The sequence below is a fragment of the Chanos chanos genome, chromosome 13, assembly GCF_902362185.1.
Source record: "Chanos chanos chromosome 13, fChaCha1.1, whole genome shotgun sequence".
Classification (NCBI taxonomy): domain Eukaryota; kingdom Metazoa; phylum Chordata; class Actinopteri; order Gonorynchiformes; family Chanidae; genus Chanos; species Chanos chanos.
The window spans coordinates 22,438,388-22,509,540 of record NC_044507.1 but is presented as its reverse complement, the minus strand read 5'-3'; the positions used below and the strand labels follow the sequence as shown (position 1 = coordinate 22,509,540).

Here is a 71,153-nt window from a genome sequence, read left to right as displayed (position 1 = left end):
TGTAAACTGTTTATTGCAGACAATTGTTAGGACAACTACAGCAGATCTCTTCTGACTCAGTACCAGTGTGACCAGGGTTAACAGTGGTGCGTAAATTTCCGGAGTAACATATATGGGATAAATAATTATCAGAGATTATTTCAGTGAGGGCGTGGTTTCTGTAAACCAAACAAGACTCCACTGAGTAACTTAAGGAAACAACACAAATGTCCCAGTGGGAATCTGTGCCATAATTAGGCCTGCGCTGACCTACCACAAACCTTTGATCCCACACACGGGCACCTCGGCAGAGTGGGAGAAAAGAGAGGCTCTTATGGTTTTGTCATAATATCCACCTGGTTCATGTTCCTGCGTTTCTTCAACTCTGCTCACTTCTGTCAGTGGATAGTTTTCCTATCTCTTTAAGCTGGAAACTTGTCTGATAAGCAAACTGAAAAGCCGGTTCAACACCTGTGGATCCACAGAGTGTAATGTGTGTTTACTAATTCTCCGTAAATCCTCCGGTATTGAGAACAGCTTCTGTGTTCGAATTCATGCAAAACATGAATTCAATGAATGACTCATTGTCAGCTTTAGCCTAAGAATATCAGCCTCACAGCAGAGCAGTGAACCGACTAGACAGAGAGAACCACACCTCTACCAAAGCATTTAAGGTTTAAAAAAAACCCACAACACACCACATATACACATGCACACAGACCCTTATATGAATGACATGCTACAGACTAACGCCACACAGCCAGATAGACCCCTGTGACTCTTAAAGAGGACAAGGTCAGAGTTCACAGGGATTTCCTCACAGTGGACCAGTTGACAGTCCAGACTCACTCAGCTCAACAGTGCCCTTTATGCTGCATAAGGGAACTGACTTCTGTTATCAGCAAAACAGGAACCTTAACAAGAAGTTACAGACAGTTTTGCGTTCCTACAGTGCTCATTTAGTGAGTACTTCTTAAATTAATATTTCAAGATGTTTTTCACTTGCCCTGCCCAGTCCAGAAACACCTTAACTACGGCAAGATGTGACTACACAAAACTCAGTACTCCTTCAGCTCACAATGCCACTGCTGGTTTCAGCTGGATATTACGTGAAATTTTCCCCAGGCGATTGCACACAGAGATGAAGTGGTGTGTCTGATTTGGCTCTGAGTGTGTCTCGAGACCAACGTCTGTCTTGAGGAGACAGAGGAGTGTTTGGAACACTGAGAACGTCCTCTTTTAACAGACACGGTCTCTCATCACATGTCCGGCCAGTGTGAATCACTCTCCTGGTCATGCCCTCAGTAACCAGAAGAAGAGAGTATTAATAATGAAGAAGGCTGTGCAGGCCTTTTTCATAGAGTTCAGAATAATAGTGTCTCATTTCTCATTTCTGTTTTCATATGTAGGCCCACTCCCTATGCTAGACTAATGATTATACTCTAACAAGCCAATGGCAGCCAGAGGAGGGGGGGCTCCCCCTGTCGAGTCTTGGTTCCTCTCAAGAAACCTCCTATTTCAGCCCTACCAAGTTTTTCCTTGCCACTGACACCTCAGGCTTGTTCACTGGTAGTCACTTTAAGGCCTGGTGCCCTGCAAAGCTGCTTCGTGACAAGGTGTATTATAAAATAAATGCATTACAGAATTGAAATGAATATCAGAGATATAACTAAGGTTTCCAGACAAAACTTTGGGAAGAAAGGTTTAAAAAGGACAAAAGAGAGAAAAATAACAACAGCAAAGAGATGTCCACATGCTGTCAAAGGCAGCGGGAACAATTTAACCAAAAAAGACAAACCCTGGGAATAAACTTTCAAGCAACACCCAGGGCATGAACATACAGGCTGAAGTGGATACCCTTTTCTCACAGAACGGTTACAAAGGCATTGAGCAACACGACTGAAAACTCAGCCCACACGTCTTAGGATACGTTTGCACCGCATGACTAATGCAGTGTTCCCTGATGAATCTGTCTCCGCTCATACACAAAGATGAAGAGGACAATAATGCTTACAGACAAATCAGGAAACAAACGGACCCCTTAATGAACAAAAGGACATTGTTCTCTGCCTCCTCACAGTGGCATAACAAGCTTTCTCTTTATGTAGAAAAAGCAACTACCTCGCAAAAGATATCCACGCTTCCAGTACTAAAGGAACTACTTAAACCATTTGTGAAACAAAGGGAGACACATGGAAAGTTATGAAAACTATGGGCTGATGTGTACTGTTGGTTACACAAAGATTGCATCACTCAGACTCTCTCTCTCTTTCTCTCTCTCCTTTCTACAGTGGCTCTGCCCCTAGTTAAGTGAGTGCCAAACCAAATGTTTCCAGAGAATGTGCCTGCTGGGATGTGACTGCAGAGAGCTGAGGACAGAAGCCCGCCACAGGACCTCTGTGTGTAGAGCAGTTCATATAAAAATGTAAGGGTGCATTTTATGGCTTTTTTAAGAGCCCACTTCAAAAGCAGCATTGTTTGAAAATGCCAACATGTCAGTTGTTGTTCGGCTGTGCTTCCTTATGGAGTGATGTCACTTCCTGAGAATTTCTGTAGTGGCCCAGGGGAGGTTTGACTGTATACTGGTCCCCATGAGTCTCGGTGCTGATAGCCTGTAACGAGCTAGCACTGACGTCAGGCCATGGGAACCGCGCAAAGGCAGTGCTCTCCCACACCTCAAAACACACACACACACACACACACACACACACACACACACACACACACACACACACACGGGCCTCCCAGCCAGCTGCTCCCTGTGTTTTCATTCTGTAGACTCCATTACACTGACTATCACAGCCAGCCTCATACTGGGGCCAACACGCTGTGTATGTAAAGCACCACGGTTGAACATGACATTTTGAATATTCAGCATTGACCTGCAGAAATATGTTTCCTAAAACACATCAGCTCACATTACTTTATTATTTTTTCTATGAATGTTACAGTTTATTGGCTTCTTAAAGGTACTTTTTAATTGCTAAAAGAACACTAATATCACTTCACAGCTGCCTAACTGCATAAACAGATGCTTGTGTATGACTGCCCTCTAGTGGCACTACATAGGAAGGCGACTCATCACTGACCTGAGAATAACCTCTATACTCAAACATTAGGCATCAGTATAGTGCTACATCAAATGTCTACATGAACGGTACAACTGTCCTAAATAAATGAACTTTTCTGTAGGGGAAAAATGGAACATACAGGAGGAACTCACATGTCAACTTCGAAGAATGTTTTTAATGCCTCACAGAAAAGCATTAGGAAATTCACCGAAGCAGTTTCGTCACATAAAAGTAATATATACATAAGATGAGACCAATGCGTCTCTACAGTGTATTTTTGGTTCTAGATACGTTCCGAGACATAGATGGCAGCTTTGCATCCAGCTTGGATCACGGCCTTCATCAACCAGTATCCAGGAACCTGAAAAAGAAACACATGAGTCACATGACAGACAGAGACAGTCACATGACAGAGGCTGCACTCTCATGGTCCCCACAAAGATCTGCAACAGTCTGAGAATGATAAAGCTCCCATCACACCAGGAGCACCCTGTGATCCCGGCTGCAAAACAAAGTCTGGGAATACACAAACTTTGTGGTGAGCGGAAAAGACTGACAAGGCTGTGCAGAGGGAAAAGGGGAGACCTCTGTTAACATTTTCAAATGTGTCCCTGCACTCACAATAAAAAACAAAAGGTGACGGACACACAAAGAAATTACTCCCGTATTTTTTTATGCTTTTGTGTGGTGTCTTCAACAGAGAATTATGGGAATCCTTGTAGTGGTAGTATGTTTAGAGTGACAGGTGCACCACTGTCTTCATTCACAATTTGTGGGTAGTTTCCTTACTGAGGAAATGCTGGTGACCCCCATGCCATCTCCTGTGTCACATGCACACATCGACAGTTTGGGAAAAGTCTTAGTCTCTCAACAGCAACTCTGCTGACTGCTTTGTGACAGTAAAGACATCGTGACAGAGAGTATATGCTACAGCAGCACTGACAACATAATTTAGCTGAGAGAGTATACTACACACATGGATGAGAGGGTATACTACACACATGGATGAGAGAGTATACTACACACATGGATGAGAGGGTATACTACACACATGGATGAGAGGGTATACTACACACATGGATGAGAGGGTATACTACACACATGGATGAGAGAGTATACCACACACATGGATGAGAGGGTATACTACACACATGGATGAGAGGGTATACTACACACATGGATGAGAGGGTATACTACACACATGGATGAGAGGGTATACTACACACATGGATGAGAGGGTATACCACACACATGGATGAGAGGGTATACCACACACATGGATGAGAGGTTATACTACACACATGGATGAGAGGGTATACCACACACATGGATGAGAGGTTATACTACACACATGGATGAGAGGTTATACTACACACATGGATGAGAGGTTATACTACACACATGGATGAGAGGGTATACTACACACATGGATGAGAGGGTATACCACACACATGGATGAGAGAGTATACCACACACATGGATGAGAGAGTATACTACACACATGGATGAGAGGGTATACTACACACATGGATGAGAGAGTATACCACACACATGGATGAGAGGGTATACTACACACATGGATGAGAGGGTATACTACACACATGGATGAGAGGGTATACCACACACATGGATGAGAGGGTATACCACACACATGGATGAGAGGTTATACTACACACATGGATGAGAGGGTATACCACACACATGGATGAGAGGTTATACTACACACATGGATGAGAGGTTATACTACACACATGGATGAGAGAGTATACTACACACATGGATGAGAGGGTATACTACACACATGGATGAGAGGGTATACTACACACATGGATGAGAGGGTATACTACACACATGGATGAGAGGGTATACCACACACATGGATGAGAGAGTATACTACACACATGGATGAGAGGGTATACTACACACATGGGTGAGAGGGTATACCACACACATGGATGAGAGAGTATACTACACACATGGATGAGAGGGTATACTACACACATGGGTGAGAGGGTATACACACATATATATATTTCTATGCACACACACACACACACATACATATTTACACATATATAATTTAACTGATGTTATATGTACGTGTCGGGCACTTACAGACTCAGCATCATGCTCCAGTCCAGTGTCATGGTGTTCCATTTCATCATCACGGAATTCTTTAATCATCTGTACGAAAAGAAACGATGGCACAGTTATCCTTCTCTTAACAGCAGGCTAACTCCTGTGAAAACCTTGTGTAAACGGAGGAGTCTAAATGAAGACCTGACTGTGAACTTTTTGTCTAAATCAATAAGGGCTCCCACTTCTGTAACTGTGTTTCTGTGGTTGTAAATGCTTGTACATTACAGGTAGAGAGAAATGACAGATTCTGAGATTAGCAGCCTCTCTACAACCAGACCATCCATTCACACCCTCAAAAACACAGCACCTCAAATACGACATCACAACAGAGACATAATATACAGCACACACAACTGTCATGGCAGTCATGTTTAAATCAATTTAAATCTATTTGTTAAGTTTTAATAAGGCTTCTTTAAAACACCTGGTTGTCTCTGTTATCCCACATTCACTACATTTCTATTGGTTGGAAATACAAGATTCAGCAGCAAAACCCAGAACTGTGGTCACGTTCAAGAAGGCATCCATGAAGTAAGCTATACTCAACACACAGAAACTGATGATATTGTTGGAGCCAAAATTTGATGTTATTTATTTTGATAAATTGGATGTTTCATTTGTTTTGCATGGTTAAAGACATTTATTTTGATTTTGGATGTTTTATCTACTTAACCAATATGGAGGTGCAAAATGACACGCCCATGCATTCAGACAGGTGACTGCCGCACCTGCTCTGTTAAGCTTTTTAATTTAGAATAGAACTCGTGTCTGGAGAGGATGCAGCCATACGGTTTTTGACCGCAGCGAGCGCGACCATATTGGAATTTCACAAACAACCAAAGCCTCAAACAACACATGCACCTCCATCTTGCACGGTAGGAATGTTATCATAATCGGATTAATTATCACTTCATCAAAAACAATAAACCAGACCAAACATCAATAAACTCGGCCGTGCATCATTTCAAGATACACGCTGTCGCGCGTCAACCTAGGCTCAATTTAGAACGCTCTTTCAGATATATTTCTGGACTACTTATTTTTTCCCCAGTCCTTTTTGATTGTCTTTTTGTTGAGAAGACAGGAAATCATTTTGGAGGTAACTGGTTCTCAGTTCCTCATTAGCTATTCTTCAGATGTGACTGTTTGTTCTCCTGTGGAACAGACACTTCAACAGCATGTTCAAGATTCAGAACCAGGCTACAGCTACAATCCGGTGAAAACTGCTCGTTGAGATTATGGTTACTGGATAAGACTGGAGTTGGTCGGCCTTTTGCAGGACACAGCTCACCTGCAGAAGCTCTGTGTATTTGTCTGGGTCAGTCTCCATCAGAGCCCTGATCTGGCTGTTATAGTGCTCAGAGATGCTCTCCTCCACTGCCACTGTGCAGGCCATTGCACCCTCTTTCCCCAACAAGGCTGAACCAGCTCCTGAACACACACACACACACACACACACAGTTAGGTTCACACAACATTGTCTCATGTTTTCTTCCACTGGAACGGAACGTAGAGTTATTATTAACACAAGTGACAGTACAGATACACTTTTTGTGTATTATCTTTCAGAGAGACCAGTGGGAGGCCTGGTGGCATGAGTGGGTCTTGTGTGAAGTCTTGTTCATATCTGACCAAAACCACTAAACATAAAAGGGTATTGTTTATGGTTTTGAACAGTAATTAGTGACTCTTTAGTTATTCTGTCACGGTACAAGTGATAGAACAAAACATGTAGACTCACCGGTGCGGAATCACACAGACATGACGTGGACAGAAGTTTGTGTGGTACTACTGGAGTAGTGTGTGTTGAGGGTGTGTGCTCACCTAAAGCAAATCCTGCAATGTTCCACAGAGGCAGTAATACTGTAGGTCGCACTCTGTTTTCAGCAAGGACTTCATTAAACTTATTTAAATGTTTCTTCTCCTGATCCCACATTTCCTGTAAAGACAGTTGTCAATTTACATCAAAAATATCAATTTTCCATATTTTCCACTAGGATCTTCACTTATCTTGCAACATCACTAACGCGCCTAATCTGAGACTATCTCTGCCAAGCAGCATCTGTGCGAGCCATTGGCTGATATAATTTACTTAATCCCATAGGCCGCCACAGAAAAATGTGTTCTGTGTTTGTAATGTAGGTTAAGCAGTCTGTCTTGGTCTAGCTGAGACTTATACCTGTATGAGTGGGCGTGTCTGCGTCTGCCCCAGCACCGCCATCTGGCCAGCATAAATTCGGTTTGCCCCGTATTCCCCAGCATGGTCCACTCTGAGCATTCTGTGAAGCATAGCCTTCTCCTCATCGTCAGCGGTGGGGGGCAGCACGCTGTATCTTTGCACACAAGACACAACTGGGCCAGCTAAAAAGAGAATGAATTGTTTAACATCGGCGAAAATCTAGCTGTGCTGTGCCCGTTTCACCAACAATGCCCTGTTTTAACAACGACTGTTTAAGTCCCTGATCAATTAAATTAACTTGAACAATATTAAAGCAGGGAGGCTCAACAATGTCACAGAAAGTAAGCGTCTGTCAGACAGTTTTGCCTCCTTGTCTCATAAGTGATCAAGCAGCATTTATCGCACCGGCCGGCTCCGGCTGCCAGCGAGTTACTATAAACATTCTTTAGCCTCCGTGATTATGAAAGTGCAGTCCTCTTTGGAATATTTATGTCATTTCATCTTGCCATACGAAGCTCTGTGCTCTTAGATATGCTAACATGCGTTCCACGCATATATCCCTCAATGTTATGAGTACAGTTACGAAACTGTCCAGCTATACAGTAGCTGACTACTTACCTTTATCATTTGAACAAAACTGCTGTGCGCTTCTGAATGAAAGCAGCGGCTGTACCGAAGTGCGGAATACGACGTGGTGTTTGACAACAGTGTGCATATTCGCAATTAAGTGCACACAAGCTTATGAGAACATCAACTAATCAAACATGTAGTCTGCGTTCAACTCTCGCAGTTCAAAACATGAAGAACGTGCAACGTTCTCGTTGTATCTCGCGAGAATTGAGTCCTTCGGTGACAGGATCTGTACTTGAAGTGATTCTGAGGGGGGCATTAGTGTTGATAAAGATTCACATTTGATGTTCCTACCGCTAATATAAATGATAACGTTTTATCACAGGTTAGAAGATCGCAAGAGCAGAGCATGAACGAAAATATCAGGAAAATTGATATTATTGATACTACCTTTCCTTTTTTAATATTATGTTTTTCATGATACTATTTGGAGGAAAGTGAGTTCAGTGAGTGGTGGTATCAATAGTGTGATAGTTGACAAGTGATCTTGGTTTATTTACATATTTACATTGTTTGTGTGTGTGTGTGTGCATGCGTGTGTGTGTAAGTAATGTCATGCTATGAGTGCACCTGTCTGAAATGGGGTATTTAACTGGAAAGAGATCAGGGGCCAGTGCTAGAGAGAGAGCAGAGTATGGGCAGCTGAGCCACATGTTGGAATGTGTGAATCTAGTGGTTTTAATTTTTAGTGGTTGTGGAAGTTGTAGAAGTATAGTTTTATAGATATAGATATAAATAGCCCCAGCCCCAAGTCACTGGGAGAACAGTTTCTGCCCCTGGGGGAGTGGCACACCTCCTGGTCCCTTGGACAGCATGACACCTCAGGGGTGTGTGTTGGGTCTCAATACAGCTGACATAGATAAGGAGCCACAGGGTCCTAATGCAGTGCCAATCCACAGACAAGTGTACAGTCAAATCCTGCATGTCTCATCACTGATTTTGCCTTGGACCTTGCCTGGGTCCTCCCTGTCAACAGAAAGTTTTGTATAGAGTGTCTTTTCCATTTGGAGTTGTAAACTGAGACTTGCTCTCCTCTTGGCCCTTGCAGTTCACACCTTAGCACCACCTCTCCTTCAGTCAGGTGCTCCCTTACATTGAGATCCTGCTTCAGTCAGGTGCTCCCTTACATTGAGATCCTGCTTCAGTCAGGTGCTCCCTTACATTGAGATCCTGCTTCAGTCAGATGCTCCCTTGTGAGTGTATAGACTATATCCTGGAGCCTGTGCACACAGCTCAAGCCTGCTGGCCACTCACAGTGTGGCCTGAGTGTGGCACCTAAAATCAGGTCTATCAGCATGCAGAGCTCCATCCATGGCAGAAGGGCAGCCAGGTGGGGACAGTAGATATCTTGACTACTGAGCAGTACTACTCAGCTGCACCAGGGGGAAGTGAAGATCCCAGTGTTGCTAATTATGTAAGGTGTGCAGGGTGAGCTGGGTGATGAGTCGATTGAACTGTTCGACCAGACCATCACATATGGATGGCACAGCTAATTTTTACCAGATGAACAGATGCTTACACGGTTCACCAAACACACTGGTAGCTGTGCAGCTCCTCTAGGATGCCGAAGTGGGTGAACCTTGCGAGGGAGCATTTTTACCGTTAGTGTGAAAGCCTTATTTGTGATGATTCTTCATCCTGTTCATCCTGTTTTTGGCTGTGTAATACTTTACCCAACTTGAACCCTGTAGAACAGACAGACAAACAGACAGACAGGTCAGAATAATGTGATTGTAAATAGTTGCTGCTGCTCTCAGAACTGCAAACTGATAGTTAGAAATTTACAGACTGTGTCAGGACTCCAGAGCCTTTGCGTAAGCGTTAGTGCCCGTATGGGAGTTTCAGAGAAACGTGGCGAAGTTAAGAGCCTCTATTTCAGCCCTTTATAAACTGCTGGGCTTTACAGTCTTTTATATATAATCCGTGTCCATGTGTTTAAAGTCAGTCAGATGGCAGCCAAATGACTCTGTTTTACAACACAATAACATTGTCCTGTTTGGGGATGAAGCCCTAGTCTGTCGAAATAAATTGTGCCATAGCGTTCCACACAACACTTATTTGTAAATGCATATCCCATAAATGTGTTCAGAGCATACGCCCATGAGAAAAAATCAGTATATCACACTTCCACAGTACAAGACACTCACAACCTGATAAAATTTTTACCAAAAGGAAGCATCTTTCATTTTGGCCAAATTTTACACGAATGGTTGCAGAAATTCACATTTTTTTTAAAGCGTTTGATACGTAATATAAATTAATATATGTGAGTTCATGTTATTTTGATATTAAATGGCCTATTTAAATAGCCTATGGCCATACAAGGAGTCAGTGTAATCAAATACCACTTTCATAACAGATTTCTTTCCAAGAGTTGTTGTATATATATATTGCCAGTAGGTGGCAGTCCAGTGTAGATCACAAAGCTGTTCTTCCATGTGAGGTGGTGTTATGACTCGTTTGACTGTTTATGTTTTAGGATAGTGTGTATCTCACAAACACAAACACCATGCCATAACGTTAAAAGGTTTTATTCATGTTTTAGGATGGCTTGTATCTAACAAACACAAACACCATACCATAACATTAAAAGGTTTTATTCATGTTTTAGGATGGCTTGTATCTCACAAACACAAACACCATGCCATAAGGTTATAAGGGTTTATTCATGTTTTAGGATAGAGTGTATCTCACAAACACAAACACCATGCCATAACGTTAAAAGGTATTATTCATTTTTTAGGATGGCTTGTATCTCACAAACACAAACACCATACCATAACGTTAAAAGGTTTTATTCACTGAAAGAATTTGCTTCTCAAAAAAGACAAATCCCATCATTATCTCTTTTTATAAGCATGTGAATGAAAGAAACAGGGAGAGTGAGTTACTCCAGAAAGCTGCTGTTTTTTTAAGATCTTTTTATAATGCAATCACAAATTGTCTTCTGACACTTACATGAAATTTCATTTATTGCTCAGTTTTTTCACCTACTGACATGAACAAATTTGGTGAGACAATTTTTATATTCATGAAGAAGAAAAATCGACATTTGTAGCTATGCTATAAGTCCATGATATACACAGAAATACATGCAGTGAAAGGTAAGAGAAAACAATAACCCTTGTGTATTCAACATTCTTGTCTTTCTGATACAGTTAAAACAGTTTGTTTACTCTGACTATATAAGTCTAAGGTGTCTATAAAACCCCGCAATTTTCTTGTAGGGAGGAGATCACCATATAATCCAGAGCTGCATTGTCTCAGAAATCCTGTTGTGGATCCAGGCAGTAATCTTGAGAGGCATAAAGTGTTGTTGGACCGCTTGGTGTGAAATGTGGTCTGGCCTGAGCGGAGTCCGTGTACTTCATTTGGGCAGTGACCATCCTCTGGAGGTTTAAGAGAAGGAGCAGTGGTTAGAGGGGGGAAGGGTAGGATGCCACAGTATGAAAACTAGTCTCACCATTGGTATGTTAGGAACTGGGTGTTATTATTGTCATAATGTTATACAATATTTTCCTTTCATTTGACGACCACTCTGGAGGAGGTCAACAAAGGAAAGGCGAAATAGGAATGTTTGAGTGTCAGTGTCTGTAAAACCGAGCTGGACCCGTTAAACAAACAAACCAGCCAATAAAATAAAACAAATAACCTGACTATTTTTGTCTTTCCAGATAAAAAGAAACTGTGATTTGGTTTAAACAAGACTCACTGGAAAAAAAAAACCCTGGGAATGAAATGACCTAAAGTGCAATGAAACAGTGTGAACTTAAAGTCTGTATCTGTGGTTCCATCCAGCAACTTGTTTTCTGTTACGTCTGCGGTTTAACAAATGTGACTGACAAATACTTGCACTGTCACGGCATTTGAGTGTAAAGTGCTTGCTAAAACATGTTGATAGCTTAAGGGCTATCAGGCATATAGAACTTTAATTATCTATAATCATCCAAGGGTTAGCGTTTCCTGTAGAGAGGCAGTAACACTGAAAAGCAAGTTAATTACGACTGTTAAACCACAGTGACTGGAGAGTGTGTGCTGTCCGAGACAAAGGAGAGGAGAATGCTGGCAGAGAGGATACTGGGGAGTGGCGTCTTATTTTGTGTCATGAGCTGACACATTGTCAAAGAGAGGAAATTTTCTGAGGTTGTAACGTGTGGGTACTGTTGGGCGCTGTCTTTGATGGAGCTGTCATTATAAAAATCTGGGAGCAGAATTCCTAATGTGAGATTACTGTTGCCAGGTAACAAAGAAACACAGGATTCAGGGGAAAAATATGTTTAGTCTCTGTAACCGCTGAGTTATATAGAAACCCCTGAGAAGTGCTTCAGAGATAACTGGTGTTAACTTTTCATGTGATAGGAACATTAGGCAATACTGTAGATTAAAAACAGCCAAACACAGCACCAGTTAAAGACAAATGATGGACAAAAGAACAAATGACTGTAGTGTCATCCCCAGGGCTCATGAACCATGACCCTCCTGACCTCGCAGCGCCCCCCGTGAACTGTGTCCCTCCTCCAGCTGTAAGCAGGAATCTCACAGCTGTGTATGTTTCAACAGGACAAGCTAAAAAAGGGATACTTTTTTTTTTTTCCACTTTGTTTAGTCTTTTTTGCAATGTGACGCAGACTCTGAGTAGGAGGATCATGCATCCCACGTGATGGAATTCAAAATTTAAAAAAAAAAAAAAAGGTCTTGCATAACTGTCACCCTATGAAGGGAAGAAATCACATCTTGAGCATAGGGCTATATAACATGGAAATGGATTTATTGGATTAATCCTGATGCTGCATGTTTAAAAGTTTCTCATACTTTGATGGCAGAATTGTGTGGAACTTTAGGAGGTCTGACTAATCCCTGCTGTGGTTATCTACCAGAACAATACTCTTAGAAAACTGTAATAGTTTTAACATTGGATTTAGAGGAGACTCCAGAGTTTTCAGCCACAAAAAGAGGAGTGAGACACAGCACTGCAATTTCCCAAGAATGACACCACCAAATGGCAAATGAGCAAAGCCTACTGTCATTCCCACAATAAAGAAGCCAACTCATCTCACTGATTCACTTCCCAGAGAAATCCCCCGAAAGGTTCATATCAGGACACGTCAAACACCTGAAAGTCTCTGCAACAGCATTTGTGACGTAGCACACCATACTTAACTTCACCATTGTCACTGGAGTAAAGGGGTCAGTGTATATAAGGTCAAACGAGGTGAAGGAAAGCAACAACATGTAGAAATAAGACGACAAACATGAAGATGGGCTTTATGCACACTGACTGCCCAAGTGGCATTTCTCTCCATCTGCCAGGGTTACTGCCAACAAAGAGAAGACTCAACCTAAAACAGATGCATGTTCAGTGTCATTCTGAACAAGGCAAAGTGCATAAATGTCAGACCTATCGTCTGTGTGGAGTATTCTCCATGTGGAGTACTCTCCGTATGGTGAATTCTCTGTGTGGTGTGTTGTCTGTGTGGTGTATCCTCTGTGTGGCTTGTTGTCTGTCTGGTCTGTTGTCTGTGTGGTGTAGTGTCTGTGTGGTATATTCTCTGTGTGGTGTGTTGTCTGTGTGGTGTAATGTCTGTGTGGTGCATTGACTGTGTGGTGTAATGTCTGTGTGGTGCGTTGACTGTGTAGTGTGATGTCTGTGCAGTGTGTTGTCTGTGTGGTCTGTTGTCTGTGTGGTGTAGTGTCTGTGTGGTATATTCTCTGTGTGGTGCATTGACTGTGTGGTGTGTTGTCTGTGTGGTGCGTTGACTGTGTAGTGTAATGTCTGTGTGGTGTAGTGTGTTGTCTGTGTGGTCTGTTGTCTGTGTGGTGTAGTGTCTGTGTGGTATATTCTCTGTGTGGTGCATTGACTGTGTGGTATATTCTCTGTGTGGTGTGTTGTCTGTGTGGTGCGTTGACTGTGTAGTGTAATGTCTGTGTGGTGTGGTGTGTTGTCTGTGTGGTGCGTTGACTGTGCAGTGCAATGTCTGTGTGGTATATTCTCTGTGTGGTGTGTTGTCTGTGTGGTGCGTTGACTGTGTAGTGCAATGTCTGTGTGGTGTGTTGTCTGTGTGGTCTGTTGTCTGTGCAGTGTGTTGTCTGTGTGGTGTAATGTCTGTGTGGTGTTTTGACTGTACAGTGTAATGTCTGTGTGGTCTGTTGACTGTGTAATGTAGTGTCTGTGTGGTGTAATGTCTGTGTGGTGTATTCTCTGTGTGGTGCGTTGACTGTGCAGTGTACTGTCTGTGTGGTGCGTTGACTGTGCAGTGTAATGTCTGTGTGGTGCGTTGACTGTGCAGTGCAATGTCTGTGTGATTTGTTGTCTGTGTGGTGTAATGTCTGTGTGGTGTGTTGACTGTGTGGTGTATTGCTCAGTTGGGGACATTTGTCATATTTATAAGGTGCCCTACATTCAATTCCTTCCCCTATGCACAATTTGTGATTCTTTTTTACTTTAATCCGACTTTTATAATTTCACTGACTCTGTGCTTCACACTTTGGTAATGCTCTCTGCTTTTACATGAACCGATGCAGTCATTTCCCTCAACAGTCCGGGCAAAAGCAACTACTGAGGCATTGGGGGTCACTGTGAAATGAGGAAACCTGTTGACTAAGAGCTGGTAAATGGCAGGGAGTGTTCATTAGTGTTCATTTTGAGGGGCAGACAATCATTCGTAGATAGAAAAAATATTTCTCTAGTGAGGGCTATTGTATGAGCTGTAGTGGAGATGTAACACATTACCTAATCAACTGTTTTATATTTCATAGTCCTATATCATCATCCACTCCTGTCCACCAACACTATCACCACATTACCCTAAGTCCTCAGTATCCTGTATCTGGATCTGCTCTCTGTTCAGGGGGGCAATGCCATAGCCTCTTCACCATATGATTTATGGAAAACAGCTCTCAACTCAAACAATTCTCACTTGGCCACACTCTGCACATTCACTTTTATTCCTCTTTGTCTATCTTTATCTGCTCACTCCCTGTTCTTTCTACATCATTTCATGTCTATCATTCTATCACTTCCTCTGTCTGACTTGCTTTTTATGCCCTCACATTTTCTGTCTAAAGATTCTGGCTATCCTACCATCTGGTGCTGCTATATTTACATGCTGTCTGAGAACCCAGGCACAAAATGACAGCAGTATTTTGACCAGACTGTTTTGGTTCCAGTGAGGGAGGCCAGCGGAAGTGTAGGTGATTTGGTTCTGGTTTACCACGGCTCGGCTGCGTCTCTCAGACCCTGTCTGAACCTGCCGAGCCACACACTGTAAACTGGACCAGGCAGCAGTCAGCCTCTCTCTCTCGGTCTCTGTCTCTCTTTGTTATAGACATGTAAAGCCCTTTGAGACTATAAATAGTGATATTGGGCTCAAAGTCAACTTATATTATTATTATATATGTATATTAATTATACACACACACACATTCACACACACACATATAAACTGTACGTATGTATATATATGTGTGTGTGTGTGTGTGTGTGTGTGTATTTATATATATATATATATATACACATACATACATACACACACACAAACACACACACACACACACACACACACACACACACACATATACATATACGTATATACGTGTGTGTGTGTGTTTGTGTGTATATATATACATTTATATGTATCTGTCTCTCTGTCACAGGGTCCTTGCTTGTTCCCATCCCATAGTTCCTGAATAGTGTAGCCTCAGAGACCAGAGCTGTTTATGAGATCAGCCATGTCCAGTGGCTCTCCTACACTGTGGCTCTGAGACGGGAGGGGAGGGGCATCCCAGGGTGGAGGGTAGTGTGTGAAATGTACATAAGAGCACCATTAGAACAGGCCACAGGACATCTATGACAGGAGACAGGAGGGCAGACAGACATTCACCCTGAGGTCATCTGAGATTATTTTATAAAGCCCACAGCTTTATGTGATGTAAAGTTTGTGTTGAACTGAACGATAGGCATTACATACACATGGCTTTACCACGTGGCCCAAAGGCATGTTCATTTAGGGGGCGTTAGCCGCGCACCGCACAGCTCAGCCTGTCTCAGCACCAGTCCACACTGTGCCAACATGGTTCACTCCAGACTCACCACTGTCCTGTCTGAGGCCTGAGCTCCAGGGGCATGGTCATGGTTTTCCTCTCGACACTGTCAGCTGTACGTACACTGTATGTAAGACACTTGTACACAAAGGACGGCACTTGGAAATGATTTCAAACACCGACAGTGTTAAGTATCCACAATGCTAGTGACAGATCTGCACTGTGTGCATGGCCCTGTGCCAGCAGCCGGGGCTCATTTTTCCTGTTCATTTAGACCTGGAAAAAACAAAACACGACAAAACTAAACTGGAAACCCAGTTGACTTTAATTTTATACCTGGGGAAGACCAGCGTATTTGTAGAAGGCATCCCTGTTTTTTTGGTTCCATCAAATGTACTAGGAAGTCGCTATTCATTCTCCGATCTAGCAAGAATGAATTAATATGTCTTGTGTCTAAAATAGGAGAGGAATGCCCTAGCGTATCACACAAACAAATCAGCCATCTGCTAAAGCATGGGAGACATGCTTTGAAAGAAGAATAAACACTTTAGATAAAAAAAGCCATTTTTTCAGCCATGCTTGGAACACTGTCATTTTCAAATGAGAGTTAAACCACACTCTCTCTCCATTCAGGTTTTGGTCTCTTACTGCCTGCAGGGCTCCGGCTGTCACTTAGTCCTGTAAATAAGATACTGTGAGACAGCAGAGTGACAGAGACCGTATCCTACAATCATAATTTAAAGAGGAAGCTCACTCTTTTTTGACAATACAGACTCATTATCACCCATCACAACTTTGGCATTAGTCGAGGCTTTGGGTGGTTTTTTTACGTTTTTTTTTTGCATTTTTAAAAATATTTTTCAACAAAAATAATCATTCAATACTCGCCATCTTATTAACAATAATGTTAATAGCATGATTAGTAATGCTAAATCAGAAAATTAATCTTCATGACAATTTATTTACAAAGAATCAATTGTCAAAATCAACCCACATATCAACAAGGGAGCTCCCATTTTAAACATTTTTCTGTATTATATTAATGCCTGTTTTTTTAGTGTCTATTAATGAGAAAAGTATAGTATAGTATAGTATAGTATAGTATAGTATAGTATAGTATATATAACAGGTTGCTTTCTGCAGATTGGTGCACATGCATGTTGCTAATTACCTGATAGAGAGATTATCTCTGTTCTCCAACTGAACTGCCCTGTTAGCATTACTGTCTGTCTGGAGTCTTACACACACACACACACACACACACACACTCATACACACACACACACACACACACACACACACACACTCATACACAGACACATGCACAAACACAGGAGCAAGCACTGGGATGTGGCATTCCCCAGGCGAGTGGAAGCATTGGGTAAACACTATACCTGTCTCATTCACATTCACACACGGCCACAGGTGGCAGGATTGGACAACACATACATCCAGGCAAACCCACCCGCACACCCACCCCGCAGACCTCACGCAGGAAAACTTCATTAGAGTCTCATTCTCAGTTAGGTGTTGGAAATCTGGTGTGCAATTCACATATAGACTACACAGAACAGCTCAAACCCAAACAACACGGCTCAGTACATGCAGTCTGCTGACACACAGCGTCACGCATCACGGCTAATTAGCAGTAAACTCAGGGAGCAGTTGGACATTAAGGCAGTCAGATACCACAGGTCGGACTGGTACCGCAGGTCAGACTCACTCTGCAGAAAGGGTTTTTTTTTTCTGAATCGTGATAAAACGCAAAAAGTGAAGATGAAACAGAAGATGCAACTTTTTTTGTTTATTTTGTTTCATTTCAGTTTGTTTGCTTTTGTTGTCAAAATAATTTCCTGATTTTCCTGTTCACGTATGCCAGGGTTTCCAGTTCTCTTTTATATATATGAATTTTCTCTCCTATGAGGAGAAGAATAATTTAAATAAACCAGTGATTAAGTGTATGTTTCAAACCGTACTGGTTGTCATCCTTGTTTGATGCTGATATCAGATTTTATCCAAATATCCATGCAAACAATATTAGACTATGGATTGTTGAATGCATCTCAAACTAAGGAGTAACTTTATTTTGTATATTAAGGACACACATGTATCATGTATTACCTGGCTTTTCTAACATGACTGTGGATCAGTGTCATTCTGTGGTCGTTCAGAAGTCCCGCCTCCTCTAAGAGAAGCACAGCGCTCATGGCACCTGCACTTCAGAGGATTCTCGTTTCTCCATGTGTGTAAAACTGCAGCTCATATGGAAATAGTTTACTGTCCCATGTGAATGCCGGGAGTGTGTGCTGCTGACGGGCTGGGGTGCGCGGTGAGGGAGGGTATTTTAACTGGCACCGTGTGCTTGGAGAGGTAGGACCTGCAGGAGAGGGGTGTGGCCTGCCTGCCTGCAGTCTGTCCCCTCCTCTGTGGTGCTGTGACCATGGCACACGTGGGAGAGAGAACAGAGAGAGGGAGTGAGGGAGAGGACCAGAGAGAGGGAGTGAGGGAGAGGACCAGAGAGAGGGAGTGAGGGAGAGGAGCAGAGAGGGGCCAGACCTTCCACCCACCTTTGGCGGGGGGCAGACACTAGTTGGGCTGACGCCCATAAACAAGCCTGTCAGATAAACCTAAGCTCAGAGAGGAGCCTGGAGTGCGAGGCAAGACACAGCCCAACTCAAAGTGACTCACTGACGGGAACACAGGGAACAAAAAAAAACTGCTTGACTGAGAAAAACACACACACACACACACACACAAAACCTAAAGACACTGCAGAGAAGCACCCGGCTGGAGCAGGGAAGTGAGGAACCCTTTGGAGACAGGGAAGGGGTCTGGATGGATGCCTTTTGCAGCTTAAGTGGCCTGGACCCACTGTGGGTGAGTCAGAGAAAAATGTAGAGTATAACACATAGACAGTAATGCACCGGATGATGGAGCAGAAGGATAGATGCCTCCACAAACCCTTTATCTTATTCAGAAAATCATTCATGCAGTTTTTATTAATAGCATGCTTGTTTTTGTTCACTTTGCTTTTTTTTTTTGTGGACATACTCAACAGATTTGGCACAGTGACGACATGTGCTTAAAAGTGCTTGTCTGTGGTTGAGTGAAGCTGCACAATTCCTTGAAATGATGCCTGTGTATCTGACAGTAACAACCCCTGTGCAATGAGTCATGAATTCCTGAAATCAATGACTAAGTGGCTGGGTTTCAAATATGGGTGCATGAACCCAATAGTGCCTAATACCCACTGATTAGGCTGTTATTTATTTAACATATGACCCTTCAGTGTAAATAAAAAGGCTGTATGCTAAAAGCAGTTCAGCACGCTGTTTGCCCAGCGCTGTGGAACATGTTTCAATAGCTTTGATCCTCTTGGCTTATCTATTGACCATGGAGTCTCAGCACAAGCTCGTGTTGCAGTAGTTGCATTTCATCAGAGCTGTTTACGAACCTCTTTAATCAAAAACAAAAATCTGAGAGTGGCGCAACAGCGACCATGGAGACGCAGATCTGAAAGTGAAATAAACAGAATACCTGTTCCACTCAGGATCACTGTGAGGTCAGAGCAAGAGTGATGCAACTTTATCTGACACTCAGGTTCATATGATTTGAATGGGATGTTTCATTTTCAAGGAACTGACCACTGACCACTGAGGGTTATGCACGTTTCTGAGAAGCGATAAACTCTGCTGTGTGTGTGTGTGGGGGGGGGGGGGTATGTCTCACATAGGTGAAACTGTCATACAGTAAATGGCTTCTGCCTGGTTTGAGGTATCAGCTAATGGATTCTGAGACTAAAACTAGAAGTATGTGGTTGATTAATCATTTGACACGTCTCAGATCAGAGCAGAAATCAGATCTGAGCATTTCACTGAGGCGACAGAAAGACACATGTACTGAAAACATGTCTGATTTCATGTCAATCTCATATATCTCCCATATTAATGGAAGATCAGTTTACTGATGATAGATAGATAGATAGATAGATAGATAGATAGATAGATAGATAGATAGATAGATAGATAGATAGATAGATAGATAGATAGAATTAGAGGATACTTTGCTGGAAATTCCTGACAGAATGACTCGCTTATCTATTTGCATAAAATTACCAATAATAATAATAACAATAATAACAACAACAATAATAATGATAATAACAATAACAATGATAATAATAATAATGATAATGATAATGGAGTTTTGCAGCCATGACTTTTGCAGAAAAAGTCCCATGTGACTTGGTGGTGAAGAGTGAGACATAGACAGTTAAAAACACTGAGGGGAATGGCTGGAACAGAGACATTAGAGATGGTTAGAGGTGGACACAGTCAGTGTCTCCGTGGCGAGTGGGCATTTTGTGGTGAACTGGGCTCCACTCTGTTCTGCAGTGTAGTTAGATTCCCTCTCTCCATCAGAAGTATGAGAGCTACGCCCAAACATCCAAACAAACAGGAGTGGCTAAGCAATGAACCTGTTTTCCTGCAGTCAGTGAAAATAGCAGCATTTAGTGAGCTGTCACAGAGAGAGAAAGAAGGCAAGAAAGAAAGAGCGAGAGCGAGAGAGAGAGAGAGAAAGAGAGAGCGAGAGAGAGAGAGAGAGAGAGAGAGAGAGAGAGAGAGAAGGGAATAATTAGAGAGATTCTAATCTGATATATAAAAAAAAAGAAACAGAAAGAGAGAACAAAAGAGAACTGACTATAAAACTGACTAGTCAGTTAACCCCTCCCCCTGTCACCTCAGACCACACCGTTAGGAAAGTACGCATACACAGACCTGGGTCAGGGGCACACACTGGAACTGATACACACATACATACATATAGGTGTGTATGTGTGTGTGTGTGTGTGTGTGTGTATGTATATGTGTGTATATATATATATATATATATATATATATATATATATATATATATATATATATATATATGCACACACACACACACACACACACACATATATATGTGTGTGTGTGTGTGTGTGTTGGAGATGTACCCAAATAATGCGAAAACCCACATAATGAGATGGAAACAGATATTTCTTCTACTCGAAGTTGCTCGTTGTTAGTCGGGGGAAAAAACATGATTGACATTTATGTGCGCCAGCCATTACGTTTCTTCAAGTCGATTCATATCATTGTGGATGGCCACAAGATAAAAATGCCCATTCTGTTTCCAGCGCTGGACTGATTTCACTAACCAGTCGTTTCATTTACTACACATTACTGAAAGTTGATCGATAGTCTGTAGTCGCCCCCACTGAGTCAGGTGCTGGAGCTAGCGAGACAAAAACCTGGTGTGGTAGCCGGTTTACCCCCGCAACCTGTAGTTTTTAGCTGTATGTGTTAATTTCCTCCATTTAAAATAGTAATTCACGTTTCTGAACTGCAGTAACGTTAAAACATTCAGAATCGCGGCATCATTGGAATTTAAGACTATTACCTTCAACTGGAGGGAGGATAGTTTTCTGTATATCCTTCCTGTAAATAGTTTCCATTTCCAATGCAAAACAGAATCTTTCATTTTACAAAATATTTTTTTCATTTTCTGATTGGTAATGTCCCCCAGTCAAAGGATGGCGGTGGTGGGTGTTTAGACGGTTCCTAAAACTTGGTTTTGGTTAAAAAAATAAATATAAAAAAGAGAGAGGTGGAAATATATTTCATAATGAATTATATGCGAATATTAAATCATTTCAAATCTTTGAAGGCTCAAAAATTGCATCGCCAATGAACATCAGGTTAGAGAATACAACATTTGCCCGCTTTAACGTAGCGGCCGATATAAACCACGCCCACTTCCGATCTACTATCCGAATACCGAATTATATCCAAATTATAAAATAAATACGTACATAATTATAATTGAGAGACAGAGAAACAGAGTACAATGACAATACGTGACACTCCAGATTGAACCCCAGGGCTGATACCAAACCCCCCTAAATGCATAACTTCTACTGGCCACTTTACTCTTACGTGACTTTGAACCTATGTGCAGTATATTTGAGATGTATAATATTGTGAAAGTATCAAAAATCAATATTCGCTGCACAAAATTCCTGTCAGCTCAGACAAATGCTTGGAGAAACAGAGAAATGTCTGTATCTATACTACTTTGGTTGCCTTTTCTTTGTTTTGTTTTGTTTTGTTTTGTTTTGTTTTTAAGGTTACAGAAAGAAGCATATTTACAGAAATCTCGCAAATTAGGCTGTAGGGCTGATGAAAATTATTATCCAAATCTACCAAAAATGGGGACCATGGGGAATTCCAAAGCTGAGGTTATTTTTAGAATATGATCCAGTGTAAGTCGGCAGACCTCAGGACATCACTCCCATCAGCTGCTCACAGCTGTAGACTGCCGTGTCCGCTCTGTTTACAGAACAAGCTTTTCCACCGACGTCTCCCAGACCAGTGCTGTGGAAGGCAAGCACCATCTGTGTGTAATTGATCCAGACGATGTTCAAACACTTTTATACTCTTTTTAAAGATTCATACAAAGCAGTTTGGATGCTGTAATGACTTAGCTCAAAAATAAGGACACTCAGTGAGGTTTTGAATGGGCAGATGTTTAGCAGTATGTTTGGGAGAGGACCATCTCTGTCTGCTAAATTTACCCAGTGGTTGTGGAGGCTGTGGATTTGCACTCCCTGCAACTGGAACAAATTAAATAAAATGGTATGTGACATTGTATATTAAGTGCCGTCATAACCAGTGAACAGTATGGAATCACAGCACATACACACACGCGTGTGTGTGTGTGTGTGTGTGTGTGTGTGTGTATATATATGAAAACACCCAGAAGGCGCTGAAGGCACTTAAAGCCATCATTCACACAATCTGAAAAACTGACCTAAGTGACTCTTTCATTAGCACTGACTGTCCTGGCCCTCACGTTGGTTTTACTTCTTTCTCATCTATTGTGGATCACAGATATGAACGATGAGACCGTCCCAGGCAAGGACATGTACAATAGTCCCCATGATGAAAAAGAGGACAATTTTCTAACAGTTGTTTAACTGACTCTTTGTTAGAGAAATCTGAAAACGAAACTAAATAAAGCAAATGGATGTATGTCACGCTAACGTCTGCCAGACAAGTCTCAGAGTGTTTGTTATTACAAAGAGCAGAGGAGGAGATGATCCCCTGCTCTGAAGCCTCAGGCATTAATGCACAGCCTCACCTCCACTGCGCTGGGCTTTTGATCTGGGCTGTCAAAGTCTCTGTGACTACGGTCCTCACGCCATATACTCTACTGCCTTACAAAAACATGCAGCTGTCTAAATACACTCCAGGTCTGCACTCGGAATCTGTAAGATGGCATTAATAAACCATCTTTAAAAAATAGTTACGTTTGTATTTCAGCTGTAAATGAGCCTAATTTGTCCTTCCTATGCATAAAATATTCAATGGTGTCCATACGAATTGAGATGAAACACTTACTGACCGTGCCATGTCTGGGAATGGTGCTGAATGATTACAGGCTGGTGTTTGGTGTAAAATGCTTTATTGTGTATAAATCCGCTGTGTCAGTCCGTGATCTGAGGTCCTGTGTTGTGCTTCTCTGCGTTTCAGGACTGGAACCTCACATGGTACACAGCTAACCCAGACCTGACTCAGTGTTTTCAGCATACTGTACTTGTCTGGTTTCCCTGTATCTACCTATGGCTGTGTGCACCTTTCTACTTCTTATACCTCAGATTCCACAACTATGGACGCATTTCTGTATCCAGCCTCTGCTGTGCCAAGACGGTGAGTCACATCAAGTCAACATGCAGTGAAACGCGCACAGATCCCATATACTGTACTCACACTGTACTCACACTGTACTCATACTCTATTCATAGTGTACTCACACTGTACTCATACTGTACTCACACTGTACTCATACTGTACTCATACTGCACTCATACTGTACTCACACTGTACTCACACTCTATTCATAGTGTACTCATACTGCACTCATACTGTACTCACACTGCACTCACACTGTACTCATACTGTACTCATAGTGTACTCACACTGTACTCATACTGTACTCATAGTGTACTCACACTGTACTCATACTGTACTTATACTCTACTCATAGTGTACTCACCCTGCACTCATACTGTACTCACCCTGTACTCATACTGTACCCATAGTGTACTCATACTGTACTCAAGACTCAAAGACTCTCAAAGAGAGCTTTCATTTCACTCTTATGATATGACAGGACATGTAGTAAATAAAATCCATTTGTCAACCATGAGCAGTTGCCATATAATGACAATAAACACCTCAAAATTCCTTCCCCATCTGCACAGGCCATGGCCAACGTACAAACAAGAATGCAGTTTATATTTTGGAAAGAGAATTCCCTGAAAATGTGTGGAATGTCTTCAGATATGATTACATGTCTGCGTGTGTGTGTGTGTGTGTGTGTGTGTGTGTGTGTATGCACATGTCTGGTACAGGGCTTGGGGCTCTGTTTGGCTTCCTTTGGTTTTTTGGAGCTGTTCTATCTGCTGGTGGAGAGGAGCAGAGAGATCGAGCAGCACATGGTGTTTGTGCTTAGTCCAGTGATACGCAGCTTAACGATGGTAAGACTCACTCATAACCTCTGCCCCAGCTGGCTCACAGTCCAACTACAACTCACACATGTCAACACCCAAACAAACCACAACGCACCGCCGCAGTGGACAGACTGAATGTAAAGCAAAGGAGTCCTGTATATCAGCACAGAGAAGTGGCAGCATCCACGCACAGTTCACACTGAAGTAATGACCCAACGTACAATAACAAAATGGCTAAATCAGCAAATACTGCATCGTGTTTCCATTAACGTGCGCAAATTCCTCCGAATCTCTATGTTTCTCTCTTTTTTGGCAAAAAAAATAAATAAATAAAATGAAATAAACTGCCGTTGGACGTCACTCTCAAGAGATGTCAGAGAGACACGCTCTATGCTCAACTAATGGAGCACAAGAAAAAATATGTTTTTTATTTTCTTTTCAGGTCTCCTCTGTAGAAACCCGTGAAAGACACAAAAATTTATCACGTGTTATATCTGTTACATAAACCCGTATAAACTGTCGGTGTCTGGCCAAAGCCCAGCCTCTGTGGAGCCATGTAAATAAGCTCCTTTCACCTGTGGTCACTGTAGACACCAGAGTCAATAGTGACGGCAATTAAAGGATTTTTTTGGATCTGCCCAACGAGATAACTCACCCTTTACTGTCTTGAAACAGACTAAACATCGTTGCCGTGCAGACTGACAAAGCTGTTGTGAATATATGCCCTACCAGTGACACATCACACTGTACGCGTGTGTTGAATATATGCCCTACCAGTGACACATCACACTGTACGCGTGTGTTGAATATATGCCCTACGAGTGACACATCACACTGTACGCGTGCTGTAGCTATCTCAGCGGACTGAGACCAGGCTCCACAGGTGAAACTGCCACGAACAGTCCTACGTCTGTGGTATTTACCTTTTGCGTTCGCTCCACTAGGTGCTGGCTGTTTCTGTGATTCACCTGGAGAGGATGAGAGGTTGTCGTTCCTCTGTCTTCCTCTTCCTCTTCTGGATGCTGGCAGTGGTGTGTTCTGTGGTCCCTTTCAGAGCCAACATACAGGCCATCATGGACGAGGTACGTCAAACAGAAAATAACACCACAAAAGAGTTCGATCAATAAGCGTCGTAAAATGAGAAATTAAATCAGAGTTAGATCACGTTTTGAGTATGTGTACATGGACCATACTAAGCACTAAACATAAAATACGACAATAATTGTCTGTGTACAATGCTACGTCGAGTATACTATCAAGTTAGAGTACGGCACTCTGTATGATGTTAAAATACTATGACATTGTTTTCTATGCCTGTGTGAACCTCAACACACTGATGTCTTAAGTGTTTATAAAATGCCTCACCAGTTCTCATTTACTACCTATGCACGCACAGAGCACGCTCCCTCCGCGGCTAACCCTAATGAACATTCGCCATCGTGCCCGGAGCTAAACTTAGCCGGGACTATCAGCGTGGGGGCGTGAACTGAGTGCTTACAGATGTAGCTCCCCAGGCTGCCAGCGTGACACAGCCCTGCCCCACAGTCTGGTCACTGTGTCCCACTCAATGTCCCCCTTTGTCTTGGCCCTGAGGTGTCTGCTGCCAAACGGCTCTGCTCTGACTTTCTGCTGGTGCTTTTCCAGACAGATAGCAGAAGCCACACGCGTCTGAGGATGCTGCCGCAGCCAGCGCCCCCTCCCGCCGTCCCGGCTGTCTGTCTCATGCCGTTTCTCCCTCACTTATTACTCCACTGTAGTTAGGCACAGACCCCGCAATCAGCACGCTGTCCCAGACTGAGAAATGCATATTCACGCACATAAGATAACATGCCACACTGAATGTGACAATGGTCATCTACACGGACGAGGAAAGTTAGCACGCATATTTCACTTTCACGTTTCCTGTACTTTTCAGGCTCTGGTTTAACACTGGATTTTTTACCACTGCTGATGAATGGTCTGCTCCAGAAGCCAGACATGCTAAAACCAAAGGCCACCACTTTATAGCACACAGTCTGATAGGCAAGTCCACAAGTGTACGTGACATCCGGCAGACGCAAACACATACACATACACACACATAGGCACAGACACACATACACACAACTGCACAGATTGAGAAAAACACAGCGGTTAGCCAAGCCATGCAGACATGCTGATGAAGTGTCATGAAAATGTAAGACTTTTCAGTCAGTTGTAGTGTTTGTTCACCGGCTGTGAGCTCCCCTGGTAGGGCTAGACTAATGTAAAACACATAGTCCAAATCTACTGGCAGATCAACTCATCTCCTGATGCAGTCAGGCACTACGTTAAGATTTTAAATTAAAATGGATATAAACAGAGAAATTTTACAACTGCAACTTGAGGTTCACAATGACACTGTGCCCAGACTAAACTCCCTGATCCTTTAACACTGCCATAGTGATAGCCCGATCCATTATGATTGGGCTAGCCCTGTCCTATCCCATACATTCTTCGTGTGCCACATGACTAGTTTGTGCTTGGACCTCACTCTGTGCAGCATGTCCATATTGAGCAGAAAAGATTTCTATTCTGATGTTGTGGTGCTCGGACATGCAGAGGATGAACGTGTGTGGCTGTCTGGGGTGCGTGAAGTGAAAATAAGGATTGTGTTTACATGTCCTGTCCGAGGCCGCGCAGTCATACTGCCCTACATATTTTGAAGAGCCGTTCCATTTGACACTGTTTTTGTCGATGGCTGACGGGGATTGGCTACCCTCGCCGACTCCCATAAACCCACTGCACTCCTACAGCCCCACTGCAGGGCTTGTTTTCATGGCCTCATTATAGCTGCACATATACCACATACCCTGGCACAGGGCATAAAGAGTTTATGCAGTAAAGATCAGATGCAGTCAGAGCTGTGGTAGAGCCAGGCTATAGAGAAAGACCCACCTCAGCCTTGAGAAAACACATCAGAACCAGGTGTAGGACGCACATCATCTGGTGGTTATTATATGTGCTTTACTATGAAGCACACTCTTGGTTTTGAGTATACCGCAATTTTTTCTACTTATAGACGATGATATACCTCGGGGCTTTAATTTTTCCTCCATGCAAAATCCATTTGCTGGTGTAAATATATTCGTGCTGTGGTCTGGGCTTTTGCTGCAAATGGTGTAGGAGTGTTCAGAGAAGCTTTACTGAGTCACTAATCCTGGCATGAGGCTACGGTTTGTGCCATACGGCGTTTTCAGACAGAGAGACAAGCAAACATTCAAATGGGGACAATCCTCAAAACAGCCACAGCCTCTGCCTCTGCTGCCCTGACTCTGTGTGCCCTGGCTCTGTGTGCCCTGGCTCTGTGTGCCCTGGCTCTGTGTGCCCTGGCTCTGTGTGCCCTGCCTCTGCTGCCCTGGCTCTGTGTGCCCTGGCTCTGTGTGCCCTGGCTCTGTGTGCCCTGCCTCTGCTGCCCTGGCTCTGTGTGCCCTGGCTCTGTGTGCCGTGGCTCTGCTGCCCTGGCTCTGTGTGCCGTGACTCTGTGTGCCCTGGCTCTGTGTGCCGTGGCTCTGTGTGCCCTGGCTCTGTGTGCCGTGACTCTGTGTGCCGTGGCTCTGCTGCCCTGCCTCTGTGTGCCCTGGCTCTGTGTGCCGTGGCTCTCTGTGCCCTGGCTCTGTGTGCCGTGACTCTGTGTGCCCTGGCTCTGTGTGCCGTGGCTCTGTGTGCCCTGGCTCTGTGTGCCGTGACTCTGTGTGCCGTGGCTCTGCTGCCCTGCCTCTGTGTGCCCTGGCTCTGTGTGCCGTGGCTCTCTGTGCCCTGGCTCTGTGTGCCGTGGCTCTGTGTGCCCTGGCTCTGTGTGCCATGGCGAAGCCCCGTAGGCGGTTCATTTCTGATCGGCCCTGTTGTTTGGCCGTCTCTGGTAACAGGCAGAAGCCAGCACTTATGGCAGGAAGCACACAGCCTCCACAGTCACAGACGTCTCCTCCTGGGGAACATGGGAAATCCCTGGCAGAAGTCTGTGGATGCAACCAAAAACCCATCTCAGCCCTCACTGGCAGTATGCCGGTTGGCATAGTCCACAGAGGCAAAAACTGGGGGGAAAAACCAGCCTCTTCTCCTCCCTTTAGTTATTTATTTATTTATTTATTTTAAGGCAAAGCCAAATGTTTGATATTTGTGATCATTTGCAGACAGTTCTTTTTAATAGTGTTGTTTACATTAAAATCAGACTGACATGGAATTTCAGTTCTTAAGGAGCAGAAATTTATTGTTCATTACCCATACACTAACATTTTTATATAGTTTATGGTTAACAGAAATGTCTTGTTAACCTATATAAAATTATATGTTAAAATGCATCTGAATTCGAAATAAATGATGACATGTTCGCCATGGGTACAATGATGTTTTACAGTCATTTCAAAAACTCTGTCGAAAATCTCACAAATTTGGGGTCAATGTTCTCTCTGTGTTACAGGGTTTTGCGAGTGATGCCATGCGATTTGTAGCCTTCTTTGCCTACTTTTCTCTCCAGTTGGCTCAGCTGATACTAAGCTGCTTTGCTGATCGCCGTCCAAATGCTATGAAACCGGTTTCTGTAAAGGTACAGAGCCACACAAGTCGCTGCATTCTCTTTCCATGTTTCGCAAATACTTTTTTTTTTAAAAATTCCAGTCTGAACATACCCAGTCTCTTCTCCTTTTTTCCATTTCCATTAGAATCCTTGCCCAGTTGAAGATGCTTCCTTCCTGTCCAAATTTTTGTTCTGGTGGTATAGTGGGTATGGCCATCCTTCATTTTTCGTAATGCAAACAACCGGTGGACAATTTGTCAACATAACTGAGGGTGTTTCATGCAGTCGTAACAGCTGAATTCTGGTGTGTGTGTGTGATGTGTGTGTGTGTGTGTGCGTGTGTGATGTATGCAGGCTGGTCGTTAAAGGATACCGATCCCCACTGAAAGCTGAAGACCTTTGGTCACTGAGGGAGGAGGACACATCTGAGCAGATTATCTCTGACCTGGAGAGGGAGTGGGCAGAACAGCGGGCCAAACTCCAGCAGTAAGGCATCACACATGCATCACATGGAGCAAGGCCTTTCCTCTTGCCTGACAGAAAAAGAACCTCACTGACGGGAAATATCTTTTCATTCACACAAAGGCATGAAAGGTCCCTGAAGGCTGCACAGACTCTGGGCAACAGGATCACAGAGCAAACCCAGCTCCTGAGAAAACTCCGCAGAGAGCAAAGCTCCGGGCTCTGTCTGCTCCGCACACTGGCTCAGAACTTCGGGTCCTTCTTCCTGTCTGGGACGCTCTGTCTGGTGATCCATGATGCCTTCATGTTCTCCATTCCACAGGTGCTGAGGTGAGACGTCAGTTTAGAGGCCAGAGAATTAATCATGGTTCAGTGGATTAGCTCACTAGACCATAAGCTCTATGAAGGCATATGACATAATTCCGAATAACATGGAAAAATGGGTCTAATTTTTGCCAGGGTTGCATGGAAGAACATTTGACTCACCCAAGGGTTTGTCTCTGGTCATATGGAAAACAACCCAAAAGAACCCAGTGACCTCACTGCTCGCTCCGTGTGTGTGTGTGTGTGTGTGTGTGTGTGTGTGTGTGTGCGCGCGACAATCTTCCCCTTCACCAGAGCTGCCAGAAATAACAGCTCCATCTAGTATGGTAGAGCCACACACTACCAATGTTAATTATGCCCTGTTAACCTCAGACAGAAGACTAACTGCTGCCTGCAGTACAGTATCCTGATTTCTGCGGCTCTGCCTTTCCCAGTGCTGGAGCGAGGTTGACACTACACAAGGCAGCCACAAAAAGACAGCCCAACACCAGCCAAATACGAGACCAGCCAAGTGTGAGACCAGACAAGCGGCTGTAGCGACCTCGCTGCCTCATAACCCCAGTCTCCCAACACTAGGCCACTGAAGCTGCGGCTTCTCTTTCGCTTCCTGTTATAACATCCGTATCTGGCAATGCTGCATTTTGGGAAACAAAGTTTTCGCTTTTTTAAGGATGGTGCACGAGTTTTTAGAGCTGTAAAACAGATGACTCACGAGAGCGGTTCAGACTTGTGAGGTGTATACAGGAAAGAGCAAAGATGTGAATCGTGGACCAAAATTAAGACGGAAAGAACCGCGAGGCATAACATTCCACCGTCAAATACGTCTGTGTGGAATGTCTTCAGAGAGCCAGGTTTCTACACAAAGAGTTAAGAGTAATCCTTCACTAATTGGCATTTTGAACGAGGAATCTCTAATCGGTACGCTGTTGAGATAAGCCTTCGTACGTTTTCGTAAGAATCAAAGCGTCAAGCCCAATGATTCTCTCTCAGTAATTTTGTGTCCCCTTCACAGTCTGCTGCTGGGTTTTGTGAGGGATGAAGACGCCCCCTTGTGGAAGGGTTACCTCTTTGCCTTCCTGATGTTCCTGTTGTCCTGCCTGCAGTCCCTGTTCAATCACCAGTATATGTACACCTGCTTCACTGTGGGAATGAGGGTCAAAACCGCCGTCATGGGTCTGGTCTACCGCAAGGTACGTTTCCCCCCTGGGTAGACGCTGCAAAAGTTGGTGGAAGACTGACACACGCACACACACAGGCTATTCCAACACCACTGTGTCTCTTTTTGTCCCCTCAGTCTCTGGTTCTCAATAACGCAGCTCGCAGAACCTGCACTGTCGGGGAGATCGTAAACCTAGTGTCCGCTGACACACAGAAGCTTATGGACTTTGTTGTGTACTTCAACGCAGTCTGGGTGGCACCCATCGAAATTGCCCTCTGCCTTTTCTTCCTCTGGCAGGTGAAGTCCTCATATAAATCTTTGTCAAATTATTAAGTACATCCACAGTCATTTTTTTCTTCTTTTCTCATTGAGTGGAGGGCAAAAATATTTCTGGAAGATTTCTTCAACTAATCGCTTTTCCATCCCCAAACAGCGCCTTGGTCCATCAGCCTTGGCTGGCATTGCCACAGTGATTCTCATCTTCCCGTTGAATGGCTTTATTGCCAAAATGAGGAGCAAACTCCAGGTATGTTCGCTGCACGTCCACTCACTTGAATGACAAGAGTCTCCACTAATAGAGTTCCAGCTCGCTCGTGGGTGTTCTGGGGTTGTGTAAGTTCAAGGCATCACGCTAAGGACTGCTTTACTGTCCCACATCTGCTTTAAATGAAATAGGAAAAGTGGCGTGAGCATGTGGGCTGTCTGTATGCTTTTTATCCTTTGATAGCCCAACTATATGCACATGGAAAACAACCACTGAGGGTTTCCCATTGCTGTAAAAGCAAAATTCCTTCATTTACATTGTCCAGAATAACAGGCACTTGGCAGTAGCACTCTATGCTTCGGTCTTGTAAACACAGTTTGCTTTCTCAATACTCCACATCTGTCAAGCAGTGTAAACTGAGCTACATGTCAAAGAGCTCCACGGAGAGCAATTTCGCAACTCTTACTCAGGCGTCCTTTATTGGTCGGTATGTGTTTTTGATCGAGCGTGTTTGAATTTTTTCAGGAGGTGCAGATGAAGTACATGGATGGACGCATTAAACTAATGAACGAGATCCTCAGCGGAATAAAGATTTTGAAGTTCTATGCATGGGAGAAGGCCTTCAAGGAACGAGTGCTGGGCTACAGGGAGAGAGAGCTGCACGCCCTGAAGAAATCTCAGATCCTCTACTCCATCTCCATCGCCTCCTTCAACTCTTCAACGTTCTTGGTATATTTGACATGACACCTGAAGATATTTGGAGTTAAGATGGTACCGTTAATGATAAATAGTGTAAATGCAGTTAGAGCTGAAATACAAAGATAACTTAAGACATGCGAGAAATCTTGCTCTGTTGACACCTGTAGGAAAAACTGGACGGTTCTGAGAAGTGACCGTTGAATATGTTCTATGTGTTTTTTCTCTGCTTTCTTTGTAGATTGCATTCGCCATGTTTGGGGTCTATGTGCTGATTGATGAGAAGAATGTTCTGGATGCACAGAAAGTGTTTGTTTCCATGGCCCTGATCAACATCCTCAAGACACCACTGAGCCAGCTTCCCTTCGCCATGAGCACGACCATGCAGGTATAAGGCACAATAAGAGGAACCACTCCCCCCCTAACAGCCAGAGTTCAAACGAAGTGTTCTATCCCATCCATTGCTTCGAGCACTTTCTTAAAATTTCCCTTTCTAAAGTCAAATGTCAACGCAAATATGAGGTGAATTAGTGAAATGCTTTTTCTCCAGGCTGTTGTCTCACTGAAGCGGCTTGGAAAGTTTCTCTGTCAGGACGAGTTGAAGCAAGACAACGTAGAAAAAGCTCCCTACAATCCTGGTGAGTGTTTTTGGTTCGTTTTTTTTTTTTAATTTATGCCGTGTTTCATCCAAAAACACCTGATAAACAACAGCTGCATCTAATCTCTGTGCAAACAAAGGAGAAATATTTTTATGTATCCAATCAAATCAAAGGAGGACAATTACAGAACCAAAGCATATAAAACTTCAAACAACATCCCTATTAAAACAAAAAACAGCGTAGATTACTCTGCTGACAAACACAATACCTTTTAGCAGCTATTACTGTACATCTGCAGCAGGACGCTGTTAGAAAAGGCTGTGAATTACATCTCAGACAATCATAGACAATAAATTCAAAAACAAGACGCTTAAATAGCGTGGTTGCTTGGTGCGTGTAGGGGGGTGCGACTGAACAGTATAGAGCACTGCGCCCTCTCATTATGACACAGGAAAAGAGGGCGCACAGCTCAACCTTAGGGCTAAAGTTGAAACAGTCCCTGGAGTAAGCAAACAGGACATAATGAGCCTATACAATTCCTATGTTTGGAGCCATGAAACAGACTAAAATTAGAAGACAGTTTCACTGAGATGAGGAAGGTCCTCTTTCAGTTATGTGGAAGACTTCCTCACAGCCTCTCCCAGAATACATGGATAGCACGTGCATATGAGGCTCTGATAAAAAAAGAAAAACCCAGACAGGATATTCCTGGTTTACTGGCAGTTAGAAATGGCCTAAAGAGCTTTTTCTAGCATCTTTTATAGGTAATTTTCTCTTGGCGTCTCCTAATGATCTTTCAGATGGTGATGGCGTCGTGATTGAGAATGGTACGTTCAGTTGGGCCAGAGATGGTCCTCCATGCCTGAGGAGGTGAGTGTGAACACTGACGCTGTGGCCTCTGTGATTAAACATGCTGTGTGGAGATTAGCAGCTCAGCGTGGCTTTATTGGTTTATTCTTCAGGATCAACGTGCGAGTGCAGCGTGGCTCGTTGGTAGCAGTGGTTGGTCATGTCGGTAGCGGCAAGTCGTCTCTGCTCTCTGCAATGCTGGGTGAAACAGAGAAGAGGAGCGGACACGTCACAGTGAAGGTTCACTACTCACCACACAACAAAACTTCAGGCCACAGCAGAACATTTCATAAATCCAAGCTTTCACCCGTCGTTTATTTACTCATCACGAAAATCGAACTTTCCAGGGATCGGCGGCGTATGTGCCTCAGCAGGCCTGGATCCAGAATGCCACCCTGAGGGACAACATCGTATTTGGGCGGGAGAAGAAGGACAGCTGGTACCACAGAGTGGTGGAGGCCTGTGCTCTCTTACCAGACCTGGAGATTCTACCTGCGAGAGATGCCACAGAGATTGGAGAGAAGGTAAAATTCCTACATTTTTGTCTTGACTTTGGGCTGGACAGTACAGTCACTTGGCCGTGGTACTAGGAGTGCTATGGTAGGGACTTCACTCTGTTGTTTATGTCAGTAGACCATTTGTTCATTTGCAATGGAAGGGAGCATATTTTCAAACATACAAATGCAAATGCAAACCAAAACCAAACCCGAGAGGCCAAACCCCTGCTATCATTGAAAACTACAATGGTTTTGAAAAGGGGCCAGTAGGCTATCTTACAGATTAACAGAAAAATCATAACAATGTAAACATTTATATATTAAAAAAACCACACAAACTGTTTGTACTTGAAAGCATACACAAAAGAGTATGGAGGTGCGTTGGTATTGACCAGGACTCCAGCCTTATGCCGACTTCAACCTTAACCATCTTACGGTCACTGCAGAAGTTGTCCATGGGCGTAAAAGCAGGGGGTGGCATGCTGGCTCAGCCAAGCTGTGAGCCGTGTAAAAGCTAAGTGTGTTCTCTGTGTCTCTCAGGGCCTGAACCTGTCAGGCGGGCAGAAGCAGAGAGTGAGCCTGGCACGTGCCGTGTACAGGAAAGCCGACGTCTACCTGTTGGACGACCCGCTGTCGGCCGTTGATGCCCATGTGGGACAGCACATCTTTGACCGAGTTATTGGGCCAAAAGGGATCCTTAAAAACAAGGTAATTATCTCACTGTGAAATTCGGAAAAAAAAAAAGAAGAAGAAGAAGAAAAAGAAAATGACACAAAAGAAAGCTCTCTAGATTCTTCTAAAGAAAATCTTGCAGACATGGTTCTAGCAGCACAGATGTAACTTCTAAATTGAAGTGCTACTTTAATCTCTGAGAAAGAGCTGGATATTAGCTGTCTTTCAGCGAGATGTTCTGAAAGATTTTGTGCATGAAGCCGCTGGCTAACGCTCCGTCCCTCTGTTTGGCAGACGCGTGTGTTGGTGACCCACGGGCTAAGTTTCCTGCCCCAGGTTGACCTGATCCTAGTGATGGTGGATGGAGAGATTACAGAGATGGGATCTTACACAGAGCTGCTGAACAGGAAGGACACTTTTGCAGACTTTGTAAAAGCATTTGCTGGAAATGAACGTAAAGAGAGCTCCACACACAGAGGTAAGGGTCAATGTAAGGGTCAATGCAAGGGTCAATGCGAGGGTCAATGCAGGGTGAAAAGCTTGAGCAGACTGTGGTAAAAGAAGATAGCACCTCTACTTTTGTTTCCCAGACGTACTTTTTTTCATCCATCCATTGGTCAACCTTCACTTGTACATTTCATACCAAACTGCACAGCATGTGCCTCACAAGCTTAATAATATAATACATTAGAATTAAAGCAAAAGCAAAAACAGGAAGAATAGCCCAATAAAACATCGAAAAACAACATAACATGCCAATTCTTTTACATAAACAATATTAACATAGAATTTCAGCAGTTTAACCAACTGATAAAAGCATGCGACAGCTCCTCCGTATCAGCCTTAGAGTGAAAAGCTTGTTCCAGTGACCTTAGATACTAAAATAACTGATAATGGTGGTGTGTTTGATAGGTGTATTACAGCTTAGCCCCAGAGGCTATGATGACACCCAGGTTTTTGACTTGGTTCTTCAGGCTCCATGCCAGTGAGTTTAGGCCCGTGGCCAATTTCTCTCTGTGTGACTTTGCTCCCAGGTACCTCTAAAGACTCTTCAAGCATCTGTAGGCTGAATTATGAGCGCCATAGCATCACATCCAAGTGGCACCCAATCGAGTGGGGCTTTAAAGGGTGGCTGACCAATTGCAGGGAAGAGTGAAGATTATTGTAGTTGTCAGTATTCAGCCGAGATTAAAGCTCAGTTCTTAGCCAAGTTTTATCCGACTGTGTTCATTAAATATGTCCAAAGTTTTTTGTGACTAGGTTTTCTTCCACATTCATTCAGCCTCATAGCCTCATTATTCCTGCCCTGGGCTCTTCTTTCTGATGTATCTTTCATCAATCACAGTTTTAGGTGGAGGGCATCATGACAAGGGGTGCAGTTAATCTGATATTTCAGAGGATACTTTGATAATTCCTCCAATGTGGATCGATGAGACTGTTAACTGAGTCATCACAGCAGACATGTATAACTTGTGCGATAGAATAATTTATAATAATTACGAATCTCATATTAATAGTTAATGCCTTATTCACAGCCTGCAAAGCCTCGATTTCAGTTTGTAGTGGGGACAGAAAATAAAAACAAATAGTAACCTGAAATACAAATAGACCAGATATCTGTTGTGAAATCCCTGTAGAATAAGCAGGCCAAGGTTAGGTCCATGATTGTAAGCTGGACTCGTAACATGCTGTACAAAGTCCATGACGTCTAACAGGTTTATTCAGTCCCTGATTCACCAGGTTTATGAGGTCACTCACTGAATTTGTTTTCGTTTTTCGGTATCAGTGCTAATGAAGGTAAAATCATGACTAATAATAAGTGACAGTGTCTCAGTGAATAACTGACGACATTACAGAAAAATCTCGATGAACAACAAAGAAATGATGAACGGTGTTTTAGTGGGCAAGTAAATGAAAATGTGAAATTAAAATTCCTCAGTGCCCAACTAGGTTTCACTAAGAGACATCCAGTGTATGCTTTGATATCAGATCAAAAACGAGCAAGGACTTGAGGGTTAGAGATGTAAGAGCTTTTTCTCAGTTTTAGTTCCTGTGTGTTTATTTCCCTTATTAAATCAGCGATGGGCATGTAAGTAGAATATAGATCAGGCTTACTGTGCTTGATCACAGCTGTAACATTTTGTGGTTTGCGGAAAACTTCAAATACTGTTTATCAGAATTCACAGAGGCAGCCTGTCATCTGTCGTTTTATTAAGCAACACATTTCTCCATACTGTTGGAGAACATTTCATACCACAGAGGTTCAAATACAGGTCATCTTGTTTAAAGTGAACAGGTTAACGAGAACATGTCAAAATTCTCTACAAAGGTGACACCCCCCCACACTCCTATTTTTTTTGGGGGGGGGGGGCTGTTTATCCTGAGAGATAAGAATCTCGTAGGTAAACCGGCATGCAGCCAGAGATAATGCCCCTTTTCACTGGTCATTTAATGTGACCTTAAAGAGTGCTGTAATGTTTTTCTAGATACAGCTGCTGGTCTCAACTGAGTGTCAATAGTATCAGCATGTGTTATGATGACACTCATGTCTCTGAGGCTTTCTAGTGCTGATCAAAGTCGAGGGCTGATCATCAGGACATGTTTTTGAAGCTCAGAGGAGAGGGAAAAGACAGTTGAAGCATGGGGTAGAGCACTGGGCCCTTACTAAGAGAAAACAGAGGAAACACAAGTATAATTAGCTCAGTGAGTGGTAAAGCCACTGTGATATTTAGAGCGACTCCACTGCCGGCACCACAGAGATGCCAAGCCCATGATTTGTGTTGACTGTTTGCTTCGCAAACCTTAGCAGACTCATTTAGCAGAGGGATAAAGGATAACTTCAGTGATCACACCTCTTAACTCTAATTCTTCTAAGTCTTGCACCATGTCAGTATATTTAATTCTGTTCCTGTTCTCATCACAGGCACCAGGAAATCTGTTTCTCGTCTCAGTATGACGGATTTCTCTATCGACCTCTCACAGGAGCAACTCATCAGGTAAGGCCCGCCCCTAAATCACCTTCTCAGCAAAATCAGAATCAATCCAGAGCAACCATACATAACCTAACCTTAACCTGCTAACCTACTCTCAAATAGAAGTTTACACAGAATGATTGACAAAACAGTCAGACTAAACATTTTTGTGTTTTATGCAGCGGAGACATGGGAAGTGCTAGCATACAAACCATGGAGGCCATATCGGACTCAGAGCAAGAACAGGACCAAGAGGAACTGGGGAAATTGACTGAGGCTGACAAAGCCCACACAGGCAGAGTGAGTTTGAAAAGGAGTGAGATGTTTCATTTTACTGTGACAGTTGCATAAAAAAACAAGCAATGTCTTGGTAGGAGTTCCACAACACTGCCATAAAGAGGGGAGATTTTTAGCAAAAGGTCTATTTCGAGCTGTCTGCTGTCAGGGAACCTGTTAGTACAGTACACTGGCCCACGATCATCTCTGAGAGTGCTCTGTATCGTCTGTTTCTCCTTTCTACCCCATCATACAGGTGAAGTTGGAGATGTACTTGGACTATTTCAAGACCATCGGCCTGGCCTTCATCATTCCCATCCTCTTCCTCTATGCCTTCCAACAGGCTGCCTCCCTAGCCTACAATTACTGGCTAAGCCTTTGGGCCGATGACCCCGTTGTCAATGGCACTCAGATAGACACAGATCTTAAGCTTGGTGTTTTTGGAGCTCTTGGTTTTGCACAAGGTTGGTGATCTTTGAGTTTCAGCACCAGCAAAGAGATCACGAGCCAATTCCTGTCTGTCTATTTACTTTCACGTTGTTTTTTTTTTCAGGTGTGGCAATTTTCGGAACCACAGTGGCGATATCTCTGGGAGGCATCATAGCATCTCATCACCTGCACCTGGACCTACTCAACAACGTGCTCCATTCCCCTATGTCCTTTTTCGAGTGCACTCCCAGCGGGAACCTGCTGAACCGCTTCTCTAAGGAAGTGGATGCTATTGACTGCATGATCCCCGATGGTTTGAAGATGATGCTCAATTACGTCTTCAAAATGATGGAGGTCTGCATCATCGTGCTGATGGCGACACCTTTTGCTGGAGTGGTTATTCTCCCGTTGACGCTCCTCTATGCCTTCATCCAGGTAGAGTTTACTCGAGCTTATCTTATTAATAATTAAATATCTCCCCTGTTTATTTTTGGAGAAAATGTCACAACAGTTCTGTTGTCAGCTCACCATTCCACATATTGTAGAGTTTCTACGTGGCCACATCCTGCCAGCTGCGCAGGCTGGAGTCAGTGAGTCGCTCACCCATCTACACGCACTTCAATGAGACAGTGCAGGGAGTCAGTGTGATTCGAGCCTTTGGAGAGCAGCCCAGGTTCATCCTGGAGGCAAACAGCAGGGTGGACCACAACCAGACCTCTTACTTCCCCAGATTTGTGGCCACCAGGTCAGAGCCTGTTATTATACAGGAGTCCTTTCACTCATTCTATACAATGTGGTCGTAAAATAGATATTTTTACATCTTGACCGAACATAAACACATCGCCAGCCAAGTGTTTACATTCAGCCTGTGATTTCTACAGGTGGTTGGCTGTGAACTTGGAGTTCTTGGGGAACCTGTTGGTTCTTGCAGCTGCTATACTCTCTGTAATGGGAAGGGCAACTCTGAGCCCCGGCATTGTGGGACTGGCAGTTTCCCACTCCCTCCAGGTAAGACAAAAAAGGAGAAGAGAGAATAAAAGAAAATGATCACTCCCTGATAACAACAAAGATAGCCAACCTCAGCAACTGATAATGCAATGTTAGGGATAGTCTAACCAAGATCACCATCAAAATGATGGTGAAAACAATTACTGTGACAAACTGGCACTGCTCGAAGTTCTGTTCATTATTCAGTGCATACAACATAACCGCTCTTTGGCAGAAATCATCTTAAGTGTATCCCCCCCCCCCCCCCCCCCAAAGATTCATTTCATGAACACATAACATCTAATCACAAAAGTATGTCTGAAAGCTAGTGCCACCAGCTGCCATGCTGATGGTTACTAATCTATCAACATCAACTGTCTGCACCTGTGAAATTAAAACTCATCTAAATAAATGCGCTCACAGATTCGGACAAGTTGGCTAGAACTGAACGGGTCAAAACGTTGGTTTAATCTGAACATGATGGTGTACCAGATAGTAATTACAGTTATAGATTTATACCATTTGTTTTGGTGTAAACATCAGTCAGGGGATCCCTAATCTTTGAGCAAGAATTAAATGACTCGATAGAAGCCAAACTAATTAACAAACTAACAAACAAATACAACAAACTATATCTGACCATCCGCTAACTGTTACACATGTGTAAATACTGTTACACATGTGTAAATACTGTTAAACATGTGTAAATACTGTTAAACATGTGTAAATACCGTGCAGGTGACAGGAATCCTGAGCTGGATTGTTCGAGCGTGGACAGACGTGGAGAACAACATTGTGTCAGTGGAGCGGGTGAAGGAGTATGCGGACACACCGAAAGAGGCACGTTTCTCATCGCTCTTTTTTTTCTCCCGCGCTTACCTAACGCTGAATACATGACTTCCTTTTCCAATGAACGTGCTGATTCTCTGCAGGCAGCCTGGACGGTGGAGAACAGTCCCCTCCCACTGGCCTGGCCAAGAACTGGCACTATTGACTTTAGGGAATACGGACTTCAGTATCGCAAGGGTCTGGACTGGGCCCTGAAGGAAATCACTCTGAGTGTTAAGGAGAAAGAGAAGGTGAATATCAACACACAGGTGTACCTTTTTTCCTTTACTGTGTGTATTGTCATCTAACCGTCACACATTCGTAGGTTGGAATAGTAGGGAGGACAGGAGCTGGAAAGTCCTCTCTTGCTCTGGGAATCTTCCGGATCCTGGAAGCTGCTAAGGGAGATATCCACATCGATGGGATAAACATCGCCAAGATCGGTCTGCATGAACTGAGGTCTCGCATCACCATCATACCACAGGTACACTGAAAAGTCAACAGCCCATGAAGTGTTAACTATGAAACCCAAATACTCAGAGGGACAGATTATTTACATTTTGATTCTTTTGCAAATGAAAGATGTGTTTGAGATGTGTTTGAGATGTGTTTCTCTTTGAGTAAAAGCTAAAAACTTCAACACTTTTATTAAAACAATGATTGCTAAGAAGTTTGTGTCGGTGATCTTTTGGTTTTCTTAAGGATCCGGTGCTGTTCTCTGGATCTCTGCGCATGAACCTGGATCCCTTTGATGGTTACTCAGATGAGGAGGTGTGGAGAGCTCTGGAACTGGCACATCTGAAGAATTTTGTGTCTGGTTTGCCTGACAAACTCAACCACGAGTGCTCAGAGGGAGGAGAGAACCTCAGGTACCAGTAAACCCAGTGAAAAAGCATCCCTCTCCCTTAACCCGCCACTATACTGAACCATGCGATGAACTGCTCCTAGTTTCTCAGAGTGTTTACATTGTTTTATTATTGTGTTCTGTGCATCTCTCAGACATCTCTAATTATTTGTGTTTCTGTGGTAAAGTTTGGGCCAGCGGCAGCTGGTTTGCCTGGCTCGAGCTCTCCTCCGCAAGACCAAGATTCTGGTTTTGGACGAGGCCACGGCAGCTGTGGATCTGGAGACAGACAATCTGATCCAGTCCACCATCCGAACCCAGTTTGAAGACTGCACCGTTCTGACCATTGCACATCGACTGAACACCATCATGGATTACACCAGGTTAGATATAGGTTCAGATTTTCACTGAACATTTTTGTACAACTTTAAACTGAGTAAGGACATTTCACAATAGAGAATATTAAAGCTGATTATCGCATTTCTTTTACACAGGGTGATTGTAATGGATAGAGGTTATATAGCAGAGATGGACACCCCAGCCAATCTGATCGCTCAGCGTGGTCAGTTTTACAGGATGTGCCGAGAGGCAGGGCTGGTCTGAACTCTCTTCCTGAATTGAAGAAACCTCTAACTGTCAGCCCCCTCTACCGAGTGAAACAGATGGGGGCTTGATCATTTTAAACTGTTCTGGCACTCTAAATCCAGAACTTTCCACAGCAACAGGATGCCCAATGGATGAATTACAGCCTGCCTCTACTTGCATGCAGCACTGCAGTTGCAGTCAGCTTTTAGAAGGACAGGCATGACCAGTGTAGCTGTCCTGCTCTGTTAAAAGTGCCATAATATCATTCTGAGAGAGAGACAAGTTGGATTTCTGATGGTCAACGGAGAGTCTACTACACAACTCTCACTACGTCCACAGTGGAGGCGATAGGGTGATTATGTCTAGTAATGGTGGAATGATTGGATGTTAATTAAAAAGGGAAATGTAATACAGTTGATGTCTTACCAAGTTTTACATGAGGACACACAGTGTCCGTGCTTATGGGCAGCGTATGTGGTCATAATGGAGAGATTTGATTTATACTAATCCTCACTGGTATGCAGAACTATGAGAGGAAAAACCTACAGCAAGCTGACAGAGACCTTCACCTGATCAGCACAGCCACACCAGAGAAGACTGTGAAAAAGGAAACACATACTGCTTCACACTGGCTCCTCATTCCATTATTACGGGAGCTGGAGAAGCACTGAAGTCTAATTTGTCGTTGACGTAAAGGAGCCGTGACAGAACAGTCCACACGCGTACGACTTCACAAATCTGTCCGCTCGTTTCTCATAACAAGACATTACTTATCTCCTCCGTTCCATAATGAATTTTTATGTATTTTGTACTGTATGATATTTGTATTTTTGTATATTTTTAACATGTTGTCCCTTTACATGGCTATATATATTTCACAAATAACTGACTTGACAGTTTCCTCTTCCTTTCGAACGGCTTTGAATAAACAAAGGTTAATGTGACTAAGCACAATGATGCATCTCTTGAGAGTTCCTTAGACTTGGATGGAAATATCATGTCCAGACAACAGGTCACAACAACGTTAAGAAAACATGAGTATTTATTACTTGGCTCTTTATACATTCGTTGATTTATGAAATGAAGCACACATAAAAACTAGAACATGGATACAAATATTGAATGATATGCATACACACAAACAGTACATATAGGAGACAGCTTAGGTAATCATATTTTTCTTCTTCACCTCTGCCATCGGTACAATAGTTCTGTTTCTGTAATAAACTCAAGACTAATCAACGGCTTCTCTTTCTGACTGACATCAAACAAAGTTCAAAATAATCTTTTTTTTTTTTTTTTTTTTTTTTAAGTTCAGCACTAAATGGTGCGAAATGATGAAGAAACCTCCCGCTAGGCCTAAAGAGAGACACTGAGAAGATGCATAGTTCTACAGCTCAGAGAGAGACATGAGAAGGAGAGGAAGGGAACCCTCCGTGGTGGAGGGATATGGGTGTGACGCACAGAGGCTGATGTCAGTGAGGTTCCAGAACCTTTGTTTTTCATGACTAACCCACAGAGCTTAAATCAGCTTGTTCCTCAATGACCAAGACAATAAACCCCGTCAGCTTTTATATGGGTGCGGTAACAAGCAGCCCCCAAATAGTTGGCATAAGATGTTTTTGGTAAAATAACCACACAGGAAAAAATAAATTAAAATAATAAAACAATAATGGTAAATAAAATATGCTTTCTGACTGGCAACAAAATAATTTATACATTCATGATTAAAGCAGGTGGCCGCCTAGACCACCAGTACACTAATAAAGCTAAACTGACCGCCGCCACCTTACTGGAGTCTGGGTGGTTTCCGAGCGTGTGATCCAGTGATCCTGTGACAGAGTGCTTTGCTTTCCACGCTGCTGATCAATGCCAAAGCATTATGGGAGAAAACAGTTCTTTTCCCATCACATCACTCTTGGTTTAGTGAGGCTCTCAAAAGAGAGACAGAAAAAAATAAACAACAACAACCAAAACAATGAAATATGTATTTGCTCTTCAGCCATAAAACAGTAACTTGGGAGTTGTCTCAGAGGCAGCTGAGGGTCAATTTAAGACACAATTCCTTTATTTGTTTAGCTATACGGAAACACATTTCAAAACACTGGAACTTATAGAGCTTAAGTTTACGCTTTTTTGATTGTGTTGAATGAAACCCTTTGGATGCCTAGTCATCAGGGCTGTGAGCCATGGTTAACTGTGGACACATATGCATAAACACACTCATTGCACTGTAAAACATGCCATAAATATCTTTGTTCCTTCTTCAAAACTCCAGACACTGACAGATTATTTATCCAGGGGGCAAATCACAGCCTGGATGGAGAATCTGACTCAGAGGATTTGGTGGCATCTTTAAATCAAAACACACACACACAAACACCCTGACACACACAAACACCCTGACACACACACACACACACACACACGCACACGAAAAAACATCTAGCACACACTCATCAGTCCTGAATTATATAGGCATCAGGCAATACTCCAAAGCAGCGGTTGAAACCTTTAGCTATAGAGAGAGAGAAGGCGCTAGAGTCGGAGCGATAACAGCGAGAGGGAGAAGAGAGATCAGAGACAGTGGAGTGGAATCACACTGTGATAGTCCAGAGTTCAAAACGAGCATCGCCCGCAGTTAACAGCCCCCCCCTCTCCACCGCTCTCCTCCCAGAGCAACTCCAGGGAGAAGAGTGTGAGAGAAAGACGGGGACTCTGGCAGCACGTAGGGGATCAGACCATCCCTTTCCACCCATCACACCAAACCCGAGTCCTTGGCCATCTTATAGAATATTCCTTTCTTGGCTATTAGACTGGATGGTGAACCAAACTCTGCCATCTGACCTCTGTCCAGAACCAGAACCCTGTAGAGTGGAAGAAGAATTAGATTTTTTTTTTATGGAAGTCTTATTTTATTAAACAAAAATCATGTTTTGACATTTGAGATCTTAAATCACACTAGGAAATGCCACTTTAAATTTGGCCCTCTGTTCTGGAAATAATATCTTCATAATTGCTTTTCGTGTCACAATTGACTTCGGGCATTTTGTGATGACGTCGAGTGAATCTGAATTCATGAATTTGAAAACTTCAAGGCCAGGGTGTCACATAGAGAAACTCCATATCTAACCTGGTGTAATCCATGATGGTGTTCAGTCGATGTGCAATGGTCAGAACGGTGCAGTCTTCAAACTGGGTGCGGATGGTGGACTGGATCAGATTGTCTGTCTCCAGATCCACAGCTGCCGTGGCCTCGTCCAAAACCAGAATCTTGGTCTTGCGGAGGAGAGCTCGAGCCAGGCAAACCAGCTGCCGCTGGCCCAAACTTTACCACAGAAACACAAATAATTAGAGATGTCTGAGAGATGCACAGAACACAATAATAAAACAATGTACACACTCTGAGAAACTAGGAGCAGTTCATCGCATGGTTCAGTAGGGTGGCGGGTTAAGGGAGAGGGATACTTTTTCACTGGGTTTACTGGTACCTGAGGTTCTCTCCTCCCTCTGAGCACTCGTGGTTGAGTTTGTCAGGCAAACCAGACACAAAATTCTTCAGATGTGCCAGTTCCAGAGCTCTCCACACCTCCTCATCTGAGTAACCATCAAAGGGATCCAGGTTCATGCGCAGAGATCCAGAAAACAGCACCGGATCCTGTATCCCACCGACAACAGACAAATTCCATTACCAACTTTATACTGCTACAGAGAAACCAAAACAGAAACCATTATTCCTTCATCAGTGTGGGAATGTATTCCTTTTTATGATTTTTATGATTACACAGGCATCTGAGGTGGTATTTGACCTAGTAAAGAATTAAATGATTATATTTTCTGAGAATTAGGAGTGTCATACGAGAACATATGATAAATTACACAGAGGACTGTCAAGAATGGCAAAGTTGGCAAAATGAATTAAAAAAAAAAAATTAAAATCAAGTTAAGCCACGTCTGTGCAGTTATAAATATCATTAACAATGTTTTTAAACAAGCTGTGAATTGTCTGTATCTATGATAGCAAAATTAAGGAGGTTAGGTAAATAATTCATTAGACATGAGGTCAATATTCTTACTGGAACTTACGCATTTACATGGTCTGTTATTTCTTTCCCCACATCTGCATCTAAGCAGCTGAGACCAAATCACCTTTAACAACTTCAAATTCCATCGCTCTGCTATTCACCATCATTTTTCTCCACCTGCTAATTTCAAATACCACAGTCTCTTTTGGGTTGCTTTGTAACTCCTGGTACTGAACAAACTACACAGCCTCTGGACCTGGGAGCCAAAACAGTGAGTAAAGAGTGTGTGTGTGTGTGTGTGTTTGGTTCCCATACCTGTGGGATGATGGTGACTCGAGAACGCAGGTCATGAAGACCAAGGTTGGCGATGTTCACTCCATCAATGCAAATCTCACCCTGCGCTGCTTCAATGATGCGAAACAGCCCTAAGGTCAGAGACGATTTTCCTGCCCCTGTCCTTCCCACAATCCCCACCTACACCACACACACACACACACACACACACACACACACACACACGCACACACACACGCACACACACGCACACACACGCACACACACACACACACGCACACACGCACGCACACGCACGCACACGCACGCACACACACATGCAAACACACACACGCACACACACATATACACACGCACGCACGCATACACACGCACGCACGCGCACACGCGCACACACACACACACACACACACACACACACATATGGGCACAAACATGCACACAGACAAACGCAGGTCAGCACTACTTAACTTCACGCACAGGGTTTCCATACAGTTCCAAGCAATGTTATTTGAGGGAAAAGAAGAAATGAGACCAGGCAGTTTCTGCCTCTTTAGTATGACCACACACCTTTTCTCCTCCTTCGATGGTGACCGTGATGTTTCGGATGGCCAGCTCTAGGTCCTCTCTGTACCTTAGCCCAAAGTTGTGTATCTCTATGTGTCCTGCCGTGGGCCATCCTGCAGGAGGGCTGGAGTTCTCCAAACGCCACTCAGCCTGTACACATCATACTGCTGATCATTCACACAGCCAGGACATACCACATCAAACAAAAAACACCACTCAGCCTGTACACATCATACTGCTGATCATTCACACAGCCAGGACATACCACATCAAACAAAAAACACCACTCAGCCTGTACACATCATACTGCTGTTCATTCACACAGCCAGGACATACCACATCAAACAAAAAACACCACTCAGCCTGTACACATCATACTGCTGATCATTCACACAGCCAGGACATACCACATCAAACAAAAAACACCACTCAGCCTGTACACATCATACTGCTGTTCATTCACACAGCCAGGACATACCACATCAAACAAAAAACACCACTCAGCCTGTACACATCATACTGCTGTTCATTCACACAGCCAGGACATACCACATCAAACAAAAAACACCACTCAGCCTGTACACATCATACTGCTGATCATTCACACAGCCAGGACATACCACATCAAACAAGAAACACCACTCAGCCTGTACACATCATACTGCTGTTCACTCACACAGCCAGGACATACCACATCAAACAAAAAACACAAAGTCTACCAAAAAAACACCACGTCCAAGAAAAAGAAACATCATGTCTGACATAAAAAACACTACGTCTATCTAAACAATTCCACGTCTACCTAAAAAACACCACGTTAACCAAAAAAGGATTCTTCCACTACAGAGTCATGTGTGTGAGTGTGTGAGTGTGTGTGCGTGTGTGTGAGTGAGTGTGCGTGTGTGTGAGTGAGTGTGTGAGTGAGTGTGTGTGCGCGTGTGTGTGCGTGAGTGTGTGACACTGGAGTAATGAGGCTTTGACCATGGGCTCAAAAACTCTCTATGCAATATATATAATGAGAAGTAACTTCACAATTAACAGCCAGACTAAACAGACAATCAGGTGGCAGCTGTTTATGTTTAATGAATTCTTCCCTTCTCTGCATCTTTCAAAAAAAAATACCACACAGATGTCCTTTCCCTTGTCTTTGATACGGTTGCTTAGCAGGGAAACAAGGTTAATCACAGATTGCTGTCTTAGTAAAGGGACTGACTGCACAGATCCTCCTCTGCCGTCCACTGACCTCTTTCTCAGTGTCGCCGTACTCCTTCACCCTCTCCACGGCTACGATGTTGGTCTCCAGTTCAGAGGACATGCGCACCAACCAGTTCAGAGAGGCAGTGACCTGCCAGTTCAGACAGCCAACAAAAAAAAACAATTCACACAGGACTGTGTTAAAAACATCACATGGTCTTCTGCCATGTATTTGCATTGTGTGAAAGTGTAGCAGTGTAGGACAGTGTGTGTGTGTGTGTGTGTGTGTGTGTGTGTGTGTGTGTGTGTGTGTTGTTTGGCTATGTGTAAGAGTGGTGGAGTTGTGCATGTGCGTGTGTGTGTGTGTGTGTCAGTGTACCGGTGTGTGTCAGTGTGTGTGTGTGTTCGGTGTGTGCGTGTACCTGTAGGGCATAGGAGATGGACAGACCCATGATTCCAGGGCTCAGGCTCTCTCTTCCCACCACAGCAAACAACGCGGCGAAAGTCACGATACAGTTCCCCACGAACTCCAGCCGCACCGCAAGCCAACTGCCCACGCACGCACACACACACACACACACACACACACACACACACACACACACACACACACACACACATATATAACAACCATGACCAAATCTCCTCATCTGTCTGAGTGTCAGGTTACTGTAATTACTAGTTTGGTGCTAGTGCTGCATCTGAATCACAGCTCTCAGGAACCCGTCCACAAATAAGGAGATGCTTCAACATTCTGAAGTCACTGGAGACACAGTGCATTCATTATCTAAAGCTAATTATCCAAAACAAATGGCAGTGAATGGCAGTCTGGTCATTTATAAACTCAAACTGAGAGAAAACATCAGGTTAGTGTTTAGAGCGTCAAAGCTGGAAATATGGTTAAGGTGCAGTGTGGGGCGGTTCTGACCGGTTGGCCACGATACTGGGAAAATAAGCCTTTTGGTTGTGGTCCACGCGACCGTCGCTCTCTCGGATGAACCGCTGCTGCTCGCCAAACGCCCGGATGACCGTGGTTCCCAGCAGCGTCTCGTTAAAGTGCGTGTAGACCGGCGAACGGCTCACCGACTCCAGTCGCTTCAGCTGCCGAGACGTCGCCACGTAGAAGCGCTGTGACGGAGGGGCGAGAGCAGTTTAACCGCGTTCGGTGACAGCGCGGTAAAACACGACGGTGAGGCACGCGGCCGTGTATCACCCACGTACCTGCACGAAGAAGTAGAGCAGACCCAGAGGGGGGATGATAATGGCCGTCAGGGGCGTGGCGATGAGGATGACGGCACAGGAGCCCAGCACGTTAAACAGGGAGCCCATAAACATCTTAATGATGCTGGGGATGACCGAGTCGATGGTGTCGGTCTCCTTGGCGAAGCGGTTCACCAGGTTCCCGCTGGGCGTGCGCTCGAAGAAGGCCATGGGGGAACGCAGGACGTTGTGGAGCATGGTCTCGTGCAGGTACCGGGAAGCGAGGATGCCACCAACGGACACAGACACCGAGTAGCAGAACACTGCCACACCTGTCCAGCACAGAGCAACAATTACAGCGATCACACTGCCACACCTGTCCAGCACAGAGCAACAATTACAGCTGTCACACAGGGAGGCCTGTCCAGCACAGAGAAACAACTACAGCTGTCACACAGGGAGGCCTGTCCAGCACAGAGAAACAACTACAGCTGTCACACAGGCAGGACGTCTAGTCTTTCCTTTAGTAGCAATGGCTCTTTCACTACCTTTTATCAACCAGTGAACGCTCATTTGAGCTCGCAAAAATGGAAATGTTGCACTGAAAAACATGAACCAACCCTGCGACAGCCCCAGGGCCCCGTACACCCCCAGACGCATCTTCCTGTACGGCTGTGTGCCGTTGACCACCGGGTCGTCAGTCCACAGGCTCAGCCAGTAATTGGAGCCCAGAGAGGCCAGGTGATGAGCGAAAAACAAAAAGATGCTAGTAATGGACAGACAAAGGCCGATAGCTTTCATGTACTCCCAGAATACAGACAGTTTAACCTGTCGAGACAACACAAAACACAGGCAGATAAAGACACACACGCTCAGTGAACCTGACGCAGAATCGCAGGGACAACATCCATCGTATAAAAGCACTACATTTTCAGCTCATACAGGTCTGCACAGCTTCAAACTCATTCCATATTTTCAGAGAGTGGCAGTTGTCTTGTGTTACCCTGCCAGTGTTGGCTTTGTCTGCCTCCGTCAGTTTGGCTGCATCTGTGGACTTGGTCTTGGCTCCTGCGCTGTCTGAAGGATCAGTCTTTATCATGGACTTAGCTGAGCTGGCTGCACTGAGGGATGTCTGACTCTGCCTGGAGGTACATAACCACATTCACATACACACACACACACACACACACACACACGCACATACGCATGCACATACGCACGCACGCGCACACACACACACGCACATACACACGCACACGTACACGCACACAAGCACGCACGCACACACGCACACACACACCAAACATACAAACACACGCGCACACGCACGCGCACACACACACACAAACACACACAAATGCACACAAAAACAAACACACACACACGCACGCACACACAATGTATCAAAACTGGCTGGACACTTTTAAAGCAAACACAGCAAAAATTAGTACAACAAAAACTGCAAGTCAGAAAACATGTCAGTGCTTCAGACTTTATTAAAATGCATCAAAGATAAGCATGTTATGGGTTTTATAGGTCACACAGTTCAGTGACAAGTCAGTATGAGTTTATGCGATACTGGCCAACGTGAACACACTGTTTGTGAGATGAGAGAAGCGCTGATTGGCTTACCTCAGCAAAGAGGCGGGGCCACCATTCTCTAATCCTTTCCGTGGCACTGTATCTGCAATCCGAGATCAAACCAGTCTGTCAGTTAAATGACGGGAAACACCCTTCCATACATACTCAGCATACCATTCTCTTTCACATACTATGCACAACAATCCAGTCCTGACCCACACACGCCTCTCAAAATCAGCCTTCACCTGCGTTCAAACGGTGAATACAAACATGTTTTGCTTTGTTTTTTTAAATTCACCTCAAGCCTTCACAGCCAATCGTTATCAAAAGACACTTCTATGACCGCAACTTTGTAACAATGTCAGAGAAGACGCTTCTATGACCGTAACTTTGTCACAATGTCAGTGAAGACACTTCTATGACTGTAACTTTGTCACAATGTCAGATAAGTCTTCATTTAGTATGTCCAGGAGCAACAAAAGAACCATTCAGAATGTACTTTATGTAACCACACCTATCAAGCACCTGCCAGTGAAAAGGAGCAACCCCCCCCCCCTCTCCGTGATGTTCACGGGGGTTAGAATAATGACTAGAGAGTGAGACAGAGAGAGAGACAGTGCCTTTCTCCTCTCGTCTGGCTCTCAGTGCAGCGGGTAAGAAGCGTTTTAGGGAGCGCTGCCTTAGGCTGATGGTGAAGGTTGGGGCTAAACGGGGCTATTCTGAGTGCTCTATTCTGTCTCAGAGGAAACTAACCAGGCTCTCTGAAGCACACAGTATGGAGGGCGGCCACAGCACTATTTAACGCAGACCATCTCACAGGCAGAGTCCATTCAAACTACCAGGACAGAGCACACAGGGAAGAAGGTGCATGACACAGTCTATAACACAAGGCCCCATGCTCAAGGCACAGAGGCCCTGACGTCATCACAACAAGATACATATCACACGCTTCTCTCTGAGGCCCCAGCCACAGGAATCAGGCCACACCCAGCACCAGAGAGGGTCGTGGGGGGGCCTCCGGAGAGTGCAGTTCACACAAGCCCCAAAACACATGCAGTCTCTGTGGCCCGTATGAGCCCAACACGGCCTACAGACCAGAAACCCCCTCAAACCTTCAGTCTCCCCTTTCTCTTCCTCTTTCGCCCTCCCTTCTTCTGAACAGCAGACAGGAGAAAAAGAACCAAACAAGGACATGAAGAAATAAAGACAAAAGTACAGGGAGAGACATTACACAGACCACAACCAAAAATCATAATCATTTAAAAACAAACTAATCTTAAAACAGAGAAGAACAGAGAGACGCTTTGGCTGATTTTTTTTTTTTTTTTTAATTTTTAAAGAATTTTTGCTGCTCTCAGATCTAAAATACCTAAAAACACATGTGTAACATTTAATAGGGAACAACATTATGTCCTGTTTTGTTTGTTGTGGGCATGTAAAGCCCTTTGAGACTTTAAATGGTGATACTGGGTTCTAAATCAACCTGAAACAGAAATGAGAACGCCTTGATTTAAAATGCTAAATGCTTTTCAGTGACACTGTTCATTTGGTGCGCGCCTTGGGCTCAATGCAGAAAATCTCAGAGAGAAATAAAAAACACATATATGTTCACAGAGGGCTGATGGAGAGATAAAACATTCCAGAACAGGTTCAGACTGAGAACTCCTGCTCTCTGACAGTCTCACCTCCTGCAGACTCCTCTTCTGCCTCCTGCTCGGCGTTGGCGTAGGTGCGCAGGAAGTCGGCGAAGGCTCCCTGTCTTCCCAGCAGCTCTGTGTAAGATCCCATCTCTGTAATCTCCCCATCCACCATCACCAGGATCAGGTCAACCTGGGGCAGGAAACTCAGCCCGTGGGTCACCAACACACGCGTCTGCCAAACAGAGAAGCGGGGGGTTCGAAATGAAACACAGACATTAAACAAACATGAAAACAAACAGCACCATCAGCATGTCCTCCACAAAACACCTCCTTCTCCTCCTGACGCAAAGTCAGCTGAGAATGTTCTGGTCATGCTCTCTCACACAACTGGACAATACGATTAACCAATACATATCACAGTTACTGTTAAACATAACTAAGCTTAATACAGTTAACCAATGCATATCACAGTTACTGTTAAACATAACTAAGTTTAATACAGTTAACCAATGCATATCACAGTTACTGTTAAACATAACTAAGCTTAATACAGTTAACCAACGCATATCACAGTTACTGTTAAACATAACTAAGCTTAATACAGTTAACCAATGCATATCACAGTTACTGTTAAACATAACTAAGTTTCAGCTTGTGAAAACAAGTGATATGAGAAATCACTTTTCTAACTGACAGCTGTCAGTCACTTATGCATGAGCACTAGTGATAATACCTAAAGAAGCCCATAAGAGCTGGGAGAATGACAATATTCTCTGTCAGAGGAACAGGAAAGAGTTAAAACCATAGAGACAGAAGCAGTAGTGTGTATTCTCTGTCAGTGAAATAGGTAAGAGTTAAAATGATAGAGACAAAAGCAGTAGTGTGTATTCTCTGTCAGTAGAGCAGGTAAGAGTTAAAACCATAGAGACAGAAGCAGTAGTGTGTATTCTCTGTCAGAGGAACAGGTAAGAGTTAAAATGATAGAGACAGAAGCAGTAGTGTGTATTCTCTGTCAGTGAAATAGGTAAGAGTTAAAATGATAGAGACCAAAGCAGTAGTGTGACGTGATACTGACCCTGTCCCGCAGTATGCCCTGTGGGCCGATGACCTTCTCAAAGATGTGTTTGCCAACGTGAGCATCCACAGCAGACAGAGGGTCATCCAGCAGATACACAGCACGGTCGCAGTACACGGCTCTGGCCAGACTAACACGCTGTTTCTGCCCCCCTGAGAGATTCACACCCTGCACAGACAACCGCAGACATCCACACACGCGCGCAGCAACACACACACACACACAAACACACACGCAGATACACACACCCGCAGATACACACACCCACACCCACAGATACACACACCCACACAAACACACACAGCTCTATCAGATCTATCAACCACACTCTGCCATCAGCAGTGATGATAGGAATTCATTTATTCACAATCAAACTCATGACTGCTGTGAAGGGTTTCTACTCATTTTCCATTTAAAAACACAAATGCTTCTAGACTTACATTTTTGCTTTTTCAAACACAAGTCACTTTCTGACAGCAATTATTTAGCTGAAATGTGAAACCCTCATCCCAAGAGAAACAAAACGCAGCTTGACATTCTTTGTGATTAAAGCCAAACTCAACACTTGTCTGTAAGTTTATAGCCTTTATGATGGACCCACCTTCTCTCCAATCTCTGTCATGTCTCCACCAGGTAGAATCTCCAGGTCTGGTAAGAGAGCACAGGCCTCCACCACTCTGTGGTACCAGCTGTCCTTCTTCTCCCGCCCAAATATGATGTTGTCCCTCAGGGTGGCATTCTGGATCCAGGCCTGCTGAGGCACATACGCCACCGATCCCTGAACAGCCAGAGGACACCATCATTCTCACCAGTTGCTTAGCAACACCATTCCGCAAGGTTCAAAATGTGTTTTTTTTTTTTTTTTCTAGTAAGAACACAAAATGAAACCCCTTCTGTTACATCAATTTAACTTAACAATTATCTAACAGAGCACCACTGTCTTTCAATCAAAATCAACACTGATGTGCATACATACAGACAAGGGTCCGTTTATCACAAAATCTATGCGAGTGCGAGACGTTTTACCTTGACAGAGACAGAGCCCTCCTGTTTGTGCATCTCTCCAAGCAGGGCCGAGAGCAGAGAAGACTTCCCGGAGCCCACGTGTCCCACCAGAGCCACCAGAGCCCCCTCAGGGATACGCATGTTAATTCTGCAGCGAGAGAAGCACAGCAAACTTACACAGGAGCATCAGAGAGCCAGGAGGAGGAGAGCCGTGAGGAGAGCCAGGAGGAGAGCCGCGGGGAGAGCCGCGGGGATTGTGAAAGGGAGTACGTGAAGTTTATAGTCATTCAAATTTCATGACATTTTTTTTGAATTCATTCAGATTTCTGCATTCACTCCCGCTGATCTTGTGCATACCATATTTTTGAGACAATTACTAAAAACAAGCCTGTGTAAATACACACATAATCCAAGCGTCCATATGGAGATCAATAGTTTCCTTTGAAAAAAAAAAACTTTGAAATATGAGAATTTATAGGCAAACTCTGGTTTTAAATTAATTTCCAGGCAAGCAGTGGTTTTAAATTAATTTAGAGGCAGGCAATGGTTTTAAATGATCACTTTGCGATTGGACAGAGGATATCATTTCAATCGTTACCCAATCTGATTGGCTCTCTCAATACTTATGAGAGCAAATTGCCAGAATGTACTGTTTTCTCTGCTGGACGGGGGGCGTTTACTTGCCAAATGACTCCTCAGAATCCAGTTGCGTCAGATGATGTTTACTCTAAGTGGTAGACTGCAATAACCAAAGGTCAGAGAGGACAACCTCATTTCTAAGGACTGAAATGCAAGTTATGCACTACACAGCAGTGTCACAGTTTAAAAAAAAAAAAAAAAAAAAAAAATAACAACAAGGGTTCAGTTTTGGCTGTCCACTTACACAGCGTGGCTTCAAAGTTAGTGCTGCACAAAGCAGAACTTCTACATGTGAAACATAATCCATGCATTTATAAAATAAAAAAAAAAAGGAAAGAAAGAGATACCTCTTCAAAGTAGGGGCGTCATTGTTCGACCAGCTGAACGCTCCGTCGACGACGGTTATGCTGTCAGGAGCTGGAGAGAGAGAAGAGGGACCACCAGAGAGGTGCCTGTGTTACACATCAAACACAACCTGCTTTCATCCCACACACTTGTGCCTGTGACTCTGATCTGCCTGCACACAGAGACCGTTCAGAGAACCCTGGGATACTGCAGGCTGTATTTCAATGACACTTGTGTTAGAGGTTCTGTCAGATCAGTATATGGCCGAGCTCAGAGTGCTGTCTGTAGAAAAAAAACCCAGGAGGACAGGCAAATACGCAAGGCCCCACAAGAGTCCATGAGGTAAAGTTAAACTCAAGATCTGTCAGTCTGAAGGTTTGTCACATTACTGATCAGATCAACACATGCATCCTCCACACACAGGACAGTGTGCAGTATCTAGACCAGGGCTCCTCAAATCCAGTCCTGATACAGGCATCCACTGCCTGGCTGGTTTTTGGTCTCAGCTCATTTTTAGGGGCTGATTTTTAGGAAACAGGTGTTCACACTCTTCAGCCAATCAGAGAGCACAGTGTTTAGTTCATGCAAAACTCAGCATTGCTGAGAAGTCCTGGTGTAGACAGTGGAAATGAGTACAGTGATGTTAATAGTGTATGAGAGTCATGTGGTGTGGACAGCAGATGAGAGTGTGTCATGAACAGGTTGTGACTCACATCCGGTGATGGCTCTATGGTCTACGCTGTCTTTATCCAGCTCCTCGTGAGACAAAAACACACGCAGACGCTTCATGGACACACTGGCCTACACACCGGAAACAAACAGCAGTTACCATGGTATGACATGGAAGAACAGCAAACCTTAACATCTTACATGTATGAGTGTGCATGTGTGTATCTATGTGTATGTACACATGTATGTATACATGTATGTGTGGGTATGTAAGGGGTATGTGTGGAGAGTGCGTGCGTATGTGAGAGAGTGTGTGAGCGTGTGTGTATTGATTATGGAACGGGGAGAATCCTGATGGGCTGACCTGCACCATGCTGCTGATGACCATGGGCAGCATGTTGAGGGGGAAACGCAGGATGTTGAACAGGGCCAGCGACACAAAGGCCTTCTGAGCATCCAGCACATTATTCTCATCCACCAGCACGTACACAGCAAACGTGGACAGGGCAACCTGGAGGAGAGACACAAGGATGGACCGAGGATGAGAGCACATAACGCCACAGGTCTGAGGAAACAGTTCACATCCAATTACCAGACACATCACGTCTAGACGAGGACAGGGAGAAGTGTACACACGGCGTGACGAATAGTTTCATCTCTCTGACAGCAGACGGCGTGATCTGGTCTCATGCCTTACCAGGAAGGGAGCGCAGACCCAGGTGAAGGTGGACACGGCTCCCAGGTAGGCGGCCTTCTTCAGCACACGAAGCTCGCTCTCACGGATGGCGGACACCTTGTCTTTGAAGGCCAGCTCCCAGGCATACAGCTTCAGAACCTTGATCCCGTTCAGAACCTCATTCATCAGCTTGATTCGGTTGTCCTTGCTCTTCATCTGAGCCACCTGCTCATACCAGGGGTTCAATGAGAAATCCCTGATCAGTCACACGCAACCTCTTAAGACTTCAAACACCACCACCAGAAACCTGACAATGTTGTCTGCGAAGAGAGAAAGTCTAAATATCGTGATCAGGAGTCATACCTGATAGGTCTTGGTTTTCATAGCAATGACGGCATTCAGCGGAACCATCAGCACCATGACGGCCACGCCAGCCAATACGGACGGACCCAGGTTCTGCAGAAGTGGCCAACACACAAATCAAGACTGATATTTCGAGCGGAGACATTTCACGTTGTGTCTTAACTACTGCCCCATGCGTGAGGGAGAACCCTCTCTGAACCACATCAAGAATTGAACAGCTTCATAACCTAAGGGATTAGTCTGAGGTCAGCTTCCCTGCTAACGATGTTTGTGGATGAAGCCGGAGAAGCGGGTGCTGACAATAAGAAGCAAAAGCTCAGGCGGTGTGAGAGCGGGAGAAGGCGGTGCTGGTACCTGCCAGAGGAAGTAGAGGGCCAGGACGACTTGCAGGGGGGCAGACCAGATCATGTTGATGTAGGTGATGAGATCCATAAAGCGCTGTGCGTCCACAGACATCAGGTTGACGATCTCTCCCACTGTTGAGGTGCGACGTGCCGCGTTGGTGATGACCAGGGCCTTGAAATATTAACCACACATCAGTCACTGACACACACTCTCATCACTGCTGCACTTACAGCCACTCTCCACCTCTGTTTACAACTAACACAGCAGGTAGTGCAAGAAAAAACAGCTCCTTCCTAAAAAAAAAAAAAAAAAAAAACAAATAAAGGAGCATAGACACTGAATTGTTCAGCTTCGCATGTTAGACAAGTCTGTTCAATGCCGTGAGCTCATGTTACATCAGTGGTCCAGATGCACCACGGCTTCGACAGGCACTGTCGTTTTCTGTGTTCTCCCAGGAACTATGCTGCACGCAAGACACAGACTCACCTTCCGGTACACAGCTCCCACTATGGCTGTGCGTAGTCTCATGCCCGTCACGAAGCACACGTGAAAGTATTTCTGCAGGATGAGCGTCTGCACGCAGGTGCACACAAACAGCAGAGATGTGTAAAAGTAACCCTGCCAGGAGGGGGCGCTGGAATCGTTCACGAACAGAATCAGCAACCTAGACAGGACAAAACAGAGTTGCCGTGGGAACAAACCCATATGTCGTCCATTATGACACACTCACATCTCATCCAGACTACAGGGAAACTATACATCTGTGTGTTCTCTAAAGGTCTCCATAAGATCTCTGTGGGGTCCTGTTAAAACATCGTCTCTGAGCAGAGACGTGTACAGAAAAATTAATCATGTGTCCCACTCTGAGGGCAGAGCCCATGGCGGCTGGTGATAGTTTCTAGCGCTTTCTTTCAGAAGTGCCGAGAGGATCTGACTTTTGCCCAGACAGCAACGGGAAAGTACAACTTCTGTCTTGACAAAACAAACGCTTCGCAGGGAGCCCTACTGAAAGGTCACAGCTGTTGCTTTGAAACTGGGAACCTCCCACACAGCTGAGATCGAGTCCGTTTGAACGACAGAGAGCCCAAAGAACTCAAAGGATGATTCAGAGGAACGAGTTATCAACCTGAGTTCACACTGATCTGAGAGATTCGGTCCCTATTCTGAAGTGAAGAGCAGTGATGGAGGGAGAATGGAGCAGTGATGGGGTGAGAGTGGAGCAGTGATGGAGGGAGATGGAGCAGTGATGGAGGGAGGGTGGAGCAGTGATGCAGGGAGGGTGGAGCAGTGATGCAGGGAGGGTGGAGCAGTGATGGAGGACGTGTGGAGCAGTGATGGAGGGAGGGTGGAGCAGTGATGGAGGGAGATGGAGCAGTGATGGAGGGCGTGTGGAGCAGTGATGGAGGGAGATGGAGCAGTGATGGAGGGAGGGTGGAGCAGTGATGGAGGACATGTGGAGCAGTGATGGAGAGAGAGTGGAGCAGTGATGGAGAGAGGGTGGAGCAGTGATGGAGGACATGTGGAGCAGTGATGGAGGGCGTGTGGAGCAGTGATGGAGAGAGGGTGGAGCAGTGATGGAGAGAGCGTGGAGCAGTGATGGAGGGAGAGTGGAGCAGTGATGGAGGGAGGGTGGAGCAGTGATGGAGGGCGTGTGAAGCAGTGATGCAGGGAGGGTGGAGCAGTGATGGAGGGTGTGTGGAGCAGTGATGGAGGACGTGTGGAGCAGTGATGGAGGGAGGGTGGAGCAGTGATGCAGGGAGGGTGGAGCAGTGATGGAGGGCGTGTGGAGCAGTGATGCAGGGAGGGTGGAGCAGTGATGCAGGGAGGGTGGAGCAGTGATGGAGGGCGGGTGGAGCAGTGATGGAGGGTGTGTGGAGCAGTGATGGAGGGCGTGTGGAGCAGTGATGGAAGGAGGGTGGAGCAGTGATGGAAGGAGGGTGGAGCAGTGATGGAGGGAGGGTGGAGCAGTGATGCAGGGAGGGTGGAGCAGTGATGCAGGGAGGGTGGAGCAGTGATGGAGGACGTGTGGAGCAGTGATGGAGGGTGTGTGGAGCAGTGATGGAGGGAGAGTGGAGCAGTGATGGAGGGCGTGTGGAGCAGTGATGGAGGACGTGTGGAGCAGTGATGGAGGGCGGGTGGAGCAGTGATGGAGGGTGTGTGGAGCAGTGATGGAGGGTGTGTGGAGCAGTGATGGAGGGCGTGTGGAGCAGTGATGGAAGGAGGGTGGAGCAGTGATGGAGGGCGTGTGGAGCAGTGATGGAGGGTGTGTGGAGCAGTGATGGAGGGAGGGTGGAGCAGTGATGGAGGACGTGTGGAGCAGTGATGGAGGACGTGTGGAGGGGGGGTTCACCTGAGAATCTCTGGACCGACAAACATCAGGATGTCGTGGATGATCTTGTATACAGAGCTGACCAGGAAGTAGGGTCCGAAGGTGCGGCAGAGGGCGAGGAAGAGGGAGGGCTCCCCCACTTTCTGGGGCGTTTTCACGATCAAAATCTCAGACTCTTCAATGGGTTGTTCATCCTTTTTCTCATTTATTGCAGATCGTTTCGGGGAGTAAAGCGACTTTTGAAGTGGCCTAAGGAATACACGTAGATGTTAAACACTGATATAGATCATGCTAAACAGTCAGTCACAGCAGGCATGCAACAGTTCCTCAAATGCATGCTCCACTGAGTCAGTCATTTGTGCATGTACTACCTCACACACTGATATCAAATCCTAACCAAAATCATTTCACTTCCAGTGCGACTGATCTAAGGTCAAACATGGATCAGGGGTAACACACTGTGGAGACATATGACTCACTGTGCACAAATCTGGGCACCTAAGGACGATTTCACTAAAGCTCGTTCACATGTAAAAGAGTTATCAAATTTCAAGCAGCTCAAAACAAGCATGCATATGGATCAAAGTAAGCGTGCACCCTCAGTAATGCAAGCATGCATGCAAAACAAGTACAAACAGGTCAAGGTAAAAAAAAAATTAAAAATCTGTACAGCTTCTTGAGAGAGAGAGAGAGAGAGAGAGAGAGAGAGAGAGAGAGAGAGACTGAGTCTGACCTTTTGACCTTGTCACACTCCTGGTTCCAGCGGCGCTCCAGTTGCGGTACCACCCTCTGTGACTGGTCTTCTGCGTTGAGGGACCACAGGTCCTTCTCCTCCAAAGGTGTTTTATATCCGTGCACCATCATTCTGTGATAAACAGAGACACAGCGCCATCCATGCATACCACATACGCCGTTTCCATGCTAACAAACTTCACAAAACTGAACATCCAAAGAGGCGCCATTAACTGAACACTGAGCCGACTGGTTTAAACCCCCGTTACTTAATCTACTATGCACCCTGGCACTGCACTCACCCAGTGATCCACCAGAAGGTGATCCTGGAAAGGAAGCAGGCTCCAGACTCTGGACAGGGGTTCTGAGGACACAAACCATATTTAACATCAATGTGGCAGTTTCAGGGTTTCAATCTCTCTTCTACTCAGACGTTAGCTGCTGGGCTGCGATTGTGCAGAGCACAGCATATACTGACCGGGTCTTTGACGACCTGGGAGAAGAGGGGAGGCTGATCTGACAGACAGGAGAGGATGAGTGACACAAACAGCAGGCTGTAGTAGATGTAGAAGGTTGTGTATCTGAACACATCAACCTCAGCATCCTGAAACATAGCATTAACATAAAATCCACAGCTTTAAAAAATAACAAGAACTAAAAGAGAGAAAACAAAAGAGAATTTCTGTATGGGAGTTCTCTTCCATATAGAACTGAAACAAGTTTGACTTGTTTTTCCACATTCAAATTCCAAGAAAAAAAAGTAGGAACTCCTGTCCTTGTATATGCTATGAGACGCACTCTTGCCAAACCTCATTCATGAGTATCATAACCCATTCACAGCTGCCTGGGTAAAAATCAGTGCCCTTTTACAGTTATTAATAGTCACTGGCATCCTTAAACTTTGCTGGGCTGAAGGTACCTATGAGAATTTCTGTCTCACCTCACTGAGAGCCAGCAAGATCTTGGATCGGAAAGTAACTGTAGCACAGACTACAGCTACAAGCCAGAAATTCAGCATGACCCCTGATGACTGGACCCCTTTAATCCGCTCATACTGGATCAAAAATGTCGCCAGCAACTAACACAAAAAAAAATAACAACACAGAAACAACGCACACGCACACACGCACACATACATACATACATATATATACTGTGAGAGAATATACATATCAGAACAAAAGAGGGACAAACATTTAGCAAGTGTTTCTTCATTCCATTTGAGATGAGAATCTAAAGACTGAGAGACAATGACTAGGCAAGACCTCTGTCACAATGCTGAACATAAAAGTGTGACCAGAGACACAGCTCATTTCACAAATGATCATATGATCAGAATCATTGCTAAAATCAGTAATGCTACTGATTCCATGTCCTGGCTTTTCCTCCTGTTCCCTGAGAAGCACAATGCCTTATTTAAACGGTGCGAGACCTGCTAAACACGTTCATATATGATCACACAGTCACAGCAACTGACATGCAAGGCCTGACATGCAAGTTATACCCACTGTGTGTAAGGACAGAGAGCCTAGAGAACAAAGACCTCACCATTGTAATGCCAAGCACTGTGGGGCTGACTAAATAGACAGGTGCTTTGGCTGCACCCTGGCTTCTTTCCCAGAAAGAGTAGAAAACATCTGCCCAGCAGATAATCCACAGCAGAAACCCAATAACCTTCAGGAAGAAGAGTAAGAAAAACATTGTGATAAGATGATGTCTATGCAAACAGTGAATGAGTAACACTGACAAGTAAAAAAGGAGGGAAAAAAGGGAAAAAAAAACTGACATCATACCAAGTGCAATTATAAGCATGTTCTGTTTGAATGCATCTTATGTTACTTCAACTAGAAAACAATTCTTATGGACCCAAAACTGTTGAACTCACTGTTTTGGCTTTGTTGAGGTGAGTCATACATATGTAACCTCGGTCATGGCTTTTGAGGTATAGGAAGTAAAATGGTGCAATCACCCAGAGGTAGACACAGGGAATCCAAACCAGCACTGTGTTTTGGAAACACTGTGTCAGATCTGGATTGTGTGCATGCCATGTCCGGTTCCAGTCCTGGAGACACAGAGGGAGAACAATGTTTGCCTAAATGTCAAGCCTTCCCCTTCAAATGCTCGGTGTTTAAAAGGAAAGACTTCCTATTGTGTTTAGAAACAGACTACTTGACTGTAACTTGGCAACCGCAGACTCTGCTTTACCGGGAAATTAAGGGGTGGGTAAAGGGTGTACACAGGGCACAAACACTCTCAAACTCTGGGTATGGTGATTCTTTAAGTACTGGTGGTCAAGTGCTTCGTTTGTTAGCTCTTGAAGTATCTCAAAGAATGTCTGTCCTTGTCATGGCTCGGCGCGCATAGACAAACCCTGTCACAAAGAAAACATTCGCGGTGTTCCCTATTCGTGTTTTTGCTTTTAAATTGTCCTATTTACGGTAATAACTGTACGTGTGTTTCAATCTCCCTGAGGTGTATTCATTAAATTTTTTACTAATTTACTAAGGGGTGACTTTCTCTGCTAATAATCTGACCGAAACCGAATTTCGTATTTTGCTCAGTTTGACAAAAAAAAAAACATGTGTACAGGTGCTTTCGAATACACTGGAATTGCTGGATACAAACAGTAAATGGCACAACAAACGGTTGAAATAATGGTAATTGTCTTATTGTTATATCGCGAACTATGAATCTTACTGATTCAAACATGACAAGTAATAACGGTATGACCAGCTACTTGGCTAGCTAACGAAGTAATAACGAAGCACAGTGGAACAGCTGACCGTATCCCATGCTTTCTATACACAGTAACAATATAACTGTTATTCGAGCTACAACTTCACATGAACCTTTGGTGATATGCAGGTGTAGTCACAAAGACCGACAATTCAGTGATTTACTGGCTCTAGATTAGGTTTCAATCACAATATGACTCCGTATTTAAATTGCCGGGCGAGCTAAATTTGTTAACTCCTTGGTTAATTGAACCGGTCAACACAGCTAGACTTGTTATCGAATTTTTATATAACCGGAGCAAAACACAACACTGATCATAAATAACGTCAACCAAGTTCTGACACAATTTATGAGAGTCGCAAACTATGATTTTAGTCGCGTAGTGGAGGTGGTATTATTGTTCATGTATTTCTCTGAGATAAAGTAATCCCGTCAGTAACGGTCGCCGAAGAAAGGAGCAAGCTAAACGTACATTGGTCTGTAATTCCAGATAAGAAAGCGTTAGCCCTTACGGCTAATTTAGCTCACAAGCTAGTTAACTTAACCTAATTATCCTTGCTAGCATAGCTGATGTTCGCAAGCTAGCTGGTTCAGCTAAGCCGTTAGCTAGCTTGATACCTGCTCTACCGGCAATGGCCTTCCGCCGGTCTTGTCCCATGCGCTGGAGAACGAGCAGACCAGCTGGAGGCTTTCGACTTAGAAATGTGGAGGGTTAACAGTAAGACGTAGCGAAAAAGCAGCAATTTTACTCACCCAAAATGGGTCAGAATCGTCAAGACTGCAAAAGCTGTCAATACCCATTCGCTGTTTTTGAAGTTCTCTTAAAATTTGGTGAACAGTAGCGCCTTGGTTTCATAACCAGCACTGTTAGTGCTCTCACTGTATATAACTTTGGTTAGGTTACAGATGGAGGGCGCTCTGACGACAGAGCGGCTTGGTCCGTCTCTCAAAATCAAAGGCTTACGTTGTTACTTCGTCAACCTGTCCATTTAATGTAAACGGCAGTCAAATTACGAGAGGATATTGTGTAACTGCTGAGCATGCGATCAACGAAACGTAGTCATCTGAAGCTGATGGATATGCATACAGAGAAAGAGCTAATACTACAAACAGCACTTCAAACAATTCTGATTCATGGTAGATAAAATAATAAATTAATGAGTTCATAAAAGGATTAAATGGATTTGACACAGATATGTTTTTGTGAAACATTCATTACAACAATTCACTTTAAAAGAAAAATGCAGAAGTAATAACTGACAGTATTAGCAGAAACAGTCTTTGTGTGAAACAATTTCTACTTTTAGAGCCTCCAAGCGATGGTCCCGCCAAAAAAAAAGAACTGCTAAAAGAATTTGAAGCAAAGCAAATTTTGTATTTCATGTTTATATCTGAGGCAGCGGGAGACCTAAAGCTGTCTTAATTAATCAGCCCCTCGCCTCGCCCCGCCCCACCGCAGCCCAGCCCACTTATGAACAAGCAGTGGTGTTGTATTTACAAACTATTTTTGTCTTTCATCAATATACCAGATAATCAAAAACCTGTTCCTCCTCCTTCTTTATGAAGGACACTTATGCAAAGTGCACACCACTCTCTTCCGGGGAAAGGGTTGCTAAATTGACACATGAAAAGTAGTTCCAATAAACACAAATGTTCTCTAACTTTCTCCATGAGTGGAGAAGCCTCGGAACGTGCGATGTTTTGAATATGCTGATGGCATGAACATATATACGTAAAGCAGCCCTGTAGCTGGAATACTGTTACTGATTCAGTTTCTATGGAACGCTTGTGTCTTTGTTGATTCTAATTCACACAGGATTAAAATGACTAAAATCCAGAGGAATTCTCATGGCAAATCAGTAATTACTGCCAACAATTTGTAATATGTTAGCTCAGTATGAGGTATTTATTAGACTCGGTCAATGGTCAAATATTTGTCGTGATTATAAAAAACATTCTCAAAAATGCCATTTGCTGAGTTATAGCTTTTAACTTAACAAGAAAGCAGTAACAAGTGCAGTGGATGAAAAGACTAAAGTCAACAACCACTTCGAGGAAAAGACACACACTTATAGTAAATTATTCCTGTTTGTTTTACAAATAAAAGTGTTCTATAATGGAGGTTTGGTCTCTATAGGACTGTAACTATCACCCAAAGTAATGTGAATCTATATATCAGTTACCACGGTGCATGACCTTGATTAACCTCCCCTGATGACGAATCATGAAATGGTTTCTTATATTCTGTGGGTTCCAAAATCACCTGATGATTATGTCATCCAAATTTACTGTCATTCCAGAGCTAAAAAATGCAGTGAAGTGAGGGTTATTTCCATATCAAACGGTCATTTTCATGTTGCCTCGGTGAGAGAGGTTTTATCTTATTTGCTTTTTGGGTCATCCTTGGTTGGATGTGAGCTGTGCAGGACGTCTAAGGCAACACTCTCTTTTTCACTCCAGCTTCTGTTTTAAAGTCTCAGTGATGCTTATTTATCAGCAGCATGGATGAGAAACAAGATTTGAAAATATGCAGTTGCATGGCTAACCAATGAGATACCTATTTTATATTTCATAAAAGGTGCTATCACGTACCATATACCATTACATTGCTATCAAATAAGAACAACGCTGATCAATTTGTGAAATAAAAAAAACAACACGTTTTTAATTTATTTGCGTGATTTATTTTCATTAATGAAGGAGATCCTGACCGGCAAATGTGTAGCTTCATGTCCATCCTAATATGGTAAGAGTTGTCATCTACTAACCATGAAGTCTGAGGTGTATGTTACTATGGAAATAGTAGGTGGATCGGAGTGATTGACTCCACCCACAAAAGGAGAAGGTCAATTTAAATTCTCTAATCAGCACTCGAGATAGACAAAGATTGCCTGAGGTGTGTTGAACTGTGGACTACAGCACACACATTACTAGAATACTTCAGACAGCAGCATCCTCAGGACAGGTCATCAGAAACGTGAGTACTGTAACTCTCTGTCACCAGGTCACACGTGCTGTGAAGTAGTTCAAAGTGATCAGCTCAGTTAGGTCAACTTAAGTTGATGTGTGGGGTATTCTTCCAGTTTGAATGGGTGTAAGTTAACCAGTTATACTCTTTTCATGTTAGACATCTATGACTTCTTTGGGTCTGGAATGTGTTAATGCCATGACACTTGAATGATGCCCTGAAGTCCTTCTCTTTCCATGGCTCTGTTGTCCAAAATGTCATTTTTTCTTCCTTTTCTTGTGCTTTGGTGTGTGACCTCTGATCTATGTTATGATTTTTATTAGTTTGTTTTCATTACCTCTCCATGAGAAAGGTTTTTCAGAGAAATACCGTTATTCACTTAATTTAAAACAAGGTCAACAGATCAGCAAAGAGGTTTAACTGCAATATTTTACAATAAGTTTTAGCATATTCATTTCTTGGTATTCTTTTTTTTAGACCATTGCTGCTCTTTCTCGTGTTATAATCAATTAGTCATTAGAAATGTATTAGAAATATTAGATATAACCACACATTTGTGTCCATACACACTCAGTTGACTATAGCCCAGTACTGACTCAGTTACAGTTATCTGATAAACAGATCAAACATTCCTAAGTTTTCCATATGTTGGCTATCTGACCAGAACATTTCTGTTTATGGAATGTGCATCACAGCACTATGAATTAGTGATGCAAGGAAATGGCAATATATGATGCCAGCTATTTGCTTGAGATTAATGGGGGTGATAAATCATAGGCAGAAGCTGTTAGCGCATTCAGACAAAGTGACTATTCATTACAATAGTTTCACTCTGTTGAGCAGTATCCCCTAAGCATAGTGCAACTATCCAGAATAGCTAATAGCACATTTGCCAACATTATTACAACAAGTCTGTCATATGACTCAGTATTGATTAATATCCCTAAATATTGATCTAAATATCTCATCCTGTAATATCACGGTAATGTATATGAATACTTTTCATGCACAGTGCACAGTAACTGATAACTGTTGTTGGACCTGAAAAGGAACATGCGTTTTGGTTTATTTCAGAGGACAGAAGCCAAGATGTCTAAGAAGTCTGAAGGTGATGATGGTAGCAGCTTCCTTTTCCTTGATAACGACTATAAAGACAGTGGGATAGCCCAAGCAGACTGGTCAGCCAAAAAAATGGTGTGGGTGCCCTCGGAGAGGGATGGGTTCGAGGCAGGCAGCATCAAAGAGGAGACAGGCAACGAGCTGGTGGTTGAGCTGGACAACGGGAGGAAAGTAACAGTCAATAAAGATGAGATCCAGAAGATGAACCCACCCAAATTCAGCAAGGTGGAGGACATGGCCGCTCTCACTTACCTGAATGAGGCCTCTGTGCTCCACAACCTGAGGGACAGATATTTCTCAGGACTGATTTACGTAAGTGTGTTTCCCACTCGAATGTGTTCAGAGTAACAAAACAAAAAAAAACAAAACAAAACAAACAAAAAAACGATGGAAAAAAAACCCCAGATGCACTGTCAAGTAACGAAGCGCTTGAACCAAAGTAAGATTATAACTGCATGTCTGGGGCCATGCATGCATGTTATCAGTATAAGCCTTCTCTATATTAGTGGAAACCATCAGTCTAATGTCTGTGAAATCTATGAAAGTTTTCACTAAAACATGAATTCAGTTGTAGTATAGTAGGTTTTACTCAGTGTTGGTAATGTTGTGTAAAGATGGGGGTATTTGCTTGTTGAAATTGTAGTTTACCACTTGACATGACCATATTCATTGTCATCCCAGCTGTAAAACTGAATTTGTGTTTCCTCTGTCAGACGTACTCGGGGTTGTTCTGTGTGGTGGTGAATCCCTATAAAATGCTTCCAATCTACTCGGAGAAGATTATCGAGATGTACAAAGGGAAGAAACGCCACGAGGTGCCTCCCCACATATACTCCGTCACTGACAATGCCTACAGGAACATGATGCAAGGTGATAGTCCCATCCTCCTTATTCTTCAATGTTAAACACCACAGAGAGGGAAAGCAAGATTGAAATGACGGTCTTCAGTCTTTTGTTTTTGGCCGGTCAAGTAGAGAGTGAAATTAAAGTAATGCAGTTCATGTTCAGGTCCCAATCGCTTTACTGTGGTTAATATGGTTTAACCAGAGGCCATTTTTAGGCCTCAGAAGTCTGTCTGTCTGTTTGTCTCTCTCTCTCTATCTCTCTCAGTACATGTTTGAATAGCCATGCATGGAGCTGTTCCCATATTTGTCCAAGAAGTTAGTTTATTTCACAGATAGTTTTGGAAAAAGAGCTGAACTGAGTCTAACCCTGAGCTCAGTTTAGAATAGGTCTCATTTGAAATGCTGAGCCTTGAAGGATAATCGCTCCAAAGTTCATGTTTGGCCTGCCCGTCCACTCTGTTAATCTGTTTCGGCTTCTTTGCTCTGACGATTCGTGTGTCACCAGACCTGACCCTGTGCTTCCAGTCCAAACCTGAAACTTCTCTTTGTGTTTCTCTACAGAGCGTGAGGACCAGTCTGTTCTCTGCACGTGAGTTGAAAACACACACCTCTGTGACTTCTCCCAAATTTTTATTGGACCGTGCACATCCCTTTTGGAATGTTACGGAAAATTCTGGTTACACGGCTGAGACTTTGCCCACTTAGCTTGCTGCTCTCAGTCATATTCTCTCTCTCTTTTTTTTTAAGCAGTGCGACAAGATACTCTTTCTATTGAATGTTTTGACACAGTTACCACTTGATCAGCATGTTGATTTGCAAGAAGTGCCTGGTCAGTGTTTGACTTATCAGCAATTTGACTGACCAAACATCATAGCAGCTACAAAGCATCTCTTTCATTCTTTATTTGTTTAAAACCAGGACATACACACATGACCACATTTAAATAGATAGCATTTTATTTGTCACTTTAAAAATGCAGGCCCTTCCATTTCCCACATGTAAATTGAAGCATTTATCCCCATTGCCCTGTAAAAGTTTTCGAGCGCTCCGACCTCTCACCTCTCGACAACATACTCTCGTTTCTCAAACTCTAGAGGGGAGTCTGGAGCCGGGAAGACCGAAAACACTAAGAAGGTCATTCAGTACCTCGCGATGGTCGCATCATCACACAAAGGAAAGAAAGAGGCCAGTTCAGTGAGTCTCACATTCACACAGCTCATTGCACACAGTGCACAGCTAGGTGCAAACAGTATACTGCTTATGTTCCCATATGAAAATGAAACCAGTTAAGCATTTGAACTCGAATTTCATCGTTATTTTCACATAACAGGATTCCAGCGTCTCAGGACTAAATAAGGTACTGTGTGCTAACATGGACTTGGCCGACTTTTGTGCACCGATAACAGAGACTAAAAATGGTGGCAGGCCCTTTGGTTTCTACTGCTCTTTATCTTGCTGTGTGAGCGTTGCGCTCTCTGTTCTGCAGGGGTGTGTGGTGGGTTCATTTGTGTTTATCAAAAAAAGGCACTAAAACATTGGAGTTGTCATCAAGGGATAAACTTCTTTTTTTTTTCAGTTAATAAAAATGCTAATGCTTGCAGCTATGTTTTAGGAACTGAAACTGAAGTTTCGTCGGTCAATGTCTCAGTGTGTTGCATTTTGACAGAGTAACTTTTTGTCCCCAGCAGCAAGGATCGCAACTTGCTTTCGTGAGTATGAGAAACGTGTGATTCTCTTTACCCAATTATCAGGCTGCATGCAGAGTTGCTGGAGCATGTCACAGACAGAGGAATCCCGAATAGTCATCCCCTCTAGCTTTCAGTTATTCAGCTGTGTTCTTTGGTCCAAGCATTTTATTCCTAATTGACCATCACGGACTAGATTGTGTGTTTGTTGCTTTTCACAGCTTGAATTGCTTCATATCCCCTGTGTGGGTGTTGAATAAAGCATGCACAAGATTTGCTTCAGAAATTGTACAGCCTCTTTCACTGTGACTTCGTAGTCATTATGTAGACCCATTGTGTACTGATTTTTAACATCTGATGTTCTGGTCCATTAGGGAGAATTAGAAAAGCAACTTCTGCAGGCCAACCCCATTCTGGAGGCCTTTGGAAATGCAAAGACCATCAAAAATGACAATTCTTCACGATTTGTAAGTAGCACATTTCTTTTTGCTTCCTTCTTTTGCGTCATGGTTCGGGACTCCGTTAAAATATTGTCATGTAATGTGTAAATTTTCTTTTTCCTCAGGGTAAATTCATCAAAATCAACTTTGACATGGCAGGCTACATTGTTGGAGCTAATATTGAAACTTGTATCCTTATAAGGCAAATGACAGTACATTTACGTCACATCTTTGTAAAACTGTCCACATGGGTTACGCTCAGTGATTTTCATGTCATTAGCTGTGAGTTATGCATATGCGCACCAGTCATTACAATCTCTCTCCTTTTTGACTTAATTTACCTAACACTGTGAGCATGCACTATGTCTCTACACTGGACCTAAGTGTGGAGACACAGTGCAAACCAAGAGACCCAGTGGGTAATGGTCGGTGTTGGTCAGGTATTATGGGCCTGGATTCAAAGATTTCTCCTTAAGTCTCTGATCGTGTCTTCAGACCTGCTGGAGAAGTCCAGATGCATTCGTCAGGCCAAGACTGAGAGGTCATTTCATATCTTTTACTACATGGTCGCTGGAGCCAAAGATAAACTGCGCGGTGAGGATTAGGTTTCTCCTGGGGACTTTCTGGTATGGTGCACAACCATTTTAGCAGAGCTCAGAGTGACTATCCAGAGAAACAAAATCTGTAGGTCATTTACCATGGAGGATCAAAGAATGTGAGTGAACCTTTTAAAATGGAGAGACAGAAGACAGTGTGGAATGTGGAAAAGCACGTCTTCATCGATATATAAAAAAGACATGGGAAGAGCCCAGAGTTAATTATCTGTGGAACAGAGATAATGTGAGTAGGCAGGCATCACCCATACATCTTGTTTTTTGTTTTTTTTTTTTTA

The 71,153-nt window shown here is 43.8% G+C and overlaps 4 protein-coding genes across 5 annotated transcripts in view; 2 read left to right on the top strand and 2 right to left on the bottom strand.

Moving 5' to 3' along the window:
* Positions 1-3,298: 3,298 nt before the first annotated feature.
* Positions 3,299-7,494, bottom strand: LOC115826796 (5-demethoxyubiquinone hydroxylase, mitochondrial-like). The gene is made up of 5 exons (XM_030790696.1): positions 7,369-7,494; positions 7,014-7,128; positions 6,481-6,620; positions 5,166-5,234; positions 3,299-3,411 (listed from the first exon to the last, which is right to left on the bottom strand). The coding sequence occupies exons 1-5, from the start codon at positions 7,477-7,479 to the stop codon at positions 3,334-3,336; spliced, it is 513 nt and encodes a 170-aa protein (XP_030646556.1). The 5' UTR covers positions 7,480-7,494; the 3' UTR covers positions 3,299-3,333.
* An 11,297-nt stretch (positions 7,495-18,791) lies between these two features.
* LOC115826534 (multidrug resistance-associated protein 1-like) lies at positions 18,792-42,137 on the top strand. Its single transcript, XM_030790408.1, has 31 exons — positions 18,792-18,915; positions 23,613-23,789; positions 24,494-24,619; positions 25,537-25,674; positions 29,031-29,150; positions 29,272-29,333; positions 29,481-29,612; positions 29,712-29,918; positions 30,925-31,102; positions 31,207-31,368; positions 31,505-31,597; positions 32,081-32,284; positions 32,493-32,639; positions 32,802-32,889; positions 33,651-33,720; positions 33,813-33,939; positions 34,047-34,223; positions 34,737-34,904; positions 35,163-35,346; positions 37,792-37,864; positions 38,023-38,140; positions 38,373-38,580; positions 38,670-38,980; positions 39,091-39,290; positions 39,427-39,553; positions 40,271-40,372; positions 40,465-40,611; positions 40,686-40,844; positions 41,063-41,229; positions 41,393-41,587; positions 41,699-42,137. The coding sequence occupies exons 1-31, from the start codon at positions 18,874-18,876 to the stop codon at positions 41,805-41,807; spliced, it is 4,518 nt and encodes a 1,505-aa protein (XP_030646268.1). The 5' UTR covers positions 18,792-18,873; the 3' UTR covers positions 41,808-42,137.
* A 2,102-nt stretch (positions 42,138-44,239) lies between these two features.
* Positions 44,240-64,005, bottom strand: abcc1 (ATP binding cassette subfamily C member 1 (ABCC1 blood group)). Of its 2 annotated transcripts, XM_030790406.1 has the most exons (32): positions 63,958-64,005; positions 62,354-62,530; positions 62,017-62,142; positions 61,409-61,546; positions 60,947-61,072; positions 60,771-60,832; positions 60,470-60,601; positions 59,758-59,985; positions 57,894-58,071; positions 57,417-57,578; positions 57,063-57,155; positions 56,721-56,924; positions 56,388-56,534; positions 56,068-56,155; positions 55,357-55,426; positions 54,392-54,518; positions 53,967-54,143; positions 53,366-53,533; positions 52,336-52,522; positions 51,763-51,804; positions 50,702-50,753; positions 50,073-50,211; positions 49,690-49,897; positions 49,091-49,401; positions 48,798-48,997; positions 48,292-48,418; positions 47,919-48,020; positions 46,679-46,825; positions 46,130-46,288; positions 45,281-45,447; positions 44,923-45,117; positions 44,240-44,656 (listed from the first exon to the last, which is right to left on the bottom strand). In XM_030790406.1, exons 1-32 carry the CDS (start codon positions 64,003-64,005, stop codon positions 44,548-44,550), a joined length of 4,596 nt encoding a protein of 1,531 aa, XP_030646266.1. In that variant the 3' UTR covers positions 44,240-44,547. The 2 variants fall into 2 exon arrangements, with proteins under 2 accessions (XP_030646266.1, XP_030646267.1); XM_030790407.1 differs by lacking the exon at positions 51,763-51,804.
* Positions 64,006-66,109: 2,104 nt separating this feature from the next.
* myh11b (myosin, heavy chain 11b, smooth muscle) overlaps positions 66,110-71,153 on the top strand; it is a 15,979-nt gene continuing 10,935 nt past the window's right edge. Inside the window, exons 1-10 of the mRNA XM_030789845.1 lie at positions 66,110-66,181; positions 67,247-67,603; positions 68,005-68,161; positions 68,698-68,725; positions 69,231-69,330; positions 69,467-69,493; positions 69,822-69,845; positions 70,196-70,288; positions 70,387-70,450; positions 70,757-70,855. Coding sequence (XP_030645705.1) covers positions 67,262-67,603; positions 68,005-68,161; positions 68,698-68,725; positions 69,231-69,330; positions 69,467-69,493; positions 69,822-69,845; positions 70,196-70,288; positions 70,387-70,450; positions 70,757-70,855 — 934 coding nt within the window. The 5' untranslated portion in view covers positions 66,110-66,181; positions 67,247-67,261. The remainder of the gene's footprint in view (positions 66,182-67,246; positions 67,604-68,004; positions 68,162-68,697; positions 68,726-69,230; positions 69,331-69,466; positions 69,494-69,821; positions 69,846-70,195; positions 70,289-70,386; positions 70,451-70,756; positions 70,856-71,153) is intronic.

Excerpts from the sequence above, each read along its gene's own strand:
- LOC115826796 (XM_030790696.1), bottom strand. The coding sequence starts at position 7,479 with ATGCTTCACAGAATGCTCAGAGTGGACCATGCTGGGGAATACGGGGCA. Across the intron at positions 7,129-7,368 it reads AGACACGCCCACTCATACAG|GAAATGTGGGATCAGGAGAA; the intron begins GTATAAGTCTCA and ends CTGTCTTTACAG. Across the intron at positions 3,412-5,165 it reads TGGAGCATGATGCTGAGTCT|GTTCCTGGATACTGGTTGAT; the intron begins GTAAGTGCCCGA and ends TTTCTTTTTCAG.
- LOC115826534 (XM_030790408.1), top strand. The coding sequence starts at position 18,874 with ATGGATGCCTTTTGCAGCTTAAGTGGCCTGGACCCACTGTGG. Across the intron at positions 31,369-31,504 it reads GCCTTTTCTTCCTCTGGCAG|CGCCTTGGTCCATCAGCCTT; the intron begins GTGAAGTCCTCA and ends ATCCCCAAACAG. Across the intron at positions 35,347-37,791 it reads AGAGAGCTCCACACACAGAG|GCACCAGGAAATCTGTTTCT; the intron begins GTAAGGGTCAAT and ends TTCTCATCACAG.
- abcc1 (XM_030790406.1), bottom strand. The coding sequence starts at position 64,005 with ATGGGTATTGACAGCTTTTGCAGTCTTGACGATTCTGACCCATTTTGG. Across the intron at positions 61,073-61,408 it reads TCTTGCTGGCTCTCAGTGAG|GATGCTGAGGTTGATGTGTT; the intron begins GTGAGACAGAAA and ends GCTATGTTTCAG. Across the intron at positions 56,925-57,062 it reads TGAAAACCAAGACCTATCAG|GTGGCTCAGATGAAGAGCAA; the intron begins GTATGACTCCTG and ends TGGTATGAGCAG.